This window comes from Lygodium microphyllum, chromosome 16 (genome assembly GCF_053477565.2).
Source record: "Lygodium microphyllum isolate KBCC chromosome 16, Lygodium_microphyllum_v1.1.10, whole genome shotgun sequence".
Taxonomy (NCBI): domain Eukaryota; kingdom Viridiplantae; phylum Streptophyta; class Polypodiopsida; order Schizaeales; family Lygodiaceae; genus Lygodium; species Lygodium microphyllum.
This window is the reverse complement of record NC_141150.1, coordinates 90,816,390-90,888,478: the sequence shown is the minus strand read 5'-3', so window position 1 is coordinate 90,888,478 and position 72,089 is coordinate 90,816,390.

The window sequence follows — 72,089 nt, the reverse complement described above, 5'->3', positions numbered from 1 at the left end:
TCTCTAGAAAAGGATCATCCTTGTCGCAAGACAAGTAGAACAATTTACCCAAATCACTTGTAATATTATAACCGTTAGGGATTCGTATAGGCATAACTAGTCAATATGATAAACACCTCATGTACTAGCTAGGGCTTGGCACCTTAAAAATAAAACCTAGTATCGTACTTGGATGCCGAGTTGAAACCCTCAAACCCAAAGGTCCTACCCACATTCACGGAATGTTTGGGTCAATTGGACCCCCATGCAAACAATGATCTAGGGTTTCTACCCTAAGGATCGACTGACCTGATGTTAAAACTCGGATTGAGTTTGGAAACCCTAGGACCAAACGTTGTCAGCCTAGTACAATTAGGGTTGGTTGGGTAAGAAGACACCCTAAACCCTGCATCTTGTCTAAACAAAATTCCTTGACCAGGAAATGCTGATCAATGGGTGAAATGATCCCATGAGTTAGGTGTGACACATGTGCAACAAGTTGCAACGTCGCATGGTCTTGTGGTTTAATCACAAGATAGATTTGCAAGTTAAGGGAAGTTATGTATTTGCCTAATAAGCAAAGGATCAATCAAGTTAGAGCGACATGGTCGCCAGGATTCACTGACTTAACTTAAGAAACCTAAGGTAATGGTTAATTTGGGTTGACAGGGTATGACCCTAACCCAAGGACAAAAGGGTAAAACAAACAAACCCTTGGGGATATTGCTAAGTAGTAATAGATCCCAGATCGAATGCTAGATGCATTTGGAGAGAAGGATTCACTCCTTAGCAGTTGGCCAAATAAACGACCACTGGATTGATTGTATTTGTAATAGTTTAGGAGCACTGTTTGCATTGTTTGCTCAAGGAACTAAAGATGGAAAGATAATTAATGCTTCAAGTTGAAGGCCTGAAGAGAGAGGTAGCATCAGTTACCCCCGACTGTCTGCCTGACCCTAACCAAGGGGGTTGTTAGCCATGTCCAGAACGTAGACCGAACCCACCGCGAGAGGTCTCTCCATTGGGCGCTACTTGGAGCAGGAGGACGCTTGGGTGCCAGGGGGGACTCTGGCCGTAAATCCCTTGCCTTTCGGGCCTTGCACAAGAGGCCAACGTGACTTGGGATTGGATCTCGAGGCCCGCATACTAGTCTACGGGTAGAATCTTGGATTAGTAATCCCCGTGGATTGCTGGATAGCCTTCAGGCGGATTATGGATTGCCTTCGGGCGGATTATGGATTGCCTTCGAGCGGATTATGGATTAACCTTCAGGTTGGATGTTTTCCAAAGATAAATAAGATCAATTGATGTAAAGGAACTTGTTTGAAACTATTTTTCTATGTCAAGTGCTAAGATTACGTGAAGGAATCGGTGACTAATTGGCTAATTAAGGAAGCTGTTTTAGTGTGTCTAACTAAATGTGGTAGGTAATTAGACAACTAAAACAACCCTGAGGAAAGTACGGTGGATGTGGCCATGAGTCCGTTCTATGGATGGGTGGTCCCTGTTCGCCGGGAAATTTTCTCAAGAAAAATGGACAGCAAGGAGTTTTTCTCGAAGGGAATGAACAGCAGGCAACGCTGACCTAGAGTTCAGGTTACTAGAATCCCGATTTATGTTGTTTTAGGGGAACAGAATGGGACTATGCCTTATGGGCAGAGAGGCCGAGCTTTGTATCCCTCTGATTTCCCATTCTCCTTGAACCAAGTGCAGCATGAATCTGCTTCGGCCCTAACATTTCTGCGTAAAGTAGTTTGCCTGGGGTTCGACGCTAGCTGTCATTTTAGGAGTTTGACCACTAGGAAAACCCTGATTCAGGTCGGTCCTAAGTGGGAATGGTTGGAATACTTCCACTACATGGTAGACTTAAAAAGACCTAGATCGCAAACCCCATAACATTCCATGGGAGTACCGATCGGAGCTTTCTAGACCCTCTTTCCGATGGGCTGCTAAGACGTGTCCTGCAAGTGAACGGGTGGACACGTTACAACTCCTGTGGGATGTGGGAGAGATGTGATGCATTCTAATACATGGTGCGGAAAGTGCCATCAAGCGGGACATTTAGCCATTGAATGTACCTGAAAACCAACCATTCTTGGAGCCTTCTATTCATACTGTTTGAGGAAGAACCATACAGAGGATACCTGCCCTCTAAAAGAGATGCACGAATGAAGAAAGAAAGATGAAGAAGCAAGATTCAACTTGCTGGAATCCAGAATGACAACACATGACATTGGACCAAAGCCTAGGGAGTGTGGTCCTAATTTTGATCCAAGGAGGTTTCCCTCTCAAAGTTACAAAGGACAACAATATGCTCTAGTTATGGTTAGAGATTAGAGGTGGAATATTACAGATGTGGAGAAAAGGGTCATATCTCACTAAATTGTCCAAACCCTATAATATCTGTGGATTACAAGCCCTTATGTAGTCAATGCAAAGGAGAAGGCAACACTATAAAAGATTGTCCAAGTCCAGCCCCTATGAAATCTACTTCTGATACCCAATAGAAGACCCAAGAACATGATTTCAATTTGGTGGAATTGGAAGTGGCTACAATAACGCAAGCAAAGAAAGGAGAATCGATAGTTCCAAAAGATAATGTTCCTTCTGCCAAGACTGTGAAGTTCAACCTTCCTCAAGATAAGCAAAACAATGCAATCTAGACAAGGAAGTACATAGCACTATAGAGCCACAAAGAGCTATAGAGATAGGACCAAAGGTCTAGGAAATAGAGAATGCATAAGTACCTCCTCATGAAGAAGAAGTGCAGATGTTGCCACTCCTAGAAAAAAAGGGAAGATAAAAGTGGGTGTGGCCCCATTTCCCAGTCGATTGGAAAAGCCTGTGGACCCTATCAAAGAGTATGATTTGGTCAAAGACCTAGACACCTTTAAACCAAAACTAACCTTTCGAGAGTTGCTGATGATGTCTCCTAGCTGCTAAAAAAGATTTAAAATCATCTTGACAAGAAGACGTGGCCTAAGGATTACTTTCGCAACAACAACAAAGTCCAATAGAGCCTTAGAACCCATGAAGGAAGTAGATGTGGTTAACGCCTTCCTGGATTGTGGAACCCCAAAGATTAGCATATGGATAGAAGGATGCTTTATTGCATATACATTGATTGATGGAGGCTCATCAGTAAACATAATGATGGATGTGACAATGAAGGATCTAGGTTTGCAAGGAATACAACCTACATAGTGGCTTATCCAATTGGTAGACCAAAGTAGAATCAAACCATTGGGCATCCTCCCATATGTATAAAAAAACCCTTGCAGGAAGAGACTATTGGTTGGCATATTTGGTGGTCAAACGAAATTCTTATGAGACCTCATACCCTTTGTTGTTGGGAAGACCTTCACTTTTTGAAGCAAGAGCAAGGACGGATTGGTTCAAAGGAACCCTAACCCTAGGCAGAGGGCCCAATAAAGTGGTGTTGAAGTTGTATTTATCACAAAAAGGTAATGGATCTACGTCTATCAAAGTCATAATAGAATCCTCCAATGAAGTAATAGATGGTACATCAGGAGACAAAGAAGCTGTCAAACAGATCTTTCCCAAGAAAACATAGTCACAATCTCTAACAGTGGGCACTGTAAGCCAACTACCAAAGGAAGAAAAGTCTTTATCCATGGGAGAATACCTCCTTCCTAAACCCGAATCGACTTCTGAAATCAGCTTTGACAGTGAAATAGAAGCATGGATGTATTGTTCTCCCTGTTACATGGTAGTCATAGAGTCAGAGGCAGAAGCAAAAGTAGAGGACATAACAGAGAGCTTGTTCTTCTCTTATAGAACACCCACAGATGTAGAAACAGAACGTGAAGAGGACGAAAGTGATAATGCAGATGAATATTATGAAAGAGAGCTAAAAGGGTCTATCCTACTCATAGAAGGCAGAGATGAGGAAGACATTCATGATGTTCCTGAAGCCTCAGAAGCAGAAGATCCCTTTTTGTTTGATAGAATGATTGTGGTACCCTTTGGACTAATCCATGAATTATGTCATATGCAAAGCTTTTGTAAGAAATGGATTAAGAAGAATAGGCCTTCCTTCAACAGTGGCTGTTGTTGTCTAAAGTTACCCTTCCTTAAAGAAGATGATGATGATGCACCTTACCAACAACCTCCAACTCTATAGCTCAAACAAAACGTAGGAAGTTCCTGTTAAGTGACGTTCTTGGATGCGTCTTTAGAAGAAGAATTCTCAAGAGCTAATAAGTAACTCCTCCCCAACCCACACATGAAACCTCAATCTGTCACAACTCTATAGAAACTGAATTTATATCCTTTTTCATTAATTTATCTATATAATGATTTATTAAATTTATTTCCTTTGCACTAATTAGATATAAAGAAAAGTGCTTTGGAGCTGGCCACTGATGAGTGGTCACAGGTTATGGTGGACCCACACGGTGGGTTAGAGAAAAGATAGTTCACACTTCCACCTATATGACCCGATTGGGCGCCTGTGACTAGAACTCATGCATATCAGGGTTAGAATCGCACACAGAAAGGATTGATGCCTTGAAGTGTGGGCTAGATCCACCAGAACAGACAGTTACAATCAACAAGATGGCATGATCATGAAATGCTTGTATAATGTGCATGTGTGGGCTGAAAGCTTGAAATGCACATTTCTTTGCATAGGAAAGTCACATGAAGATTCGGATACCATTTTTGCGATGTGCACGGAAAAAGCTTTCATATGATATCCATATTGGGGGGGGTCCCTAAATTCTAGGAGATCCCTAAATTTTAGGAGGTCCCTAAATTTTAGGAGCCTCGAATTAGCCTAAAAATGCTAGTCCTAAAAAATAGGGATGTCATTCTAAAAATAGTAAGTTCTGTACTCTGACTGTGCTTACTAAATTTGGTTGTTTCTATTCTTGACAATATTCAACCCAAAAAGGAAGGCCATAAAGAAGAGACAAGTGTCAAGACACTTGTCACACAAGTTTCCAAGTGTCCCACCACTTGTCACATCTCATGACATGTGGCTGGACACTTGTCTTGTGCTACTCCACTTTCCCCTTTTGTACTAGCTCTCCCCTCTCCTATAAATAAGAGCTCGTTTTTCTTCATTGAGCATCATTTTTCTTTGCTATAAACTCATGTACAGCACCCACAGATAGCCAGAAACTGGTCCCATCCATCCCCATCATCATCCCCCACTTCTCCATTATCAAATTCCTCCATATTCCCTCTTCTATTACTGCTGTTTTACAAGACAGCAAGCCTGTAAATTCATTACAGCACCTCCTTCTTGAGCTCTTTCTTCCATTTTAGCTACAAGAAGCAAGCTCTATCCCTGTACTGCTGATTAACGATGGAGAAAGGCTGAATTCCCCTTTTTCTTCTCTCATACTGTAAAGAAATCAGTTCTTATCATTGCATAATAGATAATGCATGTGTGTTTGTACATCTTTCCATGATCTTGTGAGAGTGAGAATTACTTCTTCTCACTCTCAGGTTGATTGTAACTGAGCTCTTCCCTAAGGGACTTGGGTTGAGCAGAAATACATTCCTTCGGGGGGGGGGGTTGCCCATCTTCAACCCTCAATCTTGTCTCCATTACTTTTACATTTTTATGGCTGTAATTTTGTGAGTAATTTTCATTTTCAGCTTTAAGTATTCATTCTCTTTTCTATTAAATCTCGAAAACAAGCAAATATCATAATTGTTAAGCATACTACGTTGTTCGGGGCGTTTACAGTGGTATCAGAGCTTTGGCTCGGTCCTCACCCCCAACACTGGTAGTGCTTACAACTATAAGTTTGTTTGTTTTCAGCCTTGCATTGAGTGCATGAGCATATTTTTTTTTCTTTAGTCTCAATGGATCAATCGAGTGCTATCCTTCAAGCCATTCAAAGTCTTAGAGAGGAGAATCAGCAAATTCGTGAGCAACTTCTCAAACTAGAAAAAGTTGAAAATCCCAAAGAATTCAAGGAAAGAAGCCTATCTACTTCAAGGAGACAAAGCCATACCAATGAAAGGAGCCGACCAAGAAGTCCAACTACTTCTAAGAGGCAGTCCCATTCTACTTCAAGACAAAGAAAGAGATCGCGTCGAAGCTCATCCTCTTCTTCAAAGTCATCTGGCGCCTATTCTGATGGATCCTCTTCTAGTAATGAAGAGTCACACCCTTCTCGTGGAAGACCTCATCATCGTCAAAGGCGTCGACATTCTTCACCCTCGTCTCCATCTTCATCCCCATCAAGCACTTCATCATCTTCAACCTCAATATCCGAGCATGGACGAAGGCATAAGAAGAAGAAGAAGAAGACTAAGTCACTATCTCAACTTGAAAAGAAGATCAAGTTCAGTATGTATGATGGTTCCCGAAATCCTGATCTTCTTCTGAAGTTTATTCGTCAATTTCAAATTTTGTATGGTCGTGACAAGTATAAAGAAAAAGAAAAGATTAAGTTTGCAGCTTTACATTTAACCGACTTAGCCCATACTTGGTGGACGGGGTTGGAATATGATCATGCTGCCCCAAAATCATGGCGGTCCTTTGTTCGCCTGATACAAAGCCAATTTCTTCCTGTTCATTTCAAAAGAGATGTAAAAATGGAATGGGATCGGCTTTGGCAAAGGAAAAATGAGTCACTTGGTGACTATACCAAGAGATTTTGGGAGCTACTTTTGAAGGTCCAACATTTCAAGAAGATCAGTAGTTCGGAAAAGCTTAGGAAGTTTCAAGGAGGTTTGCATTTTAAACTTCGTACTGCTCTTAATCATTATCATTGTTCTAGTCTCAGGGAACTCATTGACCGTGCTGAGACATGGGAAATGGAGCACAATGGCAACAAATCATTCCAAAAGAATGATAAGAAGAGAGTAGCTGATGATGAGGAGTATTCAGCCCCAAATGAAGGACAAAAACAGTGGCAAAAGCAGCCATCAAATCAAAAGAAGATGAAGCCCTATGCACCTCCTAATGCTCCTCAATTTCGCTCCAATCTATACCCACAAGCAAAGCAATTTTCCGAAGAAGAAAAGCAACGCTTCATGAAAGAAGGGAAGTGCTTTAAATGTGGACAAACAGGCCACATAGCGAAGCAATGTCCAAACAAGGGACAAAGCAAGGTTTCTGACAACAAGCCTAAGTCGCCAGTGAAAATCAATGCTATCAGTGATGTAGTTGCAAACACAACTCACACTCCAGAGACGCGCAAATTATTAAAAGCTTGGGGACAGTTGCAAGGTAAGCAAGCACTATTCTTGATAGATCTTGGGGCGAATGAAAATATTATTTCCTTGCAATTAGCTAAAGAGCTTGGATTAAAGAATGAAGAGATGGACACTCCGGTAGAAGTTCGCCAAGCTTTAAATGTGAATGAAGGTGACACAATGAAGACTGTGATACCCTACATTGGCAAGCTCAAGTTTCAAATTCAAGGCTACAGTGACGAAGATACCTTCTGTATCGGAGACCTTGATGGTTGCGATGTGATTCTTGGCATGCCCTGGAATCATAGAATAGATTCAACCATCTTCTCTTAGAAAAAGAAGGTAGAACTCACCAACAAAGGCAAGAAGTACGAGATCCAAGCTGGAGTTTCTGGAGACACCATACCTATGGTAAGCCATATGCAAGTCTCTAGAGCAATTAAGGATTGTGTTCAATGTTGTCTGCTTTATGTCACTGATGTAAAAGATAATATGAATGCTGAAAACCAAGAGCAACTTCAGCTCTTGGAAAAGTATAAAGATTGTTTTTTGGAAGATCTTCCTTATCAGCTTCCCCCAGAAAGGCCAGAAGACCATCATATTGATATTATCCCGGGCAGTTCTCCTCCTAATATAGCACCATACTGTGTGAGCCGTCCTCAACAAGAAGAAATTAGAAAGCAAGTCGAAGACCTACTCAACCGTGGGGTAATTAGGCCAAGTAGCTCACCATTTTGTTCACCGGTTCTTCTTGTTCAAAAGAAAGACGGCACATTCAGGATGTGCATTGATTATCGAGCCCTCAACAAAATCACCGTGAAGAATCGGTTTCCTATTCCCAAAATTGACGACATTTTGGATCGTCTAGGAGGCTCAAAGGTTTTCAGCCGCATTGATTTAAAGAGTGGTTATCGTCAAATTAGGGTAATACCACAAGATGTACACAAAACTGCTTTCCGCACTTCATACGGTCTTTATGAATTCTTGGTGGTTCCTTTCGGATTAACCAATGCACCAGCCACCTTTAATCGAATGATGGAGCGCATCTTTAGAGAGCATCGACAATATGTCGGTACTTTCTTTGATGATATTCTTGTCTTTAGCAAAAATGAAGAGGAGCATCATCAACACTTGGAAATTGTTCTACAATTACTACAACAAAATCAACTCTTGGTAAATGGTAAAAAGAGTGAATTTTTCATGCATAAAATAAATTACCTTGGGCATGTCATCTCTTTTGAAGGGATTCAGATGGATCCTGAAAAGATCAGGATAATCCAAGAATGGCCTCATCTTCGTGATGTACATGAGGTGCGATCGTTTCTTGGCTTATGTTCTTATTACCGCCGCTTCATCAAGCATTTTGCACATATGGCTTCTCCACTTCATGACCTTACAAAGAAGAAGATATCTTTCCAATGGAAGGAAAAAGAGAAGGCAGCCTTCACAAGGTTGAAAACAGCTCTTACTTCTGGACCTGTTCTTATCATTCCAGATCTGGTAAAACCATTTGTGGTGGAAGCAGATGCTTGCGGTGATTGTATTGGTGCAGTGCTAAATCAAGAAGGCCATGCCGTAGCCTTTGAAAGCCGCCGTCTAAATGATGTGGAGAAAAGGTATGACATTTATGAAAAGTAGCTCTTAGCAGTGGTTCATGCTTTAAAGATATGGAAACATTATCTTTTAGGCAATGAATTCCTTATCAAAACCGATCATCAAAGCTTGAAGTATTTCAAGACTCAAAAGCATTTGCAGGAAAAACATGCAAGATGGGAAAATTTCTTGTCTATGTTTCATTTTCAAATTATGTACACTCCAGGGAAACAAAATGTAGTTGCTGATGCACTTTCTAGAGTGCCTCGCATTGCAACTATTACAGTGGCTCATCATGAAGATTTTCAAACGATGAAGAATACTTATGATGAAGATACTGATTTTGCAGCAATTTGGTCAAATTTACAGCAAGGAGGTTCTCATCCAGATTATTCCATCAAAGATGGTTACCTTCTCATGAACAATCACCTTTGTGTCACTCTTCCTGTTCGACAAAAGGTGCTTAAAGAAAGTCATGAACGCCCTTATGCAGGGCATAGAGGGGGGGCAGCCACTCTAAGTGCAATTGAGCGCTACTTTTATTGGCCAACATTACGAAAAGATACACATAACTTCATTGAGGCTTGTCTGGTATGCCAAAAATCCAAATATGATAGGCAGAAGATTCCACGATTGTTGCAACCTCTTCCAGTGCCCAAAGATCTATGGGAATCTATCACAATGGATTTCATCTCAGGTATTCCAAGAACACCTCAAGGTCATGATATGATTTGGGTCATAATTGATAGATTCAGCAAACAATCACATTTTATTCCATGTCATAAAACATTGAAATCCGCACAAGCTGCAAGACTTTTCATTCAACATATCTTCAGATTACATGGTATGCCTTCTGAGATCATTTCAGATAGAGACTCCAAATTCACAAGTAACTTTTGGCGTGCTTTATTTGAGAATTTGGGAACCACTTTAAAGTTCTCCTCAGCTTTTCATCCTCAAACTGACGGCCAAACAGAGGTGATGAATCTCACTCTTTTGGATATGTTGAAAGCTTATGTTAGTGAACATAAGTCACAATGGGAGAAATATCTTCCATTATTGGAGTTTGCTTACAACAATATAGTGCACTCATCCACAGGGAAAGCTCCAAATGAAATAGTACAGGGTAAAGTGATTCCTCCTCCAATTATTCGCACTAAAGATAAGATTTTTGCTGCTGATGAGTTTGCTTCAGATTTAAAAACAACAATGGATCAAGTTCGAGCCACTATCAAAGTTGCGCAAGAGCGACAAAAGAAGCAAGCAGATAAACGAAGAAGACCTTTGGCTTTTGAAAAAGGTCAATATGTCTTGCTAAAGTTTGATAAAAGCAAGCTCAAACAAGGTTCTGGTCAAAATTCATCTTTTCCAAAGCTCTCCAGTAGATACTTTGGACCCTTCAAAGTGATTGAGAAAATAAATGAAGTTTCTTATCGACTTGAGCTTCCTACTCATTGGAAAATACACAATGCTTTTCATGTAAGTTTGCTAAAACCTTACATAGGACCAGAACCAAAGGAACCCATTACTGAAGATCCCCCAGAAGTTGAAGAAACAGAGCAACTCTTGGAACCTGAAAAGATTTTGTTTCTCAAGGATCGAACCACGAGAAGTGGCCTTGTGACACGAAAATTCTTGCTAAAATTCAAGAATCTACCCACCACAGATGCACAGTGGGTAGATGAAAAATTCATGAAGGATTACCCAAATATTCTACAACAATACCAAGAAGATTTTCAGCTGAGGACAGCTGAATAAAAGCCAGAGGGCTGTCACAACTCTATAGAAACAGAATTTGTATCCTTTTTCATTAATTTATATATATAATGATTTATTAAATTTATTTCCTTTGTACTAATTAGATATACAGAAAAGTGCTTTGGAGCTGGCCATTGATGAGTGGTCACAGGTTATGGTGGACCCACACGGTGGGTTAGAGAAAAGATAGTTCACACTTCCACCTATATGACCCGATTGGGCGCCTGTGACTAGAACTCACGCATATCAGGGTTAGACTCGCACACAGAAAGGATTGATGCCTTGAAGTGTGGGCTAGATCCACCAGAACAGACAGTTACAATCAACAAGATGGCATGATCATGAAATGCTTGTATAATGTGCATGTGTGGGCTGAAAGCTTGAAATGCACATTTCTTTGCATAGGAAAGTCACATGAAGATTCGAATACCATTTTTGCGATGTGCACGGAAAAAGCTTTCATATGATACCCATATTGGGGGGGTCCCTAAATTCTAGGAGATCCCTAAATTTTAGGAGGTCCCTAAATTTTAGGAGCCTCGAATTAGCCTAAAAATGCTAGTCCTAAAAAATAGGGATGTCATTCTAAAAATAGTAAGTTCTGTACTCTGACTGTGCTTACTAAATTTGGTTGTTTCTATTCTTGACAGTATTCAACCCAAAAAGGAAGGCCATAAAGAAGAGACAAGTGTCAAGACACTTGTCACACAAGTTTCCAAGTGTCCCACCACTTGTCACATCTCATGACATGTGGCTGGACACTTGTCTTGTGCTACTCCACTTTCCCCTTTTGTACTAGCTCTCCCCTCTCCTATAAATTAGAGCTCGTTTTTCTTCATTGAGCATCATTTTTCTTTGCTGTAAACTCATGTACAGCACCCACAGATAGCCAGAAACTGGCCCCATCCATCCCCATCATCATCCCCCACTTCTCCATTATCAAATTCCTCCATATTCCCTCTTCTATCACTGCTGTTTTACAAGACAACAAGCCTGTAAATTCATTACAGCACCTCCTTCTTGAGCTCTTTCTTCCATTTTAGCTACAAGAAGCAAGCTCTATCCCTGTACTGCTGATCAACGATGGAGAAAGGCTGAATTCCCCTTTTTCTTCTCTCATACTGTAAAGAAATCAGTTCTTATCATTGCATAATAGATAATGCATGTGTGTTTGTACATCTTTCCATGATCTTGTGAGAGTGAGAATTACTTCTTCTCACTCTCAGGTTGATTGTAACTGAGCTCTTCCCTAAGGGACTTGGGTTGAGCAGAAATACATTCCTTCGGGGGGGGTTGCCCATCTTCAACCCTCAATCTTGTCTCCATTACTTTTACATTTTTATGGCTGTAATTTTGTGAGTAATTTTCATTTTCAGCTTTAAGTGTTCATTCTCTTTTCTATTAAATCTCGAAAACAAGAAAATATCATAATTGTTAAGCATACTACGTTGTTCGGGGCGTTTACACAATCATACCCTTTCAACCTCCCAAAGAGCGAGCTAAGCCTCCATTAAAAGACAATAGTAGTTCTAATGCATCATCAAAAGATGAGACCACTCCCTTGAAGGAGTCAGATCTTTATCCAGAAGCAATCCGTGGGACATTTATCCATGAAGTGGAAAGTGAAAGGAAATTGATGTTCCTGGATGTTGATGGTACTGAATGTCACCTAAAAGTGGTTCTAAATCTTCCAGAAGAAGAACTAGTGGTCCTGCGAGACCTACTTAAGGAGAACTTAGACGTGGTTGCTTGGTCGTACAAAGACCTAGAAGGGATTGACCCTATAGTCCGTAAACATCACATTGACCTTGAACCAGATGCCAAACCACTAAGGCAACATCAAAAGCGAATGAACCCAAACTACTCAGCCCTAGTGAATACAAAGTTGTTGAAGCTTCTAGAGGCCGAGTTCATCTACCCAGTTGCAAACAGTGAATGGGTTTCGTCCATTGTGGTCATACCCAAGAAGAATGGGAAACTTTGAATATGTGTAGACTTTTGAAAGTTGAATTCCAAGACAAAGAAAGGTTCCCTATCCCATTCATGCCAAATCACAAAAGAGGACCAATCCAAAACATCCTTCACAATAGAATGGGGAACCTATGCTTACAGAGTGATGCTGTCTCTGGGCTTTGTAATGCTCCTGCTACCTTCCAATGAGTAATGATGGCTGCCTTCCAAAACTATCTGCATGATTTCATTGAGGTGTATCTCAATGACTTCTGTGACTATAGCCTAATCCGTGAGCATTGGGGACACTTGGAGCAATGTTTTGACAGATGTCTAGAGTATGGAATTTCTCTCAACTCCAACAAATGTGTCTTTGGCATCTCATCAGGAGTTCTTTCAAACCACATTGTCTCTACACAAGGGATAGCAATAGACCCAGCTAAGATTGACAAGATTAATGCATTGACAGTCCCAACTAACCTTATGAAATTGAGGGGATTTCTTGGCCATGTAGGCTATTACAAAAGATTCATTGCACACTTTGCAACTAAGCTAGCTCCTTTGCATAAACTCCTAAGAAAATATACTGAGTTTACATGGAGAATATCTTGAAGTAGTGTTTTATTGAAGCACCCATCCTGCAACCTCCTGATTGGACGGAGTTCCATGTTCACACTGATGTATCCATTGAAGGCCTAGGTGTAGTCTTATGCCAAAAGGGCCTCTCTAAATTAGATCAACCAATCTATTATGCAAGTTAGAAAGTAACCGACTGAGAGTGAAACTACACAGTGACAGAGCTTGAGTGTTTAGCAATAGTGTTTGCTTTGACATTATCTGCTATCAACGCATTTCAAATTCTACATGGACCATGAAGCCCTTTCCTTCCTAATGAACAAGGCCAATGTGAAGGGAAGAACAATGAGATGGTTGCTTTTGTTTCAAGAGTTCAATTTTGAAGTGGTCACTAAGCCTGGCCGTTCCCACGTCTGGCTAATCACCTTTCGCAAATCCCTCAATGTGATGAAGAAGAAGTGCAAGATGATCTAGACCTTCGTGATGCTTCCTTGTTTATAGTCAAAATAGTTACCCCATGGTACATAGACATAAGCAACCTCTTGGCAACCCAACAGTATCCCCTTGGCATCTCAAGCCGTGAGAAGAAGAAGCTTCTGTTGGAATCATCCCCCTACACCTTGTCAGATGGCGCTTTGTACAAGAAAGGCAAGGACGAAGTCTTGCGAAGATGTGCTGCAAGAGAAAAAATCAGCATAGTATTGAAAGCATGCCATGACGAGCCATGTGGAGGACACTTTACAGGAGAAGAAATAGCTAGAAAGGCCTTACTTGCATGATATTGGTGGCCAACCCTCCACAAGGATGCCTATGATTACTGCAAGTGATGTGATGCTTGTCAGCGAATGGGAAAACTCACAAAAAAAAAGTGCCATGCCATCGCAGCCTATTCTTCCCCTAAAGACATTCGAGAAGTGGGGGATTGATTTCGTGGGTCCCATTGATTTGCCAACTAGAAGGGAGTAGAATAAATACAACTTGGTCTGTACAGACTACGTAACAAAGTGGTGTGAAGCTAAAGCTCTAAAGCGGGACAATAGTGATAGCATAGCTTTGTTCATGTATGAAAATGTCATCACCCATTTTGGCAATCCCCTAGAGCTGGTAAGTGATAGAGGTACTCATTTCCTTAACAAGATCATGGAAGAGTTGACATAGTTGTACAAGATCCGCCATTGCAAGTCCACCCCCTATTACACCAGAGCCAACGGCCAAGTTGAAGTCACCAATCGCATCCTCTACTCAATCCTAACAAGGAGGATTTCCGCACATTTCCATGATTGGGATGATTGACTTATAGAGGTCCTTTGGGCGTACAGAACCTCCCATAAGGCAACTATAGGAAAAACTCCTTTCCATTTGGTGTATGGAACAAAAGCCATCTTTCCTGTTGAACTCGAGCTACCCTCTTTGTGCGTGGACATCAATGAATGTCTAGGAGATGATGAGTCTCTGCAACTCTATCTTTTGCACTTGAAGTGTCTTGATGAGATCCACAGGATGGCCCTACAGTGCATGGAAACCACTCAAGCACCATGCAAGGCCTATCATGACAGTTTCATCAAGTACAAGGAGCTCAAGGAGGGTGACCTTGTCTTGGCCTATGAATCACGATTTGGAAAGTTTCATGGAAAACTTCAACAATGCTGGATGGGTCCTTATAAGGTACTTGCCGTCAATCTGAATGGCTTAGTCCAAGTCAAGACAATTGATGCCTCTGTTGATCCCTTTCTGATCAATGGCTATCACCTCAAGAAGTACTTCTCTCCATGGGGATCCTGACAATCATAGTCAACCCACCCTTTCCCTTTTGGGCATCGCACTGTCCTTTCCCTTGTGCTACTAATAGCCATTACTCTCTTTTTTACGAGGCAATATCCTTCTGCTAGCCCCTCATAGATACCTCTCATTCCTACTCAGTTCTCCTCTCATTTGATTCCACAGTGATGATGATGATGATCTTGATACATGGTATTTCTACCATTCTCTTTATTAAAAAAAAACATTTAAAAAATCGATCATGGGGGAAAAGGACTTAGGTCCTTGTCATGCTGACCTATTCTTCGAGAAAAGGTGGAAACACCCTCGAGAGTAGAGAGAAAAAATAAAAATAAAATAAAAATAAAGCTACTATGGGAGAAAAGGAAGAAATTCTATGTCATAGTAGGCCTCGTTCCAAGAAAATATGGTAAACACCCTTGGATGGGAAGCTGGCTGTGCAAAAGGTGGAAACACCCCGTAGTCTAGAACAATTGAATCACTAGCTGAACCTTTTTAGATGCAACTTTCCAAAGCTACCTCCCTTGGTGCGCTGTATCAGCAGTCTCATTCGAAGGATTGATTCCCTACAACAGACTACCTTTTCTAAAGATAACATGCTCTACAGATAAAATCAAGTACCAGATCTATTGGTTACCTCCCTGGATACACCTCTTCATCAGCACCTTGTCAACAACCAACCAATGATCTTCATCGACAACCCATTGAGTGATGTGAGCTTTCATCCTAACAGGATGGGCTGTGAGTATGGGCTACCCTCTGTATTTATCAATGAGCGTGAGACAGAGGGTGAGGTGAGTGACCATTCCTTTCTCTTCAAGTCAAATGAGAGGTGAGCTATGTGGAATGGATTGTTGCACGCATGGGTTGGGCCTCTCAATGCACAAAGCACTATCTATTCTTGTGCACTGCACTATAAGGCTCCTTGGCCTTCCTTCTTACACCGTATGCTGGCATAGAGAGAGATGCACTAGCAAATGCACACAAGGCATACAACCTCTGCATAAGTGACTATAAGGATAACATCAATGGGTTTTAGGAATGGGTTGCCCTCCTGTATCTATCAACTGAGTGTGAGACAGAGGGGGGGTTGAGCGTGACTAGTGTTTCCTCAATCAATTATTGAGAGGTAAGGATTGAGGGACGTTACGACAATTGGATTCAGGTACGTTTTTCTTTCCCTATGCACCCATGGGATGAGTCTCGGCCATTATCACCAAACACGTCACCTTGTTTTGTACAGTACACCATAAGGCTCCCTAGCCTTCCTGCTTACACCTATGCCAGACAAGGTTGGATGCACTAATGCACCAATAATTGTGCACCTTGGAATACTCCCTCTGTACCACCCCCCTTATCAATTCCTAAAAATGGCTGTACCTCGAGTGATGTATGTTATGGGGCGAGTGATTGGTCTTTCATCCCATCTGAGTGCCCATGAGTTGAGTGACTATCCTTCACCAACGACAACTACCCCGACGGGCTTTATCAACCAGCTACCTCCTTGGGTGTTGCTGCATAGTCCATGCCATGCTAGCTAAACGTTGGAGTGAGCCATGGTACCTGCTGCAGCCGACTTCAACCCTTCTGTAGCAGTGATGGTTCCTTCACCCATATGCGAAACATGCCAAGTTTTTCTAAACCTATCCTTATGATTGTAAGTGCATGTTCTATGTTAAGTGTGGGGACATCAGAGTCTAGTCGGTTGACAAGTTCTAGGTTGTGTTGATGCGTCCACCCCTATCTGTTAAGGTTTTAAGTGTGGGGATGCATCCCTATGTATCTATGATACATAACCCCTTACATATGCCTCAAGTTGATCATGCATCTATGCCATAACTTGCTTTACCCTAATGGGGTCCCTTCCCCACCCACCCATCCACTTTCAACCCACCCTTGGGGCCGTTCCTTCGCCATTTCCCTTTATCCCTTGTTTTGATGTTTTTTAATGTGAACGCATCCTATGTTCACCAAAACCCAAATCCAACCTTCCCTCCTATTTATTCCTTTAAACTAACCATTTTTCCTTTTTACCAACCCCTGTTCCGCCAGACGGTTCTTGTGTTATTAATTTTTGAACCATTTTTCATCAATTGGTCATGTTTCCATGTGAACACATCCTTTCTACTTTGGAACCACAATCTGACATGAGACCCATGTCTTATACCTTCCATATGACATTTTTTATTTTTACAGCCTATCATTCCAATGCCCAGTTCATCGGTTATTACGTTTTACGGGTTTTCAGGACCTTTTCGTGCGTATTTTGTTACATTTTTCCATGTGAACATGCCCTACTTTCACCGAAATTCCCATTCAATTTTCTATCTTTGTCTCGCCACCCTTGCCCCACAATTTTCTTTTTTTCTCCACCCTATTTTTCTTGCTAGGTTTTTAGTTATTTCATTTTTTATGTGTTTTCAGGCGTCTTTTTTGTGGTTTTTGCATGTGAACCCCTCCTCATTCCCCCAAAAATGAGTTTTGATGTGCCAACCCTATGACTCCCCTTTCCACTAACATTTTTCATTTTTTTTGCCCTTCGTTCCAATACTCGATTCTTTTTGTATTAATTTTCGAGTCCATTTTTGAGTTTTTTTTTGGGGTTTTTCCATGTGAACGCATCCTATCTCAAGCCGAAGCCGTGTTTTGATGTGATCGGTTTGCCGAACACCATATTTTTCACATTTTTCCTTCTTTTTGCCCTGCGTTCTGGTGCTCAAATTTTTTGATATTAATCCCCATATGTATTTTCAAAGCCGTTTTTGCATTTTTTCCATGTGACCACACTAATTTCGCCTTGGACTCCCTACTGCACTTTTCCTCATCTTCCCCTCATCGCCTGATCTAGTTTTCCTTCATACGAAATTTCATTCTGATGCACGATTTGTGTGTTATTAATTTTTATTTGTCTTGTCGTGTTCCCGCGTGCCTCGCCTCGCACTTGAACGTGCATTTTTTTTTACTTTTTCGTGCCTTGAGACGCCCTCGTCGTGTCCGCGACTCCTGTGCCGCCATCCTAGCCGTGTTGATCCTGTCAACGCAAAGTTTTTTATCCCCTCTCCTCGCTTGTGCGCGGGACAAGGGGACTCCCTTGTTTTTTTTAAAAAAAAATTAATTTTTAATAATTTTTATATTTTTAATTAAAAATTCAACCCCCCCTTCCCCGACGGTTCCTCCCTCCCCCCTCTCTTCTCCTTCTTCTCTCTCCTCCTCCCTCGCGTTTTCCTCCTCTCCTTCTTCTTTCTTCTTTCTTCTTTCTTCTTTCTTCTTATTCTTCTTTCTCTTCCTCCCGCTTCTTCTTTCTTCTTTCTTCTTTCTTCTTATTCTTCTTTCTCTTCCTCCCGCTTCTTCTTCTTCTTCCTTCTCCTCCTTCCTCCCCTATTTTTCTTCTTCTCCTTCTTCTCGCCACTTCTTCTTCTTCTTCTTCTTCTTCTTCTTCTTCTTCCTCTTCTTCTCCCTCCTCTTTCTCTTCCACCCTACGGCTGCCGCCACTGCCAACTCTGCCATCGTCGCCTGCCCCTTGTCCTTGGCCCTCCTCTCCTCCGCCTCCCAACCCCCTTATTAAGCCCCCCATTCCCACCCTTCTCACTCTCCTCTCCACACCTCCTCCTAAACCCCCCTTCCCCCCCATCACACCTACCCTCTCCACACCCCCTTCCTAAGCCCCCTTCCCTCACGTAAACCCCCTCCACCTAAGCCCCCCTTCCCACCTTTCCCCCATTCACCCTCCTAGCCACCCACCTCTATCCACCACCAGTGTGCATGTTCGTGTGGCTTCGTGCGGATTTGTGCGTGGTTTTACGTGCGTGGTCGATGTGTTTGTGGTATTTGCGGGTGTTCACACGTGAGGTTGCGCGTTGGACTTCTTCATTGGCACGTGAGGTCACTGTTGTTCATACACGCGTACCCAAGTATTCATTTTTTTAATCTCGAAAAATCCCTTACAAATCATAACATCTATAAAAAAACATTTAAACTTCTAAAAAAATCATTAAAAAATTCCAAAATTTTACTGAAATCTTTTTCCACATTCTATTTCTTTTGATAAAAATGCCATTAAATAATTTTTGAAAAATTAAAATTGGACAAAATCATTCATAAAAGTTTTAGAAAAATACATAAAAATCAAATAAAAAGTTCAAAAAAATCCAAAAAATCACATTTATATTCTTTCACATTTTAGATAAATTTTTGGAATGAAAAATATCAACATATTTTTTTTGGGACATAATTCTTTCACGAAAAATCCTATAAAAATATACTTATAATTTAAAATCCTTTGAAAATTCAAAAACATGATCAACAATTTTCCCAAAATATGAAACAAAAAGGTGTTCAATGTTTGTAATGGGAACAATCCACTTCTTGGTTTTTTGACAGAGAGAAAGAAATAAGAAAGAAATTAAGAAAAAAAACAAAAAAGAAAACAAATCAAACAAAAACACACAACCATCCCATCATATTTCCACAAATTCTTTCCATTTAATGTTGAAAAAAACAAAAAAATACATCTCCATACTATATCGTCATGGTATGAGAAAAAAAAAACAAAAAAAAAACAACAAAACCAAACAAATCAAAACATACAAAACAAAATCCAAAACATCCATCTTTTCATTTATTTTGGTCATGCGTATCTTTTTTGGTTTGGTCAAGGTGTTAGTTGGTTTTTCGTTTTTTCTGTACGGTAGGATGACTATTGTTAGTCAGACCTTCTATCAGTTTTTTGTGGATTTTCGTGGATTGCGCATTCCATCTTTGAGGACGTGGTATCAAACTTTGCAAACAAACCCACACATCACCAAGTTTTTTCTATTTTTCCTCTCTCACGTTGCATCATAACACACTTTTAAATATAATAAACATCAACTAACCGTTGCACACACCAACTTAACAGAATACACATCATAAAATTGTAAGTCCACCTCCTGCCTGCCCACTTTACCCCATCGCCCCTACCTGCCCAACCCATCCCTAAGGTACCTTCCCAACCACCTCTATTTAAAAAAAAAAAAAAAACATAAAATCACCATAACATTTACAAACTACCCATTAACCAACTACACACACACACACACACACACACACTCACAGACACACATATAAACACAACAGAAATACACAAACACAAACCATCACCCACCCAACAAACACACACTTACTCATCCTTCTCACCCAACCACTTTTCCCTAGTCTTTTCCCTTTCGATTGTTGGCCGTTGCGTATCTTTGCGTATTGTGCAGGTGTGTCCCCCCTGCTTAGGTTGGTTTGCGTGTGAGGTTTTGGACCGCCATGTGAGTTCATGATAGCACTTCCTCTTGTTCACACGTGAGGACACTCGTGTGGTTTTTTTCCGTGGGGTGATGCGCTAGTTGATGTTCACACACAACTAACACACAACCCATTCCCAGGTGCATTTTTCTAAATATTTAAATCTTTCAAAATTTAAAAACACTTGAAAAACACATGAAAACTTATAAAAACCCATTTAAAACCATAAAATTTTTATAAACATTTCGAATAAATATAAAAATTTCGAATTTTTTGCTAAAATAATTTAATACTTTCTCAAAATTTTAAGAAATTTTCTTAGTTGAAAATACTAACAAACATTTAGTAAAAATATTAAAAAACCTTTAATTTCATAAAAATTTTACCCCAAAATGCTTGAAATTTTGTTTAAAATCTAAGAAAATTCCAAAAAATTATACTAACTTTATTTTAAATTTTTGGATTATTTACATATGCTAAAATTATTAAAATTAATTGGAAACTAATTAATTGAATGATAAACCCTTATTAAATGTTTAAATTCTTGGAATATTCTTTTTCAACCCAAAAAAGGCTAGGAAAATTATAGAAAATTCTCAACACTCTATTAGACCTTTGTGTTTAGCTCTCAACCTACATTATTGAATAAACACATCAAATTTAATTGGAGTAGGAGCAGGTAGCATGAAAAATTTCATAGAAAAATCCTAAATTAAAAAATCAGCTAGAATACACATAGTATAAAAAAATTCAACACATTGTGTGGAAATAATTGAATAAAAATATGTTTGAAAAACATATAATAATTTATTAAAATTTATTTGTGTTATGGTGTTTGGTTTGTTTCACTTATGTTGATAACATTTTTCAACCATTGGATTTTCTTCTTGGATTCTATTGTGGTTGGCTCATCTCAATTTTGATAGCGTATTCAGACCGTACTTACATATACACCCCTCCCAGGTATTTCTTTTCTTTCCTTTTTTATTTTTACTACCCCAAAATACACAATTAATTATTAAAAGGAATCGTGATCACCACATTTGTGGTGTGCATATGTGCCACACACACATATTTTTAAATTAAAATCTACATGTCATTCACTTAGCATGTGCTTCGTGTGCTACAAACATGTTTAATTTTAATTAAAATTAAACTAGCCGTCACCAAAAAGCACGCGATGGAAAAAAGTACCCAACACACAATTAATTTTTAATAAATGAATTTACATTTAAAGACCCTAAACCAAGATCTGAAGTCTGCATTACGCTAAAAGCACCATGTCAAACTTAATAATTTTTAAATAAATGATAACAAGAAACCATCGTTTTCTTTTTAAGGTTTATTACCTTATAAAATTTTACCCATTATTAATAATTTTATTAAAATGAATCCTTCATTGCATTTATTTCTCCTACATTGCATATTTTCCTTTTTAATGAACGTGCTTCATGGGGATGGGGTCCAATAGTTTGAGTGTCATGTCGGTATGATCAGTTCTTATGCAATTCTTTTTTTTTTTTTTGCTCATGTTGAGGAGTCAGGTTACGAAATGTATTTTTCTTTTTCTTTTCTTTGTGATACAGGGATTCATGGTGTCTATTTATCTGCATCGCATGAAACTTTTGGTTGCATGTGTGTAGAGGTCATGCCATATTTATCCTAGGATGTGGACTATTTGGGGTGGTTAGTTGGTCGGTCAAGTCGTGTGAGTTTTTATGATCAATATCTTATCTATTCATATCATGTTGTTTTGTAGGCATTCATTGTGACTCTGTCTATGTGGTGTGTGACCCATCTTAATGGCGCTCGAACCCCTCTCCCGATCCATTATGTGCCTTTGGTATTGCATGATTATTCCTTATTGCTAGATTCGGACCTCGTTGCTAAAGAGGGATAAGTTTGTGGGCATTTCCTTACCACTAGTTCCAGATGATCATGACATCTGTGATCAATTTTTAACCTCTTACAATAAGAGGTCTGGTCATGTTTGTGGTACAACTATTCTTATGACACCTAAGAGTCTAGGGAAGGCTCTTTCTTTGCCATATCATGGGGAGTCCTTCCCTACTGCCTCTCAGTTGTTCTCCAACGAGGATATTTTGAAGTTGTTATAAAAGCAGGCTCCAAATGTTTTGGATCCAAAGAAGGTTAGTACATCAAGGTCAATGTCTCTATGATTTCCAATTCCCTATGGAAGCAATTGTGCTAATTTCTTCAAGATGGGTTTATGCTTACCAAAACCTTATCTCATTACCTCTCCAAGGAGTCGTTCACAACTTCTCATGTGGTCGTGAAAGGTATTACCATTGATTCGAGTACCTATCTCGTAGCAAAGATGGATCAGCATTTTATCAAAGCTACTAGAGGAAATGTGACTAATGTCACATTTGATTCTTACCTTTATGTATTCCTGATGCATGTTGCCCCTACAAAGGAAGTCCCTTTCACTACAAGGGACTGGGGCAATAGCGACGCCGATTAGCGACGGCGTTTATCGGCATCGCTATTGGCGTCGCTATATGCGTCATTTGCGACGCAAATAGCGACGCAAATAGCGACGCATATAGCGACGCATATAGCGACGCCGCAGGGAAAAAAAAGCGCGGCCGAAACCAGAGCGCCGTTTTCATTTTGTTTTCTTCGCCTTTTGAGAGCGAGAGCGAGGGAGAGAGCCAAGGCTTTGTGAAAGAAGAGGAGGAAGAGACTTGTTGCCGCCGCCGCCGCCACCGCCACCGTCGTTGTTCGCGAAGGAGAGGAGGAGCCCTCGTTGCAAAGAGAAGCCGCCCACGCTCGCCATATCTCATTGGTGAGTCTCCCTCTCTCTTTCTTTTACTTGTTGAAGGTTTAAATCGTTCTCTTTTGTTTATTTAGGAGAGGAAAAGAAAGAGAAGGAGAGGGAGAGGGAGAGAGAGGGAGAGAAAGAGAGGGAGAGGGAGAGAAAGAGAGTGAGAGTGCATTCTCTCTCTCTCTCTCTCCCTTTTGCTTGTTTAATGTTTAAATTACTTTCTTCTTTGCTTGTTTAGGAGAGGAAACGAGAGAGTAAGAGAGAAAGAGAGGGAGAGGGAGAGGGAAAGGGAAAGAAAGAGAAAGAGAAATAGAGGGAGAGGGAGAGGGAGGGGGAGGAAATAGGAGAGGGAGAGAAAGAAAAAGAGAGGGAGAAGGAGGGAGAGTGCATTCTCTCTCTCCCTCCCTCTCCCTTTTGCTTGTTTAATGTTTGAATCACTTTATTTTTTTCTTGTTTAGGAGAGGAAATGAGAGAGAAAGAGAGTGAGAGGGATAGGAAGGGGAAGGAAATGAGAGAGGGATAGAAAGAGAAAGAGAGGGAGAGTGCATTGTATCTCTCCCTCTCCCTTTTGCTTGGAGGATGTTTAAATCACTTTATTTTTTGCTTGTTTAGGAAATGAGAGAGAAAGAGAGATAGAGAGGGAGAGGGAGAAAAAGAGAGGGAGAGGGAGAGGGAGAGGGAGGGGGAGGGGAAGGAAATGAGAGAGGGAGAGAAAGAGGGAGGGGGAGGGAGAGGGAGCGAGGGAGCGAGGGAGAGGGAGAGGGAGAAAGAGGGAGAAAGAGGGAGGGAGAGGGAGAGGGAGGAGGAGGGAGGAAATGAGAGAGGGAGAGAAAGAGAACGAGAGGGTGAGGGAGAGGGTGAGAGAAAGAGAGGGAGAGGGTGAGGGAGAGGGAGAGGGAGAGGGAAGGGAATGAAATTTAAGATAATATACGTATCGATAATGGTATGCAATGTGCTTTGCATACGGCCACGTACTTCATCAAAATTAACCCAAAATTATTGTTATAGAAGTGGAGATCCCTTAAATTGAGTATAGGATAATTTCTCTCAGGTCTTATGACTATGAGTAGAATTGATTGAAATAAATTTTATTACTATAGTTGTAAAATTTCATAGATGGCGCGCATTAATTTTAAAATGGATTACTTATACTCAAAGCCGAGATATAACAAAAAATTATCTACCGGGACAAACAAATCGTTGAGCATGATACAAGGCCGAGATATAACATCGGAAAATCTCTCGACTACTATATACAATGCAAGGTTTATGGTCAACTTGCAAGTTGACGTACATCTCCAAAAAGCTATCCATTTAAGCCTCGTTTGCTGTAATGTAGATAAGATGGCAAACGAAGAAGGTCCTATTGTTCAAGACCGCGAGTCGTATCTTAATCAGCGTGTCCCATGTCCTTGCTCTCAATGCAAGTTGGCAATTAGACGAAAACGTCGATTGTCTATAGAACACGTACGACGATTTGGCGAGTTTCAACCTGAGATTATTGATCAGGCGATTGCAGATTTTCAGCAAACGGTATTTTCAAGTTAGCATTTTTCATGCATTGTACTCTCAAGCTAATTGAAAACCATACACAATAAGATTGGGTCTTGTTGGCAAATTTTGTGTCCAGGGGGGTGATGTCTCGACCCAAGGGGGAGAGCACCCTTTGCGGCCAATTAGAAGAGTTCGTGGACGTGAGATGGATGGATGGCAGGAGCCAATAGACCACTCGCAAGGCCCATCTATATCGTCAATGCCAGAGGAGACAGACAACCTTCCCGACTTGCCTACAATCTTGGAGCCTGAGATGGAGGCAATGATCGATGCATTGATTCCCATGGATGTTGAGACATCTGACCCGCTTAGAGAGGAAGCATCCATACCATTATATGATGGGTGCCGAGTATCTCGGTTGAAGACATTGCTTGCACTCTTAAGTGTGCAAGCGAAATACGGTTGGAGCGATACGAGTGTGACTGAGTTATTCAGGTACCTTGCATACAGACTTCATTGTTTTTTTTTTAAACAGTATTATTGTAAATATGGATGGATTTTTCAAGGTGTTTTATGATGTTTTCAGGTTATTGAAATATCATATATTGCCACCTGCAAACACCATGCCTGAGTCTCGTGATGATGCACGACATGTTTTACGGAAGCTTGGCATGGACTACAATAACATCCATGCATGTATCAACGACTGCATATTGTTTCGAGATGAATACGAGACTATGGAGACATGTCCAAAGTGTGGTGCTCACAGGTATCGACAGGACTTGCAAGGGCAGACCATCCCTCAAAAAGTCCTCAGACACTTTCCGCTCATCCCCCGCATAAACCACATGTTTCGCACGTCTGCCATGGCAAGCTTGACAACGTGGCATGTGCAGAATAGGTCTACGGATGGAGTGCAACGAATATCAGCAGATTCGCGCGCATGGAGCCACATTGACTCTACCTTCCCAGGCTTTGCGCGAGAGCCAAGGAATCTTCGGCTCGGTCTCGCCATGGATGGTGTGAACCCATTCGGTCTGCGCTCGACTTCTTACAGTGTGTGGCCTATAGTGCTTGTCAACTACAACATTCCTCCATGGCTTTCTACGAAGAAAGGACATCTCATCCTTAGCTTGCTCGTCCCGGGCCGCTACAAAGTAAAAAATATGGACGTGTATCTTCGTCCATTAGTCGATGAGCTTAAGATTTTGTGGGAGGAGGGGGTCACGGTGCAAGATATGAGCAGGCGCGATGGTCGGCGGTCAGCCAACATTCGAGCCATTCTCATGTGGACGATGCATGACTTTCCGGGATTGGGAGAGTGCTCAGGTGAGCAGACATTTGTTCACGCCGGTAATATCTATATTTTATTTCATTCAATCAAGTATTCACTAGGTCGTGGATCGCCTTGCAGGTCTCGTTATCTCAGGTTATCATGCATGTCCATTGTGTGGGCCACAGTTAGACGCCCGAAGGTCACGAACCATGAAGAAGATGGTATATCAAGGACACGCCACTTTCTTGCCGGAGGATCATGAACTCAGGGAAGGTTTTCTTGGACGACCTCCAGCACGTATGAACGCTGCAAGCTGGTACGAGCTGAAAATGGTAAACCCGGAATCACATCCAAATGGAATGCGACGGTTCTCAGTTTTCTACGAGTTGCCATATTGGACCCACTTACAGGTCAACCACTTGTTGGATCCCATGCATATTTTCAAAAATGTGGGCAGCTTGCTATGGGACCACATCACAGGAAAGAGAGACACTATAGGGTCACGAATGGATTTAAAGGAGGTAGGTAAGATGGAGGCGCTTTGGCCGCAGTCGAGTGCTGAAGGGGGAGTGTAGCTTCCTCGCGCTCCCTGGGTTTTGTCTACCAAAGAAGAGCGCATTGTGAAGCAAGTAATCAAGTCTATCCGCACTCCGACGGGTATGATGCGTTCTCTCAGGTCCGCATTTTCTAAAGATGACCAAATGTCTGGGCTAAAATCCCATGATTGGCATAAGATATGTCAGGTTTGTGAACAGAATGGATTTTAATAAGCGTGGACATTTTGAAATTTGAAAAGTGACCATTATTCTTAATGCTTTCTCATTTGTGGCAGTTTGTCCTACCGATCGCGATCGCGGGATGCCTAACTCCAGAAATTCGTGGGGCCATTTACAAGCTGTCGACTTTGGTGCAATGGATCTCACAGAAAGAGATTAAGACGTCCTCTATTGAATCCGCAAGGCGGGGAGCAGTTGAGACGGTCTGTCTCTTTGAGAAATACCTGCCCACTAGCATGCTCACGATACAAGTTCACCTTCTTGTGCATCTTGTGGACGAAGTGGAGATTGCCGGACCTGTCCATACGCGATGGATGTTCTTCCTGGAGCGCTTCATGAAAACCCTGAAAGGCTTTGTGCGACAACGAGCTCGTCCGGAAGGTAGCATGGCGGAGGGTTGGTTGGTGTCAGAGGCATTAGTGCATATCTCACAATGGCTACCAACGGTGGAACCAGACAATGAAATGCTATGGACGCTCAAGGACGATGACAGGCTGACTGGAGATGTGGTGGTTGGAAATGGGGTAGAAAAAAGAATGGATGCCTCAATGGAAGAGAAAGTGAATCGCTTTTGTATGTTGCACCATGCCTCCATGGAGACGTGGCTCGCCAAGTACCAGATTGCAAGGCAAGATCGAGAGGAAGCGCGAGCTGAATTCCGACGCAGTACGCGTCACCGACCGATTCGATATCCCGAAGGCATGGAGGAGATGCCGCGGTTTATGTCAACACGATGGTTGCATGGAGCCTTGATCGCAGCATCCAGCGAAGGGGCAGAGGTCTCAATGGAGGAGTGGGAGTTCTCGAGGGGATGTAGTCCAAAGGTAATGAGGGGTTTAGAATGTGTCGTATCTGAATTTGTTTGCTACATCTAATTTGAGTGTTTCAATGTGCAGTACAAAATATATAGTGCAGCGTGGTCGCGCGGACGGCATTTTCGGGTGGAGCGTATTGACAAAATGCGCTCCACAATGGACTGTGGTGTCATGGCAAGGTTTGAGCAAGAGAGCCGGCGACGAGCAACGGATCCGAACACGGTTGTGGATGAGATGGAGTATTTTGGGAATTTGCAAAGTATTATTACGGTGGATTACCGTAGCTTCTCCATGATAATATTCGATGTGCAGTGGTTCAAAGTGGTACTTGGAGGAGCTGGCGCAACGGTTCGACGAGGTCCATCTGGATTTCTCGAAATAGATTCCGAAAAAAAATGGATGGATTTGCGCGACACCTTTGTGTTGCCGGCACATTGTGAACAGGTAATCTTCTAGTCATTTGCTTGCTAATTGTAATACGACATGCTTTATGTCACAATGGTTTGAAGACGGTTTGTAAGTGTTTGTGAACAGGTAATCTTCTATCCAAATCCCCGACAACCTCGATGGTGGTATGTTATACCTTCAACTCCTAGAGGTGCGAGAGTATACGATCAAAGCGATGTTCCAGGCATAGATGAAGAATATATGCAAATAGAGGGATCGAAATTACAAGGGGTGGAGGCCACCGCAAGCTTGGAGCCCGCATCGGCTAACAATGATGGAAATACAGAAGTCGTAGAATTTTTTGAGAACGAGGCAGACTCGTTCTTTTGTGGTGACATGTCTATCGACCTTCCAGTGTATGCAGAGTTATGTCAGGAGATTAACATGGGACCATAGAATACTTCATTCTTGGAGAATTGTATTACTCAATTCGTTGTTTAGATCTTCCATAAAGGTAGATAAGATATGCATTTTAAGATGGATTTTTCAAAAATGATTTATATTAATGCGCTTTGTATAGTTTCAATTGATTATTCTAACATTATTTTTTATCTCTGCAGGTATCTTTATTTTCAGGATGAGTCGAGGGATGAGCGATGAGGAGTTTCAGGAGATGATGGCACGTATGTCTCCAGATCAGCTCGCGAGATTCAGAGAGATAGCAGATCAGGAGCTGTCTCGTTCTTCGTCAGGGCGCTCTGCTAGATCAGCTTCAGTGCGATCAGATGCTTCAGCTTCGAGCAGACGATCTCGACGCTCGCGACTTGGGCCAGAGGGAGGGACTGCGACTGCAGGAGGATCAGGGGGGTGCTGCTGTGGAGACACGGACGCGGTGTCTCCGTCTCGTCGTTCAGCTAGAGCTCGGTCACCTCCAGGATTTGTCACACCTGTGGGGACGTCCACTCCAGTTACTCCGGCTTTTGCGCAGCCGTCGGCAGATGTCACGCCTTTTGGTGGCACTCCTTTTGGGGGCACCCCCTCTGGTGGCACTCCTTTTGGTGGCACCCCCTCTGGTGGCACCCCTTTCAGTGGCACTCCGGGAGAGGGTACCCCCGTCGGTACACCGGATGTTCAGGGGTCTCCTGGATATGCCCAGGAGCGTGGACGGAGATGGGAGAGGGCCCATACGAGGCACACTCCTAGGGATTATGGATACCTAGTGGATGGCAGGTCAGAAGCTATCATCATGAATGATGAGGGGAGGAGGGTGATAGCTCGCATGAGGGAGTTGTGCCAACAAGTTTTTCGGCACAACGTCCTGGATCATTGGAGGAACATACCGGAGGGGAGCAAGGAGTACATAGTAGCATCCTTGCATGAGGAGTTCCCGGTGCCAGCCGCAGTGGATAGATTCTCTACGGGCTGGATGATGGATTGCATGCGTGCATACATGTCACATAGACGATCCGACGCACGCAAGGCAATCAAGAGTGGGGCTCCAAAGCCCGAGTGGTTAGATGCAGAGGACTGGCGCCGACTGAGGGAGGAGGCTACAAATTCGCCAGGACGTTGGAGTCAGCAGCGGGAGGCGGCGAGGGCACGAATCGAGGCCGGATCGGTACATCATCTTGGGAGTGGCGGCCATAGGACATATTTGGAGGACTTTGTAAGTTTCTCTTTTGTTTTGCTTATTTGTTTTTTTGAGATATTATTTGTACTGACAATCATATTTCTAACAGTTAGCATTTTGTTTTCTTTGCAGCACTCCATTACAAATCGTGATCCGCAAGGCCTTGAGACTCAATATGCAGAGAGGCACGGTCTCAGATCATTGATCGACCGATTGTACAGACGCGGCGGCCCAGTAAGTCTCTCATCTTTCATGTCCGTAGTTACCATGAGATATTTGAATGCATTATTGTATGGTGGATTGATATGTTGTTTCTTTTTCTGCAGAATCCGTTTGATGCTCCTTTGCAGAGGGACGAGCTTTCGGGGGACGACGATTTGTAGCTCGCCCTCGGATCCTTAGCGCTCACATACCTTTAGTTTTTAGTCGCCCGATCTATGTAGACATTTTCTATGTATTAGTGATATTGTTTTATGATTGTACCAATCGCATTTTATGCGATATCATGTATTTATTTCATCTATCAGTTTTATGATTTCAGTATAGATTCTTTTTGTTTGCAAACGCTTTGTATGCAGCAGTGCAGAAACTATTTTGTATGGCTCTCATACAGCACACAGTGCTATATGTGGCAGGGCAGCTTGCTGCCCTGCCACAAATTTTTTTTTTCCTCTGTTACCGTCGCTATTTGCGTCGCAAATTTACTGCACGCGTCGCTATTGTCGTCGCTATCAGCGTCGCAAATTCTCTGCAACCGTCGCTATATGCGTCGCTATTTGCGTCGCTATATGCGACGCATATAGCGACGCAAATAGCGACGCATATAGCGACGCAAATTTGCGACGCATATAGCGACGCAAATAGCGACGCAAATAGCGACGCATATAGCGACGCAAATAGCGACGATACCATGGCGTCGTCAATAACGACGCTTTTTCCGACGACGGGGGCAAATTTTGTTGTTTGTATTTTCGTCGCTTTAAACGTCGCTATAAGGTCTATATCTTGTAGTGTTTACCTCTAGTTGATCCTCTAGAGGTTTCTCCTCCTCTTAATGAAGATGGTGATGTCATCATTGAGGATGATGATTATCTTCCACCTCTAGTCATTCAGAGAAAACGCCTAAATCAAGCTGTTGAATCAATGCCAATTCCTACTCCTCTAGTTCCAGTTACAGTTCTAGCTCAATCTTGCAACACACAGCCTACCTTTCTTCAAATGCCAAATCTTTTTAGAGCCCATAGGAATGGTATGTTGGACATTTCTATTCCTTCTGTGCAATGCCTTGTAATAGGAGGATATCTAGAGTTCAATTAAACTTTCAGTTACTGCATGTATCCAGTAGCTTTCTTCTTCTTTTTATGAAGAAGTTCAACAGTCTAGGGAGGAGCTAAATAAAGTGAATGATGAGTTAGCTTCTACTCAAGAGAAATTTTTTGACCTCTGTATATAAATGGAGCAACAAACTAAGGTCATGGATACACAAAAAGATGAAACCTCTACTTTGATAGCTCAATTGGTAGAAACTTAGTCCCAAGTTGTTACTGTAACAACAGAGGAGAGGAATAGATTACAAAAAGAGGTTAAAGAGATGAAGGCTATGATAACTACCCAAATAGAGAAGCTTAAATCAACTATAGCTATCCTAGACCAGAGCAATGCTCAGATTTAGTAAGTAGAGATGAAGGCTATGATAACTACCCAAATAGAGAAGCTTAAATCAACTACAACTATCCTAGACCGGAGCAATGCTTAGATTTAGTAAGTTAAGGATTAGTTGGCTCACTCTAGCTCTTCTTCACAGAGTCATGTGCAACTAGTTTCTTCTTTGTCCCTACAGACTTAGCAATTCTTCAAAGACAATCCACATTATGCCATTTGTTCCAGGCTAAGGTGAAAAGACTTCAATCTCAAATGGATTTATTGTGGTCTTCATTTAAGCAGTTCAAGAATATGTTCCTCCATATCACTCCTTTTTTGTGCATTATCAGCCAACAGAAGTTGGCCTTTTACATTAAGCTTTCCACAATGGATTTACCTCTCCTAGAGGATGATTGGAGTGGGGCGTGGTCTTCTGACTTGTTGACTGAAGGAGTCACAATGGGTTTTGAGGACTCTATGACTTCAGATACTATGCTTCTGTCTTATATGTATTTGAGAGGTGATTTGCTGATTCTAGATGATGAAGTTTTGGCTTGGTATGTCAAGGATGTGGTACTACAAGTTGCTTTGTATGTTAGACATTTGGAGTTGGGGATAGATGTGATGTTTTGGTGTTATTCCTCCAAACTGGTTGATTTTCGTGAGATTTCATGGCATACCATGATTGATTATATCATTTTCAATCCATGCCAAATCAAAGGTTCAGCTCATACACAAAATATTAACCAACTGAGGGTGGATATTTTAGCATATCTTTCTAAGAAACCTCCATTAGATTCCTTCTTCTTTGAAGCTTATCGCCATAGATCCACCTTAGGTCCATCAGTACCTTGTCTATCTCATTATCAGCAGCAGATGGCCCATAGGTATGACATTTATCTTTCCCTTTATCAATGTAATACCCACGTCATTTTACCCCTTCTCTTTCAACCCCAAGGTGCTCCTCAAATTCCTATCTTTACTCATTGTTTTTTTATTGAAGATCGTGTATTTTTCCCTCCCTCTTGTCATTCCCCATCTACAGTGTTTCTCTCCACTTTTCTTACGTATCTATTAACACCTTTCTTAATAGATTCTCCTAAATTTTTAGCTAATCTCTCTTTAGCTCATTCTTCATTTTATGATTTTGCATATCCATCTCTTCATCCTCTTTTAGTAGTTCCTTTTCCATCTTCTACCACTTCTATTCCTCATCCCCCTCAGTTGGTTAGTGGGTATGCAGGTTTTAATCAGAAGATTCCTAGAAGATAGGGGTGGAGTTCAGCTGATTCTCTTACTAAACACAATATTAGTGAGTTTGGGAATCTCCCAATTCCCATTTTTTTAATACTAAAAAGTGGCACCCGGATAACATGCCCGTAAGTTTTTCAAAACCATATGATGTGACCTATCATTGGAAAGCGCTTGAAAACGGAATCTATTGAGCTATAGAGAACTCAATTTGGAGTTATAGTGTTCAAGTTATGACAAATCCAAAGATTTGACCACATGTCCCAAACTTATGGGAAATTCCCATATTCCCCAATACGGTGTTACTAGACCTCAGATTAATTTGCGATCGATTCCAGGGGAATGGACGACTGCTAGTCAATCATATCAAAATTATCTACATTTTTCTCAACAACATTCTCAACCTACAGATCCTTTAGTGAGATTGATTGCTAATTTTTCTTGGTACTTGGTGTATATGCATAGGCATTCACATAATGATCAAAAACCTATTCCAAAGTTGTGCATGAATGTGAATGTGAACATTGATTTTCAACAACTAGATGTATTGTACTTTCATGCCCTTTTTTTGCCTAGCAAATATCTTGTTTTGCTAGATAGGATGTGTTGCCTTCACTTTTTCAAAAATCCTCCAAATACTTTTGTGGATGAATCCTTATCCATGGACCATTTTCGCAATCACCAAGCTTTTAAGAAGGATATCCTTTGTTTATACCTCTGGATGTATCTTTGATGATTCAAAATGATATATCTCTCTTTTGGAGGTGCCATTAAGATGGTTGTTTTGTGTTTAGTGTTTGTGTTGTGTGTTAATGTATATGTGATGGGATCGTGGTGGTTGGATATTTGAATTTTTCGAGAGCTATATTTTGGGAGATTCACAATGATGATGGTGGTGGTGGATTGATAGCTCAAGATTCAAAGATGCAAAACCTCTTATATCCTTTACGAGTTTGTCATGATTTTCTATTGTTCATAAGATGTGTTAATGGATAAAGGGTGTTCCTTTTGCTGTATTCTTTATTAGATGTAGGTTATAAGTTGGGGTCTTGATTGGATGGTGTTTCCTAAAGATTGTTGTTGAAGATCAAGTTGAGATATTTGATAAACTTATATTCTCTTTTTCCTAGGTAGCGAGGACACTTTCTCTTAATAAGTGTGGGGATATATTGAATGCTGAAATGACCAGTTTTTTGGTTGATTTTTGTTGTTTTTTTGGACTGAATGGTTGATTGTTGATGGATTTTCTATGATGCTTAGTTGTTTTTGAAATGTTTGAGAGTGTTTTGGATGAGGTTGACTATGTTTTGGAAGCTCGTGATGCTTTTTAGTAGAGATATGAGGTTTTGTGATGTTTTGTTGATGTCTTGATAGTGTTTGATAGCTTTTATTTTGTTCTGTTTTTCTTATGTATGGAAGGATGAAATAATAATTGATGAAGTTTAAGGTTGTTTTGAAAGATCGTTGAATGGTTTTTTATTGTTTTGATTGGTTTTAGTTGAGTTGGATGCTTTCTATTGACCTTCTATAACCCTCTGTTGAGCTTTTGTAGAGTCTCTATAAATCCTCTCTATACCTCTTTATGTGTTCTGTTGGATGAGGGTATAGTTTGGGGGGAAAGTTTTCTAGCCTTGGAAAGAGATGAATGCAAGTTCAAAGGAGCTCAAAGAAGTGGAAGAAGTAGGTGTTAAAGACTCAAGTGAATACAAGAGTAAAATGATAGTGATGAGCTATGAAGAGTCACTGTAGTGGCTTTGGTGACCTTTCATATCAGACATACCTCTTGGGAGGGGTATTCAAGACCAAATAAGGGTTATTGTGAGTGATTATTGAGTATTATAGTGAGGATATGATGTACTATCGAGAGAGAGTGTATGTGTGAGTGAGAGATAGTCAATTCTATGAAAGACAATGTATCTACCTATAAGAGATTGTGAGAGAAAGCTATGGAATCTTTGAATATGAATAATATGTGATATCTTTCCATTCAAAGTGGTGTATTCTCTTGTGTTTTTGTGGTCTATCAAAGAATTCTATGAATAATATGAAGAGTATAATGGATATTGTTAAAGTTAAAGCCACGGTAGAATTGTTTCTATGAAGCTGCATGAAGATTTCTTGTTTTTTTTGTGTTCTTTTCCTTGTTGAGATCATACATTAGGAAAAAAATGAACTCACAAATGGGCCTTTTAGCCCCCCTATCTCCTCCTTAAAACAAGGAAAAGAGAAGAGAAGAATAGTAAAATAATCCTCCTGTCTCTCCACTTTTGCAATCTTGTTTTGCCTTTTTTATATTATCTACAAAGATATACTCAAATTCCTTCTCTCTCCTCATTAAAGGTCTTTTTCAACCAAATTTTATATTAAAAAAGGAGTTAGTTACGGGAGTGTGGTGCTTCGTTTTCAATGCAAAATGATTAGTAGATACGACATAATTGATTTTTAAATCGAGAACAATGAAAATGAAAATTTTAAAGTTCCTTCTAAGATATTTTGGGGATTTTTTATATCCTAGCTTTTGGTCAAAACAAACCAATTGGTCAAATTTCGTGTTTTTTGGAGATGTTTTTGGAGGCAAAATAGAAATATCTAAAATACAAAAAGTATTGGACATCCCTACCCTCTGAGCTATTTCCCCCCATATCTATACTCTCTCATGGCTCTATTGTGACCTCTTCTTTGTGTTTATGCAACCTTCATTAACAGAGTGAATTACTTACACTCTCCTTTCCCTTGGCACCTTTGTGTGCCTCTTTGTCCAACTCTACCTCTTGTGACAACCAAGTAGGCTCCCCATTTCTATTAATAGTAAAATGAATATAGGAAAGAAGGAGCTACATAATGAGGTAGATATTGAATATGCCCCATTATTCAAAAGAACCCAACGTACCAGGGTCAACCCTCAAGTTTTGCAGAGTTACAGGCAAATGGGATTGAAACATGTGGATTTGTGGGTTGATGGGGGAATCTATCCAATTGACCCCTTAAACAATAGACCTCCAACTTTCTCAGGAATCACAAATTTGCTGAAGTATGTGTGCGAGGGTGAAAATGGATTACTTGGTTATACTAGGTGGCTCAATGATCAGGTGTTCAAAGTATTTACAACTTGCCAGGCAACCATAAAAAATTGCCATGATGTGATCGCTACACATAAACTTCATATACAACAGCTCATAGGACAAGCTGTAAAATTGAATGACATTGTATTTCAACAAAAAAATCAAATTATTTCAATGCAGGACACTATCCATGACATTGGTATCTCATATGAGGAGGCAAAGGCACAATTGGAAGACTTGAGAAAGATCAATAGCAAGCTAACACAGGAGCCCAAATGAAAGAAGAAGCCAATCAATGAGTTAATTGTGAATAGTGGCCAGTAAAAGCGATGTATCAAAGCATGTAAGGTAGCTTAGAAAGAGAACCTAGGTGAGGGTGAGATTGGATCATGTATTAGTAGATTGCTGAAGGCAAGTACACTGGAAAATGCTTTGAGCAATCGTAAGTTTAAGGCTGTGAAGGAAAAGGTGATTGAGTGCACATTAAAAGATGTGTCAAATGAGTTCTCAGTTGTGGATGCACAGTCTATTTGTGACAAGGTTGGCATTAGCACAACGACTTACTCAAAGATATTCAAAGGTGTGAAGGCTGGGTTTGGTCGTATGCTAAAGACAAATAGAATTGTGTCTCTTTCTCAACCTTCAAAGTTAATAGAGGCTCGACGGTAACTTAATACAAAGGTTTTGGAGTTGATAGGAGATCCCATGCATGTTCAATGTATGGAAACACGAAAGGTTGGGACAAAAAATGCATATGAGGTGAAGTTCACCAAACTTAATAATTATTATTTAGATTTGAACAAGGTGTAGTTGGCAATGGTAATGTACTACAATATATCTGTTGAGGAATGTAATAGTAAATTGTAGTTTGTTATAAAATTAGATGAAAGTGAGGTCGTCAAAGGAGTAAACCTTGAAAGAGTTAGTGTAACTCTAATGAATAGAGCTTTACAATTTGACAAGAACAACCCATGGAACTTTAGTGTTCAATCTAAGCGCCATGTGTGGTGGCTCGTAGCTTTTGAAGTTCCTAAGGAAGCTATTCTTTATGCACACAAGCATTCCAAGCATCATCAATCGTCAGGAACATGGTGAGATGCTCTCGGTTGAAGGGTATGGTCAATACTTGGTTGAATGGCATCTTGCAGGAGACTTGAAAACTTTAAAATGCATGTGTGGAATCTCCAATGGTGCAAATATAAAGAATCCATGCCTATATTGCTTGACAGAGAGGGTGGAAGAAAGGACGGAAAGAACTGGCAAAAGGTGACAAGTGTTGCACCGACGCACAATAGAGAAGATCCCACTTGGAAGCCCATGTTCAACATTCCCTTGGATCGTATTCACATTTGTTCATTGCATGCTTTTGTCAGAATCATGGAGAAACTTGTATATGAATACATTTGCTTTGCTTATAGGATGCAACTAGAAAAAGAATCCATTGCAACGTGTAGGAATGTGGAGCAAGTGCTATCGGAAATTGGGCTACACAAGCATCAAGTGATGATTGAAAAAGATGAGAAGAGATCAAGAAAATTTGGTAACTTGCCAAAAAAGCCTTGCTTTGGAGGAGCAAAGGCTAGGAAGTTTCTCTCAGTACTTATCAATGAGGAAGGGAATGTCATGGTTCGTAGGCCGCAGGACTACCTGATCAAAGTAATGGAGGAAAAAAAAGATTGGCCAAAGCTAAGGTTTGGATAAGTCTTAACAAATTGGCTCCCTTACTTCGCAAGATGGTGTTTAACAATGAAGATAAGAAAGAATTTATCAATGCTGTGCATAGCTTCTACGGTAACATGGTGGAAGCATGGGGCAAAAGCTCTATCACACATTACATGGTGCGTACTAAGTTAATATTTTAAAATTATATGAATTGTATAAACTATTAAGCATAGTTTTACTTATGTGTGATATGTGTCTTTGTAGCATATCCTTGAGGCACATAGGCCATACTTTGCAGAAAAGGGAAGCATTGGAATTTGGTCCACACAAGGGATGGAAAATTCACATTGGATAGCGCGTGGTGCATACCAAAGAAAAACTGATCATGGTGGAGGGGTGAATGGTAGCAATCCAATGATCCAATTGCTATCTTGGTGGTATAGGATTATAGTAGCAGATGAAGCTAAACTCTTGCAAAAGAGAGTAAATGAAAGTGTTGATGAATCGGTTGCAGACATGATGGAATCACGCCGTGTCACTAAAAGAGTGTGTTATGAAGACTCAAGTGCCAAAGAAAACCATGCCAAGTCACTAGAAATAAGGCTTCGACAAGGCAACAAATGGGTTCGAAAAGAGCTAAGATAGTAACAATGTGAGTCAATGTGAATGCAATTCATAGTTTAAGAGAGAAAGAGAGAGAGTGATCTATGTGATTGAGTCTCACAGTTTAGGGTTATATAAAAGAGGGTTTCACTTTCTATCTTATTCATTGAGTTCTCACATCTCTTATGTAGGAAAGATGGCTAGGTCTAAGGCAGTTGCAAATAAGCTTCCGCTCAGAGCCCCATATCATGTTCAACCCCTTGGAGCATCTACTAGCTTAGATGCACCCCCTTTCTCAACCTAATCCACCTTCCACAAGTTGCCCTCACAAGGGTCCTCCTCAGCATCCCCACAAGAAACACAAGTGGAAGCCAGGTACAGTGGCATTGAGAGAAATTAGAAGGTATCAAAGCTCTTTTGATCTCATCATTCCGAAGGCGAGCTTCTCGAGACTTGTTCGCGAGATTGTGCAAGACCTCTACCGCACAGAAAGCAGGAGGTGGTTTTTGGTACAAGGTTAGGATAGACCTGATTGCTTCACAAAAGAATGTATTCATGCTCTACAGTGTGCTGCAGAGGCCTTTTTAGTTGACTTGATAACTGATGCTCAATACATGCGAAGCGCATCACTGTAACTCCCAAGGACTTCCAACTTGTAAGAAATCTTCAAGTAGTGAAGGATGCATTCGTTCCAATGGAATGAACATAGTTTGCAATGTACTCTTTTTTGGCATAGTGTTATCCTTGTGCATTGGATATATGACTATGTCCCAGTGCAAAACTATTGTGTGCGGCCTTAAAATATGAATTAAAATTTTACACTTGTCCTTCGCTCTCAACTTTGACTGTGCATCTTCACTGTATTTTTAATTCTTACTTACAATTTTTGTTAGCACTGTCAATTTCAATAGGAATAATATGCAAAAATTTGCCATTTCTTGTTGTAGACTTTACTCCTAATGCCTTCTAAGGGCCAATAGTCGCGATGTTGATTTCTCAATTATCAATCCATCCATAATTTTGGTGTGGGATAATTTTTAAAATACTAAACTGTATCGAAATGCGACGAAACTTCACACGCACACTTGTTGGGTGGCCAAGAGCCCAAATTATTATTTTTTTGAAACAAAAGTGCTTGTAGACCCATGGTCCGAAGTCTAGTGTCTAGAGCCACTTTCTTGGCAAAAATGCCATCCGCGCGGCCACGTGTCTAGAGCCACTTTCTTGGCAAAAATGCCATCCGCGCGACCACGCTACACTATATATTTTGTACTGTACATTGAAACACTCAATTAGTTGTTGCATATAAAATATAGATACGACAAATCCTAAACACGTCATCACCTTTGGACTACATCCCCTTGAGAATTCCCACTTCTCGGTTTGAGACCTCTGTCCCTTCGTGAGACATTGCGGTCAAAGCTCCATGCAACCATTGCATTGACATAAACCGTGGCATCTCCTCCATGCCCTCGGGATATCGAATCGGTCGATGGCACGTACTACGTCAAAATTTAGATCGCGCTTCCGCTCAATCTTGCCTAGCTTGCTGGTACTTAGCGAGCCACTTCTCCATAGAGGCATGCTGCAACATACAAAAGTGATTCACTTTCTCCTCCATTGTAGCATCCATTCTTTTTTCTACCCCATTTTCAACCACCACATCTTCGGTTAGTCTATCATCGTCCTTCAGTTGACCATAGCATACTGTTGTCTGGATCCACCATTGGTAGCCATTGTGAAATATGCACTAGCACCTCAGACACCAACCAACCTTTAGTCATGCTACCTTTTCATCGAGCTCATTTACAAAAAGATTGGGTGTGGCTGGCAAATTTTCTATCCAGGGAGGTGACGTCTCGTTCCAAGGAGGAGTGCACCCTTTGCGGCCAATTAGAAGAGTTTGTGGACATGCAATGGATGGAGTGCCTAAGCCAATCCACCACTTGGAAGATACTACCCAATCTATACTGTCAATACCAGAGGAGACAGACATCCTTCGAGACTTACCTACAATCTTGGAGCCTGAGATGGAGGCAATGATCGATGCATTGATTCCTATGGATGTCGAGACTTTTGATCTGCTTAGAGAGGAAGCATCCATACCATTATATAATGGGTACCGAGTATCTCGCCTGAAGACATTGCTTGCACTCCTAAGTGTGCAAGGAAAATACGGGTGGAGCGATGCGAGTGTGACCAAGTTGATCAGGTACCTTGCACGTATGCTTCATTGATTTCTTTTCGGCACTATCATTAATTTTTTTTAAATTTTTTCAAGGTATTTTATGAATTTTTTCAAGTTACTGAAGTATCATATATTACCACTTGCAAATACCATGCCTGAATCTTGTGATAATGCATGACATGTTTTATGAAAGCTTGGCATGGACTACAACAGCATCCATGCATGTATCAACGATTGCATACTGTTTCGAGGAGAATATGAGACTCTGGAGACATGTCCGAAGTGTGATTCTCACAGGTATCGACAGGACTTGCAAGGGAAAACCATCTCTCAAAAAGTTCTTAGACACTTTTTGCTTATTCCGTGCATAAACCACATGTTTCGTATGTCCGGCATGATGAGCTTGACAACGTAGCATGCGCAGAATAGGTCCACATATGGAGTTCAAAGAATATCAGCAAATTCACATGCATGGAGCCACATTGACTCTACCTTCCCAGGCTTTGCCCGAGAGCCAAGGAATCTTCAGCTCGATCTTGCAATGGATGGTGTGAACCCATTTGGTCTGTGCTCAAATTCTTACAGTGTGTAGCCTATAGTCCTTGTCAACTACAATATTCCTCCATGATCCTGTCAACCACAATATCCCTCCATGACTTTCTACGAAGAAAGGATATCTCATCCTTAGCTTACTTGTCCCCAATCGCTACAAAGTCAAAAATATGGATGTGTATCTTTGTCCATTAGTCGATGAGATTAAGATTTTGTGGGAAGAGGGGGTCACCCTGCAAGATATGAGCAAGCATGATGGTCAACGGTCCACCAATTTTTGAGCCATTCTCATGTGGATGATGTATGACTTTCCAACATTCAGAGAGTGCTTAGCTAAATAGGCTTCCATTCTCGTTGGCAATATCTATCATAGCTCGTTCAAATTTGTATTCACTAGATAGAGGTGTTGGAACAGGTCTGTTACCTCAGGTTATCATGCATGTCCAATGTGTGGGCCATAGTTATACTCCCAAAGGTCATGAACCATGAAGAAGATGGTATATCAAGGACACACCTCTTTCTTGTCAGAGGGTCATGAACTCAGGGAAGGTTTTCTTGGACAACCTCTAACACGTATGAATGCCCAAAGCTGGTACGAGTGAAAATGGTCCACACTGAGTCACATCCAAACGGAATGCGACAGTTCTCAGTTTTCTATGAGTTGCCATATTGGACCCACTTACAAATCAACCACTTGTTGGATCCCATGCATATTTTCAAGAACGTGGGCAGCTTGCTATGGGACCACATCACAGGAAAGAGAGATACTATAGGGGTACGAATGGATTTGAAGGAGGTAGGCAAGATGGAGGCGCTTTGGCCATAGTCGAGTGTTAATGGTCGCATGTAGCTACCTCGTGCTCCTTGGGTTTTGTCCACTAAAGAAGAGCACATCGTGAAGCAAATAGTCAAGTCTATCTGCACTCCAACGGGTATGGTACGTTCTCTCAGGTCTGCATTTTATAAAGATGACCAATTATCAGGGCTAAAATCCCATGATTGGCATAAGATATGTCAAGTTTGTACTATGAATGGATTGTAAGTGGCCTGCACATTTTGCTATTTGGAGTGTAGTCATTGTTCATAATTCTTTCTCATTTGTGGTAGTTTGTACTACTGATCGCGATCGCAGGATGCCTTACTCCATAAATACGCGGCGGGGCCATTTACAAGTTGTCAACTTTAGCGCAATGGATCTTACAGAAGGAGATTAAGACGTCCTCTATTGAATCCATGAGGCAAGGAGCAGTGGAGACAGTCTATCTCTTTGAGAAATATCTACCTACTAGCATGCTCACAATACAAATCCACCTTCTTGTGCATCTTGTAGATGAAGTGGAGATTGCTAGACCTGTCAATACGCGATGGATGTTCTTCTTGAAGCGCTTCATGAAAACCCTGAAAGGCTTTGTGTGACAATGATTTTAGATTGAAACTCGCCGAAGCGTCGTACGTGTTCTATAGACAATTGACGTTTTCATCGAATTGCTAGCTTACATTGAGAGCAAGGACATGGGACACGGTTATTAAGACATCAAGACCTTCATCATTTTCCATTTTGTATACGTTACAATAAACAATGTGTTTTTGTTATCATTCTTTTTTTCTTTCTTAAATTTTTTGAGAAGGGATTTCTTCTCTTGTAACTCAGCAAAAATTAACGTATGTAAAGTCTCCACATACCCACCCACAAATTAACGTATGTCGGAGTGTTTTCCATCTCGTGGTGTTGCACCGAACCTCACCGCACCTCGCCACCACTCTCTCTTTGTCTTTTATCCATTCATTATCTCCTCTCCTTCCATCCCTCTCTTTTTTTCTCTTTCTTTATTATGATGTATGTTTATTCCCTCTCTCTCGTTCCTTCTTCTTTTTTCTCTTCCTCCCCCTCTCTCATTTTCTTTAAAAAAAAATATATCTCTCTCTACAACAACAACAACAACAACAACAACAACAACAACAACAACAACTACTACTACTACTACTACTACTACTACTACTACTACTACTACTACTACTACTACTACTACTACTACTACTACTACTACTACTACTACTACTACTACTACTATGACTACTACGACTATGACTACGACTATGACTACGACCACGACCACGACCACGACTATAACTACGACTACGACCACGACCATGACCATGATCACGACTATGACCACGACCACGACCACCACTACCACTACCACTACCACTACCACTATAATAAACAAGAAAAAAAGAAAAAAAAAACAACAACAACAATAACTACTACTACAATAACCACGACCACGACCACGACTACCACTACCACTACCACTATAATAAACAAGAAAAGAAGAAGAAGAAGAAGAAGAAGAAAAACAACAACAACAACAACAACAACAACTACTACTACTACTAAGAAAAACAAGAAAACTAAACAACAATAAACAAGAAAAGAGAAAAAACTACTACTACTACTACTACTACTACTACTACTACTACTACAAACGAGAAAACAACAACCTCTCCCTCCCTCTCCCTCTCCCTCTCTTTCTCTATTTCCCTATTATGTTTAATGTTTTTTCCTTCTCTCTCTCGTTCTTTCTTTCCTTGTCTCTCTTCCTCTCCCTCCCTCACCCTCACCCTCTCTTTCTCTCTTTCCCTATTATGTTTAATGTTTTTTCTCTTATCTCCTCTCCCTCTCTCATTTCCTTTTCTCTCTTCCTCTCCCTCTCTCATTTCCTCTCTCTCCCTCTCCCTCTCCCTCTCTTTTTCTCTTTCCCTATTATGTTTAATGTTTTTTCATTCCTATCCCTCTCTCATTTTCTCTCCCTCCCTCACCCTCACCCTCTCTTTCTCTCTTTCCCTATTATGTTTAATGTTTTTTCTCTCTTCCTCTCCCTCTCTCCTTTCCTATTATGTTTAATGTTTCCCTCTCTTTCCTCTCCCTCCCTCTCCACTTCCTCTCCCTCTCTCATTTCCTCTCCCTCCCTCACCCTCACCCTCTCTTTCTCTCTTTCCCTATTATGTTTAATGTTTTTTCTCTCTCCTCTCTCTCTCTCTCTCTCTCTCATTTCCTTTTCTCTCTTCCTCTCCCTCTCTCTTTCCCTATTATGTTTAATGTTTCCCTCTCTTTCCTCTCCCTCCCTCTTCCTCTCCCTCCCTCACCCTCACCCTCTCTTTCCCTATTATGTTTGATGTTTTTTCTCTCTCCTCTCCCTCTCTCATTTCCTTTTCTCTCTTCCTCTTCCTCCCTCACTCTCACCCTCTCTTTCTCTCTTTCCCTATTATGTTTAATGTTTTTTTCCTCTTTCTCTCGTTCCTCCTTTCATTTTCTCTCCTCCTCTCCCTCTCGCATTTCCTCTGCTTCTCTCCCTCTCTCATTTCCTCTCCCTCCCTCATCCTCACCCTCTCTTTCTGTCTTTTCCTATTATTTTTAATGTTTCTTCTCTCTTCCTCTTCCTCTCCCTCTCTCATTTCCTTTTCTCTCTTCCTCTCCCTCTCTCATTTCCTCTCCCTGTCTTTCTCCCTTTCCCTCTCCCTCTCTTTCCCTATTATGTTTAATGTTTCCCTCTCTTTCCTCACCCTCTCTCATTTCCTCTCCCTCCCTCTCCCTCTCCCTCTCTTTCTCTCTTATTTCCTCTCCCTCTCTCAATACACATGGATTTTAACAAAAACAAGTAAAAGAGAAAGAGAAAACACAAAAACAAAGCAAGAAGGAACAATGCACTCACCATAAAGGCTCAAAGAAGGATTTGGCGGCTCCTCTTTGTGATAGTGGCTCCTCTTCACCTTCCGTACACTTCCTCCTCTTCTTCGTGAACGGCAGTGGCAGCGGTGAGAAGCTTTTCTTCTCCCTCTTTCTCTCTTTCTCTTCCTCTTCCTCTCAAATGCAAGATGTTTGCTCTCCCTTTTGCTCTCTCTTTCATGTATGTGTACAAAATAATGCGCTGGGGTTTCGACCCGCTTTTTTTCGTCTAAGTATCGTCGCTATTTTGTGTCGAAAACCGCTGTCGCTATATCTTCATATCCTTGTAGTGTACATTACAAAATGTATCCACAAGTTGAGAAAATCAAATGGATCAAGAGCCTATGCTTGATACACTTGTAAAAAAGTGAGCCAAGAGGGAGAAAAAAGAGAGTGATGACTATAAAAGAGAGCAAAGAGGATGTAGAGGAGACTGAAAGATTAGTCGAGGATAGAGAAATATTAAATTAGAGAGAAAAAGACAGGAAGTGAGTGATGGAAGCCATGGAAGCTGAGAGAGAGAAGATGTAGATGAATAGACTATTGTATTATTATGGATGGTAAAAAATAGAAGTCTCTTATATCTTTTATACTAGACAATGTAGCTTGTATTTTTCCACATTATTATTTCTAGTTTCTTACATTCTATCCCCATCCAAATGTTTTTTCTCCCAAAAACAAAATCACAACTTATTATAGAGTATGGGATAGATCAAAGTAGAGTACTACTTTGTTTCAACGATTGCAATGGATGAATCAATGAAAATGCCAATAATATGGAAAAAATAAAGGAGGTATGACCAAGTATGTTTAATGTGCATCAGTGAAAAATGAGAAAATCACATAGTAATCTTCTTCATTGTCTTCATAGTTCTCTCTCTCAATCTCTCATAGATAGATACATAGCTTTGATAGAATTTGCTATCTTTGACTCTCTCTTTCTCTCTTAATCAATAGTACATCATCTCCCTTACTACAATGCTCAATAATGACTCTCAATAATTCTTATTAGGTCGTGGATACATCTCCCAAAAGGTGTGTCTAGATGCGAAGTGGTACCAAAGATATCATAGTGTCCCGTGAGATCTCGCTTCTGTCACTGTTCTTCTGTAACCTTCTATGAATCTTCATCAGCTACTTCTTCACTTCAATTAGCTTGAATAGAGCTTCCATTCATCCTTTTCTAAGACAATAACACTTCCCAAAATATACATACATCCAACATAACACTCAACAAAAACAAACAACACAGACCACAGAACAACAAGACAATAAGCTACAAAACCTTATAGAAGATCAACAAAAACCATAAAAACCACAAAAGCCAAAACAAAAATAATTCAATCTTTCATAAACCTTTTAACACAACCTCAACTATGTCTCAAAACATCCATTCAATCATCTCAACTACCAAAACAGAACAAAACATAAGAAAATAAGACCTTATAGAACCAAACAGAGAGAATCATAGAACCCTTTAAAACAACATATCCTCATAAAAAATAAACATAAACCCTTCAAAAATACTCAAACCATTCCAAATACTTCAAAATATCTTCAAATTCAAACAATCAATCACCAAAAACAACCATTCAGCAACAAAAACAACAAAAAATCAACCCAAAAAACAAATCATTTTCACACTCGACATATCCCCATATTTAGAAAGGAAGCATTCTCGCAAACCTTAGAAATACAAGGAGAATACAAGCTCTAATATCTCCTAAAAAGAATTGTCAATCCATCATAAGTCACCAACTACTATTACTTCCCCAACATATAAACTTCATAGAATCTATATCTAAAATACATATGAAAGGAAAACCAAGAATACCAAGAACCATTTCAACATCATAAAACCAAAATAACTTAAACTATTAAAGGATATAAAAATTAGGCATCCAAGTCTTCAACTGCAACTGTGTTATAACTAACATAATTAATCTTCACAACTTCATCTTCATTAGCTCTACACGATCAAAAACAAAAAAAAACACATCACCTGGCACAAAGAATACCCATATACAAATATATAAAAAGATAATACAATTATGGGAGATCCACTGCTAAGTAGGATGAAGGTATCTCTTCTTAAACAACAAACTAACCTTGAGGCGCTCCAAAGCTTTACTCTCATCAACAAAATGCTGAGGCACATTCTGGAGGAATTATAAACAACACATCCTTTCTAGTAAGATAATGAACCTGGTAGGGAAGGCTTGTGCAAAGTAATACATGACATCCATTTAAGCAACAGTCACATCCATATTTGGATTGATAATTAATGGGGGGATATTCTTTCAAGTATAAGAAAGGAGATCAGTAGGATCCAACAAATAGAAAGAACAACAAAAATAAAGATCCTGGAAAAAGGACTTAGTAAATAACAGATGATCAGCAATAAAGCTCAACAACTGAGTTTGTAATGGCTAGATATTGGATTTATGAAATACACTCCTGAGACGATGAGGTTCCAAAGCATCAACCTCCAAAGGTGGGTGCCAAGCATGTCCTCTACACCAAGACGTTTGCTCATGATAAGTCTTCAAACTGTCTATTGTAGCAGAAGCCCAACTGAATGCACATACATGATAGCTTGCAAGATCACATCCCCCACATAAACATTCAAGTCCTCCTCATCACAGATTTGCAAATGGCATGTAAGATACATGAAAGATAACAATTGGACCTCATGGGAAACCAGCTCATCCAAAAATCTATCAAATACCACTCTCAGTAAGTTTGTAGACCACATATTTGACCACCCATCCTCTGGAGGTTCCAAATCCACATTGCTTAAGGATATGTATGAGGCAAATCTTTGCTGATGATATTTAACCCAAAAGGAAGGAGGTGGTGACACGAGTCAGTATAGTGAATAAAATCTTATTGCATGCAATCCATACGCTATTGAAGGCGGTCCACAGAAAACCTATCACACAGTTTAGCTTTATGTTGCAACTGATCAGGCTCTTCTTTGAAAGAAAAAACAGAAGATGCAAGAGTTGGAGGAGGAATAGAAAGAAAAACCACCTTTTGGTGAAGTTCTTCAATAAGTTTCTTTTGGGACTCTACAGTTTCCTAAGAGTGCTGCAACTGACCCTCACTAGTATCAAGTTTACTAGCCAAAGTGACCATTTCCTCAAGGGAAGAATTTTTCTCAAATGTCAGAGATGCATTCTCCTCCTCCATTTTAGCGACCTTAGATTCCAACTCTTGAATGGATGCCTTCTGTGAATCCATTAAGGCTGTGGCAATAGTCATTTGTTTATGGATAGCACTGAGTGTAGCCTTTTTTGAAGACAAATCCTCCATTGCCCTATTCAACTGACTGGTTTGTAAAGATGGTTTGTAAAGATGAAGGGATCTACGAATCTAGCTGTCCTTCCTGTTGTGTTGCAAATAAATTGGTATAAGAGAGGAATAAAGGAAGGGCACTGCCAAAAAATGCAGGAACATATACTTGTACAGGGGAATCTAGTACAATAGGACTAGAAGGACCCTTCATATGAAGGCGTTTCTATCGAAAAAAAACAGGGGATTCTTAATCTTCTGAATTAGGTTGCATGGACAGAGAAGAAGGGACTGAAGGTGGAGGTTGATGCCAGGAGGCATATTCCACGGTGGATTCCGTGAGGTTTTACGGTGGATTCCGTAAACTTAGATGACCGGGGCTCATACACAAAGAGGATTCTTTGTGCGAGAAGTTGATGGGGACGCCTGTCCTTTTCGAGCGTTTCATTAATTTAGTGTGTACATGGGTGATTCCATAGCGGGTGATTCCGCAAAATGCATATTAAATTAATAAACATTTATGAGTTTAGAGTGCGCACTCATAATAAATTAAGGTTAGGATTTATTTCTAACTAGTTGATTTATTTATGTAGCTGAAGACTGCTAGGTATTCACTTTTGTCGGTTTAATTGTATTATTTTACTAACGATTGTGAATGCTTCAGTTGATGTGTAGAGATAGCAGCAGTAGCGAAGGAAAGCATTGGAGTCTAGCGAGTATTCGACCTTTGGACTATATTTTGATAGGCGCCACGCTTATATTTTGTTATGTCTATTGAGACATTGATTATTGATTATTATTTTGTATGCGCCTATGCGCCCGTATATGTTATTTCTATTTGGACATTGAGATTGGGTGTACCAGACTCTATGGGCACCGTCCATTAGCTTTATTTCCTATTTTTGTAGAAAGCAAACTCAAAAGCTAAAAAGCTTGTCATATTTTTGTAAATTGGGCTATTATTGATTATGAAGATTGAAATATACATAAAATACATGCTTTGTGAAGCGCTCACGCAAGGCATGGGGGAGATTGAACCCAATTTGTCTCTTGTCTTTTGTCGTTCAAGCTTTTACATGGTTTTTTGTGCAAAAAGGTAGAGTTCATTGTTCTTGGGGACCTTCAGGGATTCACTACGTGAGCTATCTGCGACCGATCTGCGCACCAGTGGTATCAAAGCGGAGCAGAGATCAAGAGCTTCCAATCGCTACCAATCTCGGGCGAAGGCGGAGCTCCAGGAACGAACGGGCTCTACAGTCAATCTCGTCGCGAACCGTCGATACAGGCAGACTTCTGGTGATCAAGAACCCCTGTTTCTACTGTTAGATTGCGAAGGACCAGGCTCTGCAGGCGGAGGACCACTCCTACATCCTCACATAGAAGTCGTGGAGTTACAGAGATAAGTTTCAAATCTTCATATCTATCAAGCTTAACATTAAAGCTTTATAAGCTTAAAGGAAGCTTAGGGCTTCAAAATCTCACCTCGGCGTATCAAGAAGTGCCGCGAAATTTACGCCGCTTGGAAAAAAAACGCCCCCCCCTCACGAAAATCAGGCGCCATTAAAAAAGCTTATTAAGCTTAAGCTTAATCACTTAAGCTTAAGTCACTCAACTCTCATCAAGTCACACAGGGCAGATAAGTTGATATACTCCAGGTCCTGCGCTGCCAAAGTCAAGTTCTACAAGTCAAGTGGAATCAAGTCCTGTAAGTTCTGCAAGTCAGCCTAAGTTCAGCAAGTCAACAACTCTGCAAGTCTGCTAAGTCTGCAACTCTGCAAATTAGACTAAATCAGAACTGACTAGTGCTTAAAACTCCTAGAAGACTTGTTCGTATGCAAAAACTCTGAACTGGAAAGTTGTTCGCAGCAAGCTGTTCTACCTATCTACAAGTTTGTTGAAGTATTTTCAGCAAATGGATACAGAAATATTGCAGATTTTCTAAAAATTGAGAAAGAAATACCCAAAAATACATAGCCTTGTAACCCCGAATTTGAGCTATGCTCATCCCGCTAACCTGATTTTGAGTGAGAAAGGTTTGTTGAGTTTTACAGGATGACGACCCCACATATGGATGATCCTATGGCTGAAGACGACTTACCTGAACCTACCATGGAATAAAATGTGGATCTAATCATGCTGTAATTGGAAGAAGAGCGAAGGGCTAGGCAAGCACTGCAAGCGCAATTGACAAAACTACAAAGAGCATTCACCGACAAAGAAGAACCACAAGCTGAAGATTTGATTCGCCGTACCATCGACGCCACCCTTGAAGCACAAACCATTCACAAGGAATCAAAGATAAGTAAACGAAGTTTCAAATTTCGCACTTTCAATGGCATACGAGAAGGAAAGACTGTTTTATCATTCATTAGCCAGTTTGATGACTATTTCCATGAGGAAACTTATCCAGAAAAAGATAAAATCAAGTGTGTTACTAACCATCTGATAGACAGAGCATCACTTTGGTGGACTGTAGTCCGCAAGAGCATAGAATGTCCTGCTACACGGGAAGATTTCAAGAAAAAGTTCATGCAGAATTTCCTTCCACCGCAATTTCATGAGAAGGCTATCAAGCAATGGGATTTACTTCAACAATGGGATCGTGAGCCTATTCCACAGTATACAGAGCGTTTTTGGAATGCACTCCTACAGCTACGCATGCTTGAAGACGTACCAGAGACGACACATAAGCGGAAGTATATGTCTGGACTTCTTGGACATTACTACGTTGAAGTGAACATGTTCAAGCCTGCTACCCTTGAAGACGCCATCTCCTTAGCTCACGACACTGAAAATAAGTTACGCGGAAGAGACAGACGACCACAGCAATTCCAAGCTAATGGTAATTATGGATCTAAACAATTCAATTCCAATTTTAGAAGGTTTAATCCAGGTCGTTTCTCATCAGCATCTTTCCGCAAGAATTGGCCTAAACCACCTGCATTATCATCCACTGTCAATCCAAATCCAAAGCCTATTCCATAAGCAAATCCAAATGTACCCAGACTTCCAGCCATTGCAAATAATGTAACCAAAGCCAAGCCAATAGTATGCTATAAATGTCACCAGCCAGGGCATCTTGCAGCAAATTGTCATTCAAAGAAACCGCCAGCACATATCAACTATCTTGGAGCCATGGACGAAGATGAGCATGAGGATATGCCGGATTTCATTGAAGATGAGGATGATCCTACTACTACTTCCGACACTTTACCAAGTATGTCTACCCCACATTCATTGTTGACTATGAGATGTTTGGTGCATGGAAAGGAAATAATTATCTTGCATGATGACGGTAGTACTCATGACTTTATTTCAGCAAAATTGGTAAAGGAATTGAAATTACATACAGTACCTACGCATTATCGTATAAAAGCTGCATTTTTAGGCACTAGGTACAATGGCACACAAGAAGTACAAGATTTAGAAATTCAAATTGGTACATATATTGAAAGAAGAAATTTCTTAGTTGTCCCATTACAGTCAAGCGACATTATTCTAGGAATGCCATGGAGACACCAGCATAATCCAAATATAGATTATTCCACACACACAATGAATATTAATTTTCAAGGAAAATCTATTACATTATATGGTATGCATGCATCTAATATTTTTCCACTGCTTTCGCATACTCAAGCAAAACGTGCACTACGCAAGAATACTAAATCATATCTCATCTGGGTGAATGAATTGCAAGCAAAGAAAAATCATATGCACCCTAGGCATAAGGAATTTCTTGCATATTTTAAGGATTGTTTTGCAGAAGACCTACCACCAGGTTTACCACCATCACGTCCAGAAGACCATAAGATTGATCTAATACCTGGCACACAACCACCTTGCAAAGCACCATATAGGCACAATCAAATAGAGCAAAAAGAAATCCAGAGTCAAGTTGAAGAATTACTAAATAGAGGCTTAATTCGACCTAGCAGTTCTCCATTCGGTGCACCTGTACTCTTAGTCAAGAAAAAGAATAATACCTATCGTATGTGTATTGACTACCGAGCATTAAATAAGATCACTGTAAAGAATAGGTATCCCATACCTAGAGTCGATGACCTTATGGACAAACTGCAAGGATCTTCTATATTTAGTAAAATTGACCTTAAGTTTGGATATCATCAGGTGAGGCTAGATAAATCCGACATATTTAAGACTGCATTCAGAACATAGTTTGGCCATTACGAATTCTTAGTCATGCCATTCGGATTGACTAATGCACCTGCAACTTTCAGTAGAATGATGAACCGTATCTTTCTGAAATATCAGTATTGTGTGATTGTTTTCTTTGATGATATTTTGGTGTTTAGTCAAAGTGAAAAAGAGCATTATGAGCATTTATCATTAGTTTTTCAAATACTGAAAGAAAATCAATTGTTTGCAAATCCTGAAAAGAGTGAATTCTTTAAGACAGAAATTGAGTAATTAGGTCATATTGTATCAAAAGAAGGAATTAAAGTTGATCCTAAGAAAATGGATGCAATATTGCATTGGCCTATTCCTAAAAATGTACATGAATTACGCTCATTCCTTGGTCTTGCTAGTTTCTATAGGAAGTTTGTACGTAATTTTTCATTGCTTGCTTTACCATTAACAAAACTTCTTAAGAAAGGAATTGTTTATCAATGGACTGAAACTCAGCAGAAATTCTTTGATTTACTGAAACGTGCATTAACTAATGCCCCTGTTCTACAATTGCCTGACTTTAATAGACCATTCTTTCTAGTTGTGACCGATGCTAGCGGATCAGGAATAGGAGCCGTATTAATGCAAGACAATCATCCCATAGCATATTCTAGTTCTAAGCTGAAACCTTCTGAGCTCAAATATTCCACTTATGACAAAGAACTATTAGCAGTTGTACAAGCATTAAAACAGTGGAAGCACTATTTAATGGGTTCAGAATTCATGATAAAGACTGACCAACAAAGCATTAGACATCTACTTAGCCAACCCCAAATTTCTGACCGTCATATCAAATGGGCTTCCTTCATTCAAAGTTTTCATCCTATCATTCAATACCAACCTGGAAAAGAAAATGTAGTTGCTGATGCATTGAGTAGAAGACCTGCAATTCATAATATTTCTATCATATCTTTTGATTCTTTGATTGCTATGAAAGACACATATCACCAGGATATTACTTTTCATTCTGATTGGCAAAAATTAGTTCAAAATAATTTCATTCCTGTTGATTCATTGTCATATAATGATGGATTTATGTTTTTTGAAAAGAGACTGTGTGTTACTATTCCATTCCGATCTTTTGTTTTGAATGAAATTCATTGTCCCCCATATCAAGGTCATAGAGGTATCATTTCTACATTACGCATGTTAACTGAAGATTTTTATTGGCCGCATATGGATGCATATGTATCTAATTTCATTTCTGAATGTTTGATTTGTCAAAGAATAAAGAGACATCATGGTAAACAGTATGGATTACTAATGCCTTTATCTATTCCATCTAAACCTTGGGAACATATATCTATGGATTTCATTACTGGTTTACCAAATACTAAATCTAACCATGACATGATTTGGACAATTGTAGATAGATTTAGTAAGCAAGCATATTTCATTGCATGTAAGAAGACTTTAACAGCATCACAAGCAGCACAGTTATTTTTGAAAACTATTTTTACTAACCATGGATTACCAAAAGTCATTATTTCAGATCGAGATTCTAGATTTTGTAATAATTTTTGGATTACACTGTTTGCAAATCTAGGCACAAAGATTGATTTCTCATCTGCATTTCATCCAGAAACAAATGGACAAACAGAAGCCACAAATAGCACTATTCTAGATCTTTTACGTGCATATACTATCTCTAAACCTCAAACATGGGATACTCATTTGCACTTATTACAGTTTGCATATAACAATAGACCTCACACATCTACAAAGAAAGCACCTTTTGAAGTCATTTATGGATATAGATTATCTACACCTGTTGCATCTTTGTCTAATAGAATTCAGAGTGCTGATGATATTGCTACTATGCACAACAGTATTTTTTATGAGGTTAAGGATATGATTGCTAAAGCCCAACAATCATATACCAAACAAGCCAACAAGAAAAGACAAGCTATGAATTTCAAAGTTGATGATTATGTTTGGCTTAGAATAGAAAAGCGTAGACTGCAAAGTGTGGATAGACATCCAGTTGTCAAATTAGCTCCTAGATTCTATGGACCATTTAGAATCATTCATAAGATTAATGACAATGCCTTCAAGTTAGAATTGCCATCTCATTGGAAAATTCATAATACATTTCACATTAGTTTATTGAGACCATTTAGAGGCCAATTACCTATCCACCCTGTTTATGAAAACCCACCTTTATTAGAGGAAGAGACTGAAATACTTGAACCAGAAGCCATCATAGACACTGACTACATGACCACTAGAACTGGCCGAAGGTATTCCAGATATCTCATAAAATTTAAGAACCATCCTGTAGAGGAAGCACAATGGATGCACGCTAGAGACTTAAATGCTTTCCCCACTCTGTTAGCTCCACATTGAGCTAATAGCAATTGAGGTCAATTGCTATCCCACCCCGGGGGTATGATGCCAGGAGGCATATTCCACGGTGGATTCCGTGAGGTTTTACGGTGGATTCCGTAAACTTAGATGACCGGGGCTCATACACAAAGAGGATTCTTTGTGCAAGAAGTTGATGGGGACGCCTATCCTTTTCAGGTGTTTCATTAATTTAGTGTGTACATGGGTGATTCCATAGCGGGTGATTCCGCAAAATGCATATTAAATTAATAAACGTTTATGAGTTTAGAGTGCGCACTCGTAATAAATTAAGGTTAGGATTTATTTCTAACCAGTTGATTTATTTATGTAGCTGAAGACTGCTAGGTATTCACTTTTGTCGGTTTAATTGTATTATTTTACTAACGATTGTGAATGCTTCAGTTGATGTGTAGAGATAGCAGCAGTGGCGGAGGAAAGCATTGGAGTCTAGCGAGTATTCGACCTTTGGACTATATTTTGATAGGCGCCACGCCTATATTTTGTTATGTCTATTGAGACATTGATTATTGATTATTATTTTGTATGCACCTATGCACCCGGATATGTTATTTCTATTTGGACATTGAGATTGGGCGTGCCAGACTCTATGGGCACCGTCCATTAGCTTTATTTCCTATTTTTGTAGAAAGCAAACTCAAAAGCTAAAAAGCTTGTCATATTTTTGTAAATTGGGCTATTATTGAGCATGAAGATTGAAATATACATAAAATACATGCTTTGTGAAGCGCTCACACAAGGCATGGGGGAGATTGAACCCAATTTGTCTCTTGTCTTTTGTCGTTCAAGCTTTTACATGGTTTTTTGTGCAAAAAGGTAGAGTTCATTGTTCTTGGGGACCTTCAGGGATTCACTACGTGAGCTATCTGCGACCGATCTGCGCACCAGAGGTTGCATCAGCAAAGGAGTAGGATTAAGCACTGGAACACCACCAAGAGGAGGTGCAAAAGTGATAATGCACTGCAAGAAGGTACCATAGGAGACATTACTGAGTTAACCCTTTCGTACTTGTTGATCCATTTTGGATAGTGAGAAGCCTGCCAATTGAACTTAGCACCCTCTAGAATCTTCACAGAAGTTGTGAATAGTTCCTTGGATAGATACTTAGATATAGATTTTCCTGACATAAACCAGTCCCAAAGGAACTGACATAGTTGCTTCCATACAGGAGAAGAGATATGGGCAATAGACACCCCTAAACTGTTAATAAGCTAGTTGAGAAGCAAGGGGGTAGAAGTTTCCTTCTTCAAGAGTGTAACAATCTCTTCAACAGTAAGTAACTGGTTACTGCTGGGCACAAATGAAGTAGAAATGGGTAAGCACATTGCTTCATTGATATTAGCTGTAGATAAACATAAGGTGCGGTTATAAACCAAACCAGACTAGTTTTTATAAGAAGCCAAGAAGGAGTAACAAAGCTTCTCATCCATAGGCGACAATGTGAGGCCAAGAAATGGTCAAAGGCCTGCATGTCAGATGCAATCTGCCTCTAAAAGGAGGGAATAATCATGGACCACAAGGGGAACATGCTATACCACAATCAAAGGGGTAGAAGAAGGTGCCATTCAAACTATATCCAAAACCCACACACACACAAAACCAAGAATATAAAGAGAAAACCTGCAAAACCCACAAACAAAACCACCACTAAGACCATCGACAGGAGAAAGATTTATGACAAGACTGACTTGATGGGACCATCCCAAGCAAGCCACATTTGACAAAAAATTCGACATGACCTACACACAGATGCAAACGGAAGCTTCGTGATATGTAAACAATCAAGCACCATGATCCCCGTAGATAAGCACACAATAGAAAACAAAAGTGTCACACATACCGTAAGCCAAACATAGACTCAAAAAGTCATGACTGAACCAAAAAAACTCTAATAAAAAATATAAAGAACACCGATCAGACTAATAATCCCGAATCCCATGTAACATTCAACGTCCTACAGTGTAGTGAAGTGGATGGGTGAAACTAACGACTCATTTTTCTAGATGATCAATTAAGCATAGTTCATTGTTAATTTAATCTATTAATGAATGGTGAGCCAAAAACGTAGCCCAACCCCTCTCAGACGAGACACGACTTAACTTGATTGGGTCTCTACTGATGCAGTTCATTTTCACAATTATATGATGTGTGGCACTTGAATGTGTCTGTAACACGTGTGCATGTACACTGGTGAATGGTTTTTAATTTACAAAAATTAAGTGGGTTACAATGCAAATATGTGCGTGCAACAGCTGGGGGTGTGCTAGGTGGGGAGGTGTGTGGGGGGGTAAGGTGGACGTGTGGGAGGTGTGTGGGTGAGAGGTGTATTGGGCGAGGGCTGTGTGGGGTAAGGTGGCCGGGAGGGTATGAGGAGGTAGGATGGCGCAAAAGGAGGCGAGGAGTATCGGCCGATGAGGACAGGATACTGTAGTGGCAAGTGGCAATACGCCGGCAAACAGCAACGATGTCATGTGCTAGTGGGCAGTCGGCACTTTATGGGGCGAAGCACCAAGGCGGCGAGAGGGAGGGTGTGTGATGGGGATGTGCGGCAGTGGCCATGCATGGGTGGCTCTCCGGGGCACGGTTTGGGTTCGTGGCGGCAATTGGAGGAGCAAAGGGGAAAAGAGGAGGAGGGAGAGAAGGAGGAGAAGGCGTGAGGGAGGAGAGAGGGAAGGGAAGGGGATGGTTGAGGGGGGGAAAGGGTGGGAAGGAGGGGTGGGGTGTACATGGGAGGGGGGTGGAAATGGGGGGGAGGGGGTGTCATTAGGAGGGAGGGGGGTAGAAGTTTTGGGGGGGGGGGGGGGGGGGGGGGGGGGGGGAATCCATTAGTATGAAGGTGTTATGTGTTGTGTTGTGCTTTGTTTGTGTGGTTTTTTTGGGGGAAGGACCATCCTCCCCCCTCGTCCTGTGCATTTGCATGGGGCGAGGGTAAAAAATTTTGTGTTCGTAAGATTGAGAGGGCATGTGAAAACATGTGAGGGTGGAGGATGGCAGGACAGACAAATGGATGCGCCTTAGAAGCCATAATCGGGAATGTTCATGCATAAACACGTGCAATATCAGAACCGAAATTCATTAAAAACATAATTTCAAAAAATCTAGCCACCAAAATGAAATGTGAAAAAAAAGAGAAAGTGGCTAAATAATGTGCCTAATAGATATGTCAGATGAGAATGCTGTTTTGACAAGGATAGGATGCATTCACATGGGAAAAACCAAAAAAACACTCCCAAATTGGAAAGAAAAATTAATACAAAAAGATCAGTCATATGAAACCCGGTGAGGTGAAAACCAAAAATGGCCATACAAAGATGTCAGACAAGATAGGTAGGGTTGAATGTAGTTTTGGGGACAGTAGAGCGCGCGTTCACATGGAAAAAAATGCAAAAACACAAAGGAAAACAGAAGCGAAAATTAATATGGAAAAATTTGTGCATTGAAACAGAGTGCCTTAAAAAGGAAAAATGTCAGGAGAAGCTTGTGGGAGAAGTTTGTTAGGTCAAAATGTAGTTTTGATGGCATTAGGGGGCAATCACATGGGAAAAATAAGAAAAAGGAGCATGAAAACACAAAAATTTTAATAAAATAAAATCAAGATTCTAGAACAAGAGGGAAAAAAAGAAAAATCATGTAGGGGAGCAAATTAGACAGGGCTATTCAATCGAAAATTAAATTCTGAGGTGGTTAAGATAGGTTTACATAGAAAAACTATAAAAAACGTACACGAGAATACTAAAAATTACGGAAAAATTAATAATGCACAAACCAGATAGTAGAATAATGGGTAGTAAAAAGGAAAAATATCAAGGGAAAGGTGTAAGTTAGGGCGGTTACATCAGATTGCTGTTCCAAAGCGAAAAATGCACGTTCACATGGAAACTCGTTAAATGGGTAGAAAATTCTATAAAAATTAATAACTCATGATCTGTGACTTAGAATAGGGGGTTGTAAAAATAAAAAATGGTGAGTTTAAAGGGACGCACAGGGTTGTAAGGTCTAATTTTATGTGTGGTGAACATAAGATGCATTCTCATGGAAACACATCAAAATAAAGGCGAAAGCCAAATATACAAAGATTGTCCCCAAAACGGGGTGAAAAGAGGATGGCTGGGTGGGAAAGGGACCCCATTAGGGCAAGATCAAAACTTGGTATGCTTAAATCATCCAATAAGGATGTGCGCATGAGGGTATGCAAAGCAAGCACACATGTATGCATCCCCACAATTAAAACCTTAATAAATCAGATTGATGACGCAACATGGTCCTAACATGCAGGAATGCGTCCCCACACTTAAAACCTTAATAAACCAAATTGATGACACAACAAGGTTCTAACACGGGATCATAACCCATACACGTACGTTCTTACACTTAAAACATGACTCTTGCAATCAAAAGGGGTAGGGTTAGAAAACTTGGCGTGAGTTGCAAATGGTCGAGGGAAACTATTGTTGTCACATGAAGGATTGTAGTTATTAGCAAGAGGTACTAGGGTTTTCCGTATCACACATGTCCAGCATGGCAGGGACCACGCAGTAGCACCCAAGGAGGTAGCTTTGTTGATGAAGCATTGGTTAGGTTGTTGATGGTGAGGTAGATAGCACTCAATCTCGACAGTCACTCATATTGAAATGCTAGATTAGTCGCTCACCCCATGGTGCACATCACTTGAAGAATAATGATTGAAACCCATAGCTCACATCTGGTTTAGAAATCAACAAGAGGGATGGTTCAAAGGGAGTGTGGCAATGTGCATAGTTGATGGTGCATCTATGCATCCCAACCCATTTGACATAGGTGTAAGAAGAAAAGCTAGGGAGCCTTACAGTGCAGTGCACCAAAGAGAATAGGTGTAGAGTGATGGTGGAGGAGATTTATCCCATGTGTGCATAGGGAAACGATAATGTACTTGTCTCCAAGTGTCAGAACATCCCTCAATACTCACCTCTCAGTTGATGAAAGGAAAATCAATCATGCTCAATCCCCCCTCTGTTTCACGCTCTATTGGTGATTACAGGAGGGCAACATATACTCACATCCCGTTGATTGAATCCTCACTGCCATGTTTACAAAGAATGTATATCTTGTGCATAATCAATGGTGCAACAATGCATCCTTCCCTATGCTGGCATACGATGCAAGAAGGAAGGCTAGGGAACCTTATAGTACCATGCACATGAACAATTTGTGCTTTATGCATTGAGAGGCCCATCCCATGCATGCAACTCTCCATTCATCTCACCTCTCTATTGGATATAAAGAGAAAGGATTGGTCACTCACCCCACCCTTTGTCTCATGCTAATGAATATAGAGGGCAACCCATACTCACATCCCCATCTGGTTAGGATAAAAGCTCACATCGCTCAAGGTTTTTCAATGAAGATCCGTTGGTAATGTCACTTGGATCTGTTGATGAAGAGGTATACCCAGGGAGGTAGCCAACAAGTCTAATTCTTGGATTGCATATGAGAAATATCGTATGTTGTAGAAATCAGAAGCATTGATGGGGTTACACGATAGCATATAAAGGTAGTCTAGTTAGCTTGTCCAACCATATTATGAACCTTTCTAGTTAGCCAATGAATATTTTAGAAAATATTTTCTTTACTGTCAAGTTAGGCATATTACCCTTACACCCTCACCAAGAGGGTTTCTCACCCACTTGAGACCCCCCCTAGCTACTTCCATGGACCATTGGATCCCAAAATAGGGATTTGTCGTAATAGGTCCCTCACCTCAAAACTTAATGCAGTGTGTGTGGAGTTGCTACTAGCATAAATAATCTATCTAACCTGAAGATTAGATCCACAAATGTCACCTTTTTGCCATTCTCTCTCACATAGAGCTCATATGACATACAAGTCAGGCCCAACTGGGTTTGGTAACCACTTCAAAGTTGAACTCCTGAAACAAAAGGAGCCATCTCATCATTCTTCCCTTCACATCTATTTTGTTCATTAGGAAAGATAGGGTTTCATGGTCCATGTAGAATTTGAAGTGCATTGGCAGTAGGTAGTTGAAACTTCTCCAAGGCAAACACCATTGCTAGGCACTTGAGCTCCGTTGCTATGTAGTTTCGTTCTCTGTCGGTTACTTTTTGACTTGCATAATAGATATGTTGATCTAACTTTGAGGGGTCTTTTTGGCATAAGACTGTAACTAGGCCTTCAACTGATGCATTAGTGTGCACATGGAACTCCTCCATCCAATCAGGAGGCTATAAGATTGGTGCTTCAATCAAACACTGCTTTAGGGTATTGAATGCCTCATCACAATTAGTGGTCCATGTGAACTCTGCATCTTTTCTAAGGAGTTTATGCAGGGGGCTTCCCTTGTTGCAAAGTGTGCAAAAGACCTTCTGTAATAGCCCACATGTCCAAGGAATCCCCTCAATTATTTGAGACTGGTTGGCGCTGTTAAAGCTGCAGTCTTCTCCATTTTTGCAAGATATGTTGCTATCCCTTGTGTGGAGACAATGTGGCCTAAAAGAACTCTCGAAGAGATGCCAAAGACGCATTTGTCGGGGTTGAAAGAAATCCTACACTCTCGACATCTATCAAAGCACTGCTCTAGGTGTCCAAAATGCTCACAGATTAGGCTATAGACACAGAAGTCATCTACGTAGACCTCAATGAAATCATGTAGATGGTTTTGGAATGCAACCATCATCACTCATTGGAAGGTAGCAAGAGCATTATAGAGCCCAAATGGCATCACTTTGTAAGCATAGGTTTCACATTTGGTTGTGAAGGTCATTTTGGATTGACATTCTTTTGCTATATAGACTTGGTTATATTCGTTGAATCAATCCAAGAGGAGGGAGTAAAGCTCATGGCCTACCACTGTGTCCAATAGTTGTTTTATTGAAAGGGATAGCGAAATGATCCTTCTTTATCTTGGAATTAAGCTTCCAAAAGTCCACACATATTCGCAGCTTTCCATTCTTCTTGGGTACTACCATAATGGGCAAAACCCATTCACTATTGGACACTGGATATATAAACTCAGCTTCAAAGAGCTTTAGTAATTCAGCCTTCACTAGGGCAGAGTAATTTGGATTCATGTGCCTCTGTCTTTGCCTCACAGGCTTGGCATCAAGCTCTAGGTTGATGTGGTGCTAACGTACTGTAGGATCAATCCCCTTCAAATCTTTGTACGAGCATGCAAACATATCCAAGTTCTCCTTTGTTAACCTCAACACAAGAAAAAGTAGAAAAGCGCAAGTCGGGAGCTAAAAGAGGTGGCCCATAAGGAAATTCGATACAATGGAAGAAGCAGGAAGGAAAATGGCTGAAATCACAATGGAAGCCTCAAAAGTTAAGCCAAGGGAAAAAGAGCATTTTTAAATGCAAGGCGCCCCTGAAACTTTTATAAAAGAGTGGCATGCTCTCCCTTGTGCAAATTCTAAGGGTAGATGGTGATAGAAAGGAAGCTAAGAAGATGGGAGGACAATGGGAAAGAGGGCCTAGCCCATGGCCAGCCATGTAAAAAAGAGGATGACCGCCCAAAAGGGATTAGGGTTTTGTATATAAACTCAAAAAGTGAATGAGAAGCTCATTCTTTGGTATGTGGCAAATGTAATCTCTTCTTCTTCTCTCCTTCTTTCTTGCTTGTGTGTGCTTGAGAGAGGGAGTGTGAAAGTGTGAGGGAGTGAGTGTGTGAGGGTGAGGGATCAAGTCTGAGAAGAAGCTCTCCATCGTCTCCTCTCTTCTTCTCTTCTCTTCTCTTCTCTTGTCTCATGCATGACCATGGAGGATGGAGCTTGAAGGTGGAGGCTTGAGGTTGCTTGATCTTGCATCTAGAATCGTGGAGCTATCGAGTTGCTTGAGGGAGGAGGTTACTCATTTGGGCATCAAGGTAAGCTCACTACATCCCTATAGGATCAAAGGTGCATCGGCTAGGTGAGAGATAGCCATTTGTGCTCGCTTGAAACACTTGAATTATTAAGTGGTCCATGGGTCTTGGTGGTTGAGCATGAGCTCCCATTACATTTTGGTTCCGTTTGGGACCAATGGATTCAAGCTTGAGCACTTGTGTGTCTCAAATCGAGCGATGAAGTATGGGTTTTATCCCTGAATCGGAGACTGAGATAGGTAGGATATTAATGCTTTTTAATCTTCAAAAAATTTAATTATTTCAAATTTTTATGAGTAAAAAAGTAGGATTACTCATTTTAGTACTTGTGTTTTGATTTGTGTTGCATTTAGAGTAGGATATGACTAAGAAATCAAAGGAAAAAGCTTTAGGGTTTCTACTATAAAACAAACCAAAATAGGAAAAATTTGGGGAAATAATGGACTTGTAATCCATTGACAAGGCAAGAGCATTAATAGGGTAGCACTTGGGTATTAGAATAAGGGTTTAAGACCCAAGGAAGGGGGTTGGAAGGCTCATTTTCAGGTCTGAAGCAGAGAGAGAGAGAGAGAGAGAGAGAGAGAGAGAGAGAGAGAGAGAGAGAGAGAGAGAGAGAGAGAGAGAGAGAGAGAGAGAGAGAGAGAGAGAGAATAAGAGAGAGAGTGAGACTTCGAGCTTCTAATGAATCAATCGGCGTTCCTAGGAGTTTTCCACTTGAATTAGGTATGTAGAGACCTTCATGTGTATCTATCCTTGGTTTCCAGAGAACCTAGGCTTGTGGGCGTGACCAAAATCATTGCTAGCAATTGATTTTTTTTTACATTGTTTGCGTGTTGGTGGAATCAAACACGGTCCACAAAGGTCCGATTCCCAGAATCAGACACTCGAACGTCCAATTCTTGGAATTCAAACACACCTAGATTTAGATGGCCACTTCAGGACAATCCCCATAATCAGCCCTTGACTGCTCACATTCGGCTCACTCAGCCCACTCGGCCCAAATCAACTCGAACCTGCCCACTCAACCATTTGAACCAGCCACATTCGGTTGCCTCACTTAACCATTCAACGTGGTCGATTTGGCCTAACTTATAGTTGCGGCCTAACATCTCCACTAGGCCACTCAGACCACATTATTCATCCCATCTAAATTAGATGATTGGCCATTTGTCCCACCTTGCCACATGGCATTCAAATGGCTTTATGTTGACCCTCGCACACTCGGCCTTCAGATTTGAATGTAGGCCACTCGGACTAGCTGAATCTGACACTCAGACCCTACAATTTGGATCAGCTAGGCTGAATCTAGAATCTATTAGATTTGACATCTTTAGGCCCTAACTGACCTTGATTGTGGCCATACAAACCCCCGAAAGTGATATAGACAGATAGAACACCTTTTTGGTGCAATAAACGAGAGAATTGGTGAGTTGTAGACCTAGAAGCAATGCCAAACAACCTATTAGCTATCCACCTCACTACGAGCACCAAAGTGAACCATAGACCTTGAGTTGGTGGACCTTGACTAGGCGGAAGGACATAGCACAAACCCTAGAGACCATCAAGAGTGGCCAGTTTGAATGATTGATCTTAAAGCCCTATTAGACCAAGAACAACACAAGCAGGAGTGTTGAAGCTACATTTACCATTTTGCATTGCACCCCACATTGTTTGTCGACACTTAAAGTGCACCTAAAGAAAAACTAAAAGCCTAATTTTGTGTAGTGCACGGAAAAGAGCACACACACACACACACACACAGTGACGGTTGATTGAGGACTATTTGTAAATAACAAGGAACTCACTTAGACCTAAGAAATTGAACGAACCCACCCATAGGAGAAGACCTTGAAACTTGGATGGGTAATTGAGGACCCTAAGTGAAAGTGCCCAAGAAGGATCCTACAGCGCCACTTTACATGATGGCCAAAGGCTCTTGCCGTGGATCAAAACCTATCACATTCCATGTCCCTAGCAATAGGCTAGAACTCCATGAGGTCTCAAAGTACATGATGGGAAACTTAGCTGGAAACCTTGCCACTAACTTGAAACCTCTCAAGGACCTCGTGAACAGACCTAAGTGGAAGTGGACTAAGGTACATGACCTAAAATTGATGTATAATTGGGCATTAGTCACACTAAGAGTGAGGTTAGAGACGAGATCCTAGGAGATGATGAGTAGTCATAGGGAAATAGTTCTGATGATGAATACGAAAACTAATGTTCTACTAGTGAAGAAATCCAAAGGGAAATTAACACGATACAATATGACACTGAGGGACATGTAATTTAGCAAACACGACAAACCTCAAAAGAAGAACACTTTTAGGATCAAGAGAGGAGTCATGCGCATGGATTGTGATCACACATAGTTGGAGCACATAGGCACAATTGACTATGAGCAAGTAGGCCTACCCCAACCAAGCACCCTCATTATTCAAGACGACAAAGTCACCATCTGAGCTTCAACCATTAGGGGGGACTCCCTCTTCTAGTGAAGACGGAGAATTTGATTTTGAGTTAGAAGTAAGCTCAGATAGTGATCCTGAGATACCTCAACCTCTTAAGACTAGATGTACCAAGGGGGACCTAATAGTCCACCTAAGGCACTAAAGGTTGAAGGAGGAACAAAGGGGACAATTAAAGGAATTGCAAGGTGAGGAGCAAAGAATGCCGCAAGACCTGCCAAAACAATTCACGAAGTATAAGAAGGGTGATAGGATAGTGATCTTGCTAGGAGCCAAATGACATGGGTAGATGAGTGAACCAATAGAAGGGCCAGCCAAAGTCAAGGAGGTTAATCTAGCTAAGGAAGGGAAGATGCCTCGACCTATCTTTATATCCGATGGCTTGACTAAGGAGGAGAAATCATGTCTCACTGCTCTCTTATTGGAGTATATAGACGTCTTTTCTTGGTCTCTTGATGAGCTAAAACGGTAGATTCGAGTGTAGTGACTCACAATATACCCATGACCCCTTGATGCGGTCAAACAGTGACTGTATCCTATGAATCCCCCAAGCACGCTCATGCTATCAAAGAAGAAATTGATAAGCTTTTGAGAGCAAGATTCACTTACGATAGTGAGCACACGGACTAGATCTCACCCATAGTGATTGTATTGAAGAAAAACAAAAAGATCAAAGTGTGTGTCAACTACAAGAAAGTCAATGCGGCTACCAAGAGAGATAATTACACATTGCCGTACACTGAGCATATGCTCAAGTGTGTAGCTAGTAAAGAGGCCTACAGTTCTCTGGACAGCTTCTCAGGGTACAATCAAGTGCAAGTACATCCTAATGATAGGCACAAGACTGCATTCACCATTGAGTGGAGGGTCTTTTCCTACATAGTCATGCCCTTTGGGTTGAAAAACATACCAGCCACATTCCAAAGGCTCATGTGTGCCATATTCAATGACATGCTTAGGAAAGGGTTATAAGTATTTGCTGATGATTTGTGTGTTTACTCTAATTGAATGGAATAACTAGACAAACTCCGAGTGGTCTTTGAATGATGTTGATTGTACCATCTCTCGTTGAACCCCTTGAAGTGTTAGTTTTTGGGTAAAACATGGATACATCCAAGGACACATGGTGTCAAATAATGGCATTGCGACGGAATTTTGAAAAGTCAGGATTACTGTTGATCTACCACCACCATTTGATTACAAGGGAGTTCAGAGCTTCCTAGGCCATACAGGGTATTATCGAAGATTTGTATTGAACTATGCATTGATGCTAGACCTCTGTATAAGTTGCTGATAATATTTGAATGGACTGAGGAATGTCAACATGCATACGAGGATTTGACAAAGGCTCTAACCACATCACCAATCCTAAGAGCCCCTGACTAGACCTTAACCTTCCATCTCCACATTGATGCTTTGAAGTTTGCCATGGGAGCTATGTTGTGCCAACTTGTTGAACACAATCTAGACTATCTAGTGAGCTTTGTTAGCAAGCAACTCGTGGATACGTAAGTGAACTACTCGATGACACAGAGAGAGGGTTTAGCCATGGTGTTTGCTGTAAAGAAATTTTGGCATTATTTGTTGGCTACACCTTTTTCCTTCTTTGTTGACTATCAAGCATTGCTTTATCTCTAATAAACAGTGTGCTATAGGACAACTCATTGCTCAATGGTTACTGCTACTCTTAGAATTTGACTTCTTCGTGGTTGTATGCAAAGGGAAGTAGCATTACATGGCTAACCATATGTCTTGCATATCCACTGGAGAGGCCACCAGACAAGGCATTATGGACGAGTTGCCAAACACACATCAATTTAACCTATCTAGCGAATGAGATTTTTTTAGAGTTGACTTGATGCCATATTGGTCAGACGACATAGTCCAAGTGCTTGAACATGGATTGCTTGAAAGACCCATCAAAAAAGCCCAACTTAGGCGATTCATTCTTAAACTCCAACCCTATCTTTTGATAGAGCAAGCCAACTCTATAGGCTAGGGCACAATAGATAGCTGTGAAGATGTGTGTGTGAGCATGAAATGCATGATGTACTTGTAGAGGCACATGAGGGAATTGTAGGAGGACACTTCAATGGAGACATGACAACCCACAAGGTGCTATAGTCTCAGCTATGGTGGCCTAACCTTTTCCGAGATGCAGCACGATTTGTAAAGCACTGCGATGAGTGCCAACAAATCAAGGTAACTATTCACAAGGACAAAATAGAGTTAAGCCTAATTATTACAAGACAACCATTCGAGAAGTGGGGAATTGACTTCATTGGGCCTATTAGTCCCATAGCACAGTACTCACAGGCCAAGTACATGCCCCAGACTATCTCACAAAATGGGCCAAAGCACAAGCTATGAGGAAAAACTATGCTCGGGGACCACAACTAAGTTTCTATGGGAGTAAGCCATCTCACAATTCAACTATCTTGTGGAACTAGTTAGTGATTAGGGCACACACTTCATCAATGAAGTGATCGCTCATCTCTTGTCCACCTTTCTGATCATCCATCAAAAATCCTCACTCTACTACCCTCAAGAAAATGGCTAGGCTAAGTCCACAAACAAGATTCTAGTAAACATCCTGACCAAAGTAGTCTTTTCTTTGCATAGTGATAGGGATAACAAACTAATGGTAGCCTAATGGGCCTATCAAACAGCTTAATATCAGTGTTTAGGCATTTTAGTTATTCCCTACAAAATGGTTGTAGGAAAGACTCCCTTTAGGTTGACCTGCAAGACTGAAGCAATTCTACCCATAGAATTCTTTGTTTTGAGCTTGAGAATAGCTCTCCAAGAGTGATGGGACAGAAGGGAGGCATGGATGGAGCACTTAATCGTGCTAGAATGCTTATCGGAGACTAGACTTCTAGCCACCCATGCACTGATATGCGAAAAGGCACGATGCAAGAGTTGGTTTGACAAGCATTTCAAACAACCAGATTTCAAATAGGGAGACTTAGTATTGTTGTACACAATCAAAGGTCATAAATAGAAGATGATGTTTAGAGGAATAGGTCCTTTTAGAGTTCGCATCATCAACCAAACTGGTAATAAAGGAACTTGAAACCATGGAGGGTGAGGGCATAGGCTTCTTCAACGGTAGTCACATAAAGAAATATTACCCTCCCACACACCCACTACATGAGCCTCCATTGCTAGAATCCCTTGTCAAGTTACGAGTGGCCACTATCACGGAAATTGAAGATAAAGATGAGGAAGCCATAGCTTTGGGTTACCTACGTATGACTGTCACTACCAAGCAAACACATGCATTTGATGCACTGATCGATGAGGGTGCTGACTTTAATATCTTAACTCATGATCATTGGATCCAAATTGGCAGACCACAATTGCAGCCCATTAATGCCAAACTCAGCCCATATGGGGGTCAATCATATGCACTTCTGGAAAAGTTCAAGGTTGTAGTTTCTATCGAGTCTAAAATCATACCAATGATCTTTTATGTGTTTCTGAATGCAAAGTATGCAAGTATGGAATCAATGTTAGGACATATGTTTAAAAAGCAAACGCTTTATAATGTTGATTACCAATCACATCACATTCATCTAGCCATCGACAATGTACATATGGTCATGGCTTTCAGCAAGGGTAGCACGGCTTCATGAAAGCCATCAAAGCCACTAGTGAGCAACTTGCCACCAAGCCTAAGGAGGTGGTTCACGACTTCTCATAACCCACTAAACCTCAATGCCAACAAACCACAGAAATCAGAGCCAAGGCCCAAGAACCACATCTCAAATGGATACCTAAACATCAAGGCCCACATCCTAGAAGTAGGCACACGTGACCTTGCAAAGCTAGAAACTTGCACCCAAGAGTTCGAAGGCCATAGAGTAGGTGATACAAGCAAAGATGAACGGTCAAGTTGCGATGGGTTCCCAAAACCTTATTGCTAGCGTGCAGGACTATTAAGAGGGCAATGCCTGGATATGGGTGCCTAAAGCCAAAACTGCCAAGGGCACTACTCAAGTGCCACCCTCAAACCCATCCATGCAAGATCGAACATCAGTTAAGGAAGTAATACCCCAAGAAACCCTCACACCCAAGCCTGTAGAGCCTACAGCTACTAAACCTATAGAGCTTGAGATCACTAAGCGGTAGGACTATAGCAAGTCTATCGACCAAAACTATAGCCGACTCCCATTGACTCGACCACCCCTAAGGATGCAATTACTCCTAAGGACTCACCCTGAGGGTTGGCTACTAGAAGCTCCCTTGTCCAGCTCGACCGTACCCTCCAGCATGTCTTAAGCCATCCTACAAATGAAAATTGATTCTCACATTGGCTAAGGATCTAGTTGAAAACACAAGAGACAATCTAATCACTTGCATCAAGTGTTTACATGCCACTTTTTTCCTTCTTTCTAAAAGCTATGAGCGCTTAGACCTGGGTCTACTTGATCCATCCTTAGCATCCAATGTCCACTCCATGTCATGCAGCTAGGAGGAATACAAATTTATAATGGTAAAAACCCCCATGGTCGTAGAGGAATTTGAAAGGTGAGAAGGATCGAAGCTTACACTTGGAGAGCTATGGTGGGAGAGCAAGAGCAACAAGGAGAGAGACACACAATGTGGGAACTCCAACAGTAACAATGTGTGACTGGGCTTCCCCTTATTCATCTATCACTAAAATAATAGAGAATAAAGTAGCGGTGATGGGGGCCCATTGCCTGCAATGTGTAGCCACAGGTACTGTTATTAGTGTAGTAATACATGGGCGGCTAGACGAAGGTGCCTTTATCCCCCCAACAACCTCCCACTTAAAGGTGAATTTGTCCCAGTGAGGAGTGAAACAGAAAAATAAAAGAAAATACAACATGTACACATGTACAATAGGATGAGGAAAGATGTTGTCTCATCCCACACCCCATCAATCTCCTGAGGAAGGTAAAGCGCTCCATAGAGAGGCTTTTGGTGAGTAGATTTGTAGGATTGCAATCATTCGAGATCTTGACAAGGTCAATAGACTTGTCTTCAATGACCCCATGTATGAATTGATACCTCACCTCAATGTGTTTCGTCTTCGCATGGAAGACCGGATTCTTGGCTAAATGAATAGCACTCATAGAATTCGAATGCAAAGTAGGGATAGTATCAATACCAAGGTCATGAACCAAATGGCCTAACCATGTGGTCTCCTTACAAGCCTCAATGGTGGCTGCAACATATTTGACCTTAGTGGTGGAAAGAGCCGTACACTTTTGCACCCTGGACATTGAAGAGAAAGCACCTCTAGCATAGGTGAACACATAGTCAGAATTGGACTTCCTACTATCTACATGTCCTTCATAATTGGAGTGAGTGTAGTCCACAACTCTTGTATTATGGCTGCCATAGCGTATGCACATATCTGCAATGCCCTTCAGGTACCTCATAATACCCTTCACAGCATCTCAATGCTTCTTGCCAGGTGTAGCCATATAGCGTGCTACAACACCAATTGCAAAGGCTATATCTGGACGAGTGGCTATCATGGCATACATAAGATTTTCCACTGTAGATGCATAGGGAATCTTGGCCATCTTGGCCGTTTGCTCATCTGTCTATGGGAAATCAACCTATGATACTTTCACATACAAAGGCAATGGACATCCAATAGGCTTCATGTCTTACATGTGAAAGCATTCAAGAACCTTATGAATGTACTCCCTTTGTGACAAGTAGAGGAGTCCTTGATGCCTATCACATATAATGCGCATACGAAGTATGTGAGAGGCATGTCCTAGATCCTTCATCTCAAAGCTCTTCTTGAGTTGAGCCTTAAGAGCATCCAGCTCATCATGAGCTTTCCGCACAAATAGTATGTCATCCACATAGAGTACCAAAATAAGCAAAGATCCATCACATGCTTTCTTCGTGTACAAGCACGGATCCATAGCACTATGGTTGTAGCCCTATGACTGCATAAAGGCATCAAACTTATGATATCATTCCCTAGGTGCCTACTTCAAGCCATAAAGACTTTTCCTCAACTTGCACACTAGGCACTCCCTGCCAGGCTTTGTAAAGCCCTTAGCCTGCTCCATGTAAGTCTCATCATGCAAGTCCCCATGTAAGAAAGTCATCTTGACATCCATTTGGTACAAATCCAAGTCAAGCTGTGCAACCAAAGCCAAGACTAAGTGCAGGGTGGTCACCTTAACCACTGAAGAGAAGACCTCATTAAAGTCAACACCGTGCTTGTGCTTAAAACCCTTTGCTACCAATCTAGCCTTGTATGCCGGCTTGGGGTGTCCAGGGGTACTTTTCAGCTTGTACACCCACTTGCATGGCAGAGCCTTCTTGCTAGCATGCAAGGAAACCAAATCCCAAGTCATATTCTTATGCAAGGATTCTATTTCGGACTACATAGCCCTCTCCCAGGAGTGACTTTCACCCCTGCACATAGCCTCATCATGGGTAAGAGGCTCTCCTACATCTGTAACCAAGACATAGTGCATGGATGTCTCAAATCTATCAGGTGTGTGTCTATCTCTAGTACAATGCCACACTACAAGCTCTGTTGTCTGCCCAACATTGTGTCCAACACCTTGGCCATGATCCTCTCTTGCTGATGCAAGCTATCCAGCTAGCTGTATAGGAGCACGTGGCTCCTCTTGAAATATAACCCTGCGTATCTCCACGACTTTCTCATGCTGTCTATGCATCTTGTCTTCATGGAAGACTACATCATGGCTGCATTTGACATTTCATACATGCGGATCCCATAGACGGTAACCCATCTCTCCTACATTTCCATAACCAAGGAATAAGCATTTAACACTCTTAGGATCCAGCTTGTTACGCTTGTCCTTGGGCACATGGCAAAATGCCTCACATCCAAAGACACGTCAATGCGCATAAGAGGGAGTTTTTCCTGTCCATACCTCCTCTGCACCCTAAAAATCAATGGCACTACAAGGCGATCTATTAATGATATGCACGGTAGTCATAATTACCTCAGTCCAAAAGTGCTTGGGTAGGCTTGGATGGATAAGCATACTATGAAGCCTTTCTTCAATGGTCCTATTCATCCGCTCAACCATACCATTTTGGGGAGGGGTGTAAGGGGTGGTCAATTGAAGCTTAATACCCCTCTCATCACATAACTACTCAAAAGCACGTGATACAAATTCACCCCCATTATATGTCGTCCTAAGGCATTTCAACCTATGCCCAGACTGGTTTTGTGCCACAAAGCCCCCAAAATTGACCCTACACGTCTCTTATTGTGAGGGGATATTAAACTTGGTTAAGACAAAAAGTAGCTTTAAAGAGTTCTTTTTTCTTCTTGATAATCTTCTATCCCCAAACCATTTTGATAATCTCACCCTTAGTTGGAGTTTTTTTCCATCCCTTGAGGACATGCTCTATAGACCTGCAGATACTTTTTGTAATCCCTCCATCCTTGGTTGTTGTTGCGGCATTTATGACAAAGAATTTTATTTTAAGGACACATGTGATGTAGATACTTTTAACCCCAATATTGTTAAGAGCTATAACATAAAAGAGGCTCATGACTCATTACTTGCTATTTTTGAAGATTTCTTATGCATGCTCCATCTTGATATGGAAGGTTTAAGAGACAAATTCTTCTCCTATATTACTAATAAACTAAATATTGTAATGTCTCCTATGGGTACTAGTAAAAACTATAATTTCAAACCCCATGACTATTCTAAAATACTGGCATAGACAAGTTCCCTAATAACCCCCGGCCTTTTTTTGCAAACAATTTATTCTCTCCCTTGCTAAAAAAAGGTTCCATGGATTAGATTTTGACCCGCGCAATCTGAAAACTCCTTCCATTTTTAAGATGGTACATTAATCTCTTTTCTATCTAAACATGAAGAGGATTCAATCTCAAGAAAGATTGCCCTTTTTAATGGGCATATATAAGGCCCATAAGGAGGACTTTAGATGGAATATAAATGCATTTGGTTGTGTCTACTCTCAATACAAAAT